Below are 72,089 nucleotides of genomic sequence, written 5' to 3' on the forward strand. Positions count from 1 at the left end.
CTTGTTCGAGACTCTGCGGACCATTCGGCCCACCTGATCTCCCACCTTCTTTAGTTTGTCGAGCGTGGTCATCGCCAGCCTACGCTGGTGAATGAAAAGACCTAAGAATCTAATTTCTTTTCTTTCGGGTTCCGGTTCCGATCCAAGTCTCAATTCTATCTTGTTTGTGCATTTTTTGTTGGGGCGAATGTGCACGAATTCGGATTTTTGAGGGGAGCAATGAAGGCCACATCTTTTCGCGTACTCGTTCACCGCGGTGGCCGCCTCCTGCAGGCTGGCCTCCATTTCTCCGAGAGAGCCCTGCGTGGCCCAAATGGAGATGTCGTCCGCGTACAGCGCGTGCTGCACACCCGGGACTTTCTCCAGGTGGACCGGCAGGTTCTTCATTGCCAAGTTGAAAAGCAGGGGGGATAGCACCGCTCCCTGTGGCGTCCCTCTCGTGCCTAATAGAAAGGGGCCGTGTTCCGCGTTCTGGATCCTCACGTAGGCCTGTCTGTCCGTGAGGAAGCGTTTTATGTACTCGAAAGCGTTCTTGCCGCATCCCGCCTCTGATAGGTGCGTGAGGATCGCCTCGTGTGTCACATTATCGAAGGCCCCCTTCAGATCTAGGGCCAGCACTATCTTATCCCCGTTCGGATGTTCGATCGGGTTTAGTACCTCCCTGCTGAGCTGCAGCAGGATGTCCTGAGCCGATTTATTTGGTCTGAAGCCGTAAATCGAGTTGGCGAAGACTCGCTTGTTTTCTAGGTACTCAGATAGTCTATCTCTGACCATAGCTTCCATCAGTTTGCCCACGCACGAGGTGAGAGAAATAGGTCTGAGGTTATCCGTATCTATGGCCTTGCCCGCCTTGGGGATGAAAGTTATCAGCGCCGTCTTCCACTCCGTGGGTAGTGGCGCTGCGCCCATCCAAACCGAATTAAAGTGTTCTCGGAGGGATTCGTATGCTCGGTCCGGCAGATTGGCTAGGAGTTTTACCGAGATCCCGTCCCTTCCTGGCGCGGTCCCGTGTTTCATCCTCGCTAGAGCGGCCTTGAGTTCGTATATTTTGAAAGGTTCGTCCAGCTCAGCATTTTGGGCTCCACTGTATCTGTAAGCTTCTCCCCTTAGATCTTGGGTCGTGCTCAGGTACTGGTCCCGAAGCTTCAGTGCGAGCTGTACCGTATTTCCTTGAAATGCATGTACCGCTCTCTGCAGGTGCTTCTGCGTCTCGGTGCGCGTCTGGTTTGGATTTATGAGCGCCCGGAAGAGGCGCCACGTGTTTTTGCTAGACATCTGCCTAGCGGCCGCGTTGCACCTATCTACCCAGTTCGCGTCCGCGAGTTGCGCCGCGTACTCCGCCGCTTCTTTAGTGATTGCAGCGATCCGAGCTCTTAGCTTTCGGTTATGCTTCTGTCTACGCCATCTTTTGACCATGCTGCGTCTGGCTGCCCAGAGGTGGAGGAGGTGGGTGTCCACGTCCGTCACCGCCTCTGAGAGCTTTACCTGTGTCTCCGTCGAACGCAGGTTGATCAGCAGCTGTTTTGTCCAGGCTTGATATACCTGCTCCTGGATGGAGCTTACCTCGTATTCCTTTCTAAATTTCGTCCAGTCCAGCAGCATAGTGTGCCCCGTAGGCGTGGTAAGGGGTTTCGTACGGATCGTTATGGTGATCAGGCAGTGGTCACTACCGAGAGTTTCCTCCGTATTCGTCCACTCCACTCGCCTCGCGTTTTTCGTGAAGGTTAAGTCGGGACACCTGTCCCTTTGCACCGAGTTCCCTATCCGCGTGGGGCACGCCTGGTCAGTGTGTAGGGTTAGACCTAACGCGGACGCCGCCTCCGCTAGCGTCCGTCCTCGTATGTCTTCTCGATGATAGCCCCATGAGGGACTCTGCGCGTTGAAATCTCCCATTACTAGTAGCGGGTCTCGTCCCGCTTCCCTGATAGCTCTGCTCAGGAGTGTGGAGAAGGTTACGTTTTTTGCTTTAGGTGGGCAGTACACGTTCAGGATGTGTAGCGGTGAATCCTCCTTCTTCAGTGGCAGAAGACTCACCATCACGTGCGAAAAGCTGGTTTGTAATTCCAGATCTACCAAATTTGCAGTGAAATTTTTGTGCACAAAGATGCAAGTTAGGGGGTCGAGTTGGAACGTTTTGTAGTTTGTGAGGCTCACGTTCCCGCCAGGTTCCTGTACGGCCACTACTGCTGGAGTATGCTCGTACGTAGACAGGTGCACCCTAAGATCCGCTCTCTCAGTCCTCGATTTCAAGCCTCGACTATTCCACTATTCCACTATGTTATGGAACTCTCTTCAGTTTGTCTCGCCATGTTGTATCTGGAGATTGTTGTTATTCTGGAGGGGAAATTGCTCCTGGTGGTCTTCCTCCTCGTCCTCGCTCAGCACCCTGCGCATCCTGTAGGCTCGGGGATTCTGGAGTCTCCTCGTGTTAGCGTATTTGCGAACCGTCATCGCTTTCGCTATCTGTTGTGAGACTATGGTGGGAATGGATTCCTGGACCCTTCTCATAATAGCTTCTAGTTTATTTTCAAGACTAGGTTCCGCGTCGCTTTCCATCGCCTCCTCTTGCTGAGGTGGCTGGGTTTTAACTAGCGCACTTTCTAGTTTGCTCGTTAACACCTCGATCTGCGCTTTTAGGGCTGCTATCTGGTTTCGTGACTCGGTTTCTACTGGGTTGGGTGTGGGTGGAGAGGAAGGTTTGGGAGGAGGAGGAGGAGAGGCGGTCCCACTCACCTGCTGCTTCCCGTTCTGGACTATGCTGGCCCAGGTCCTCTTTTGCCTGGGTTGATCAGAAGTCGACTCCCTGTTAGGTGGAGGGGGCGGGAGATTTCCGCTTCCTCCCTTTTTCTTCTTGTTTTTTTCCTCTTTTTCTCCTGATTGCTGGGTTGTTGCTGCGCGTTCGTGCGGAACTTCGCCGTGCAGTCTCTTGAGTTCGTGGCGTGTTCGCCGCCACACACCGCACATTTTAGTTTGCACACGTGAGGGGACCGCACCCCCTCCACAAACGGAGCTTGTGTACCGCAGAGTCCGCAGTTTTCTTGTCTCGGTGTCGGGCAGGTATCTGGCCTATGTCCCACTGTGCCGCACAGGTTACACGCTGGTATGGTGCGGCGGTACGTTGCTACCGGTATCACTTGCGCGTTGTACAGTACAGCTCTGGGCTTGTACTTGCCTTCGAAGGTTATTCTGGCTTTGTTCGAAGTTCCGAACTTTCGGATCTCCAGGATGGTGCTCTCTCCGTGAAAGCTTTCACCTTCCCTCGCAGGGACTCGGTAGTTTCCAGATTAGCCACTGTGATGACTCCGTGAGCCACGTTGTCTTCGCTCTGTTTTACGTGCCCGTGCAAACGGAGGTCTGCTCCTTCTTGGAGTTGTATCGCAAAGTCCCCGACCAGTTTGTCTGCCGCGTGGATGCTCGACGTGCCCACGATGATCAGGTTTTGATCGGGGATATTGTGAAGTAAAAGTTGTGCGCTTCGGCCTCCCCGACTCGCTGTCGTAGGGCTAGGCCTAGCTCACCGTGTTGTAAGTTCTTCAAGCTTGTCGCCGTTAATGGCTTGATGATTAGCACCACATCGTCTGGTTTAAATCTGGAGGGAAACTTGGGTTTCCATGCAGCTTTGACTTGCCTTGGGCCTCCGGCTGCGCGCTCATCGGATGCCTTGTCGGTTTGCGCATGGTGGCCACCGTGGGCTGACGTGGCCTTCCCTTGCGCGCAGGCTTGGAGTTTCTGGGCTCTTTTTTCAAAAGCCCGGATCACATTAGCGTTGCCGGCTTGGTCCCGACTGGTCTGCGACACAGTTGACCATGCCATGCCTTCCGGGTCGTAGCCGCGTTGCTGGTTTGCGCTTGCCATGTTGGCTTGGAGCGGCCTCCCCGCCGCCGAACGCCGGCGTTCAGCCGTGAAGCTGCGTCGCGGCGCTATGGTGGATGGGAGGAAAAACGCTAAAACAAAAGTCAACAAATCGGCCAACCGGGTTGGGAGTGGTCTCCCTGCGTGCCGTCTGACTTGCTGGTCCTGTCAAGTCCAATATTGTCGGCATCGAACGCGTTGGTTCGCCGCCAAGGTCGAAAATCGCCGGAGCCGATGTCCCATGCGTCCGCTCGCTACGCGCGCTGGTAGCGCCCCCTCACGCCCTTGGAGCCTCAGTGCTTAAGGCATTCGTGTACTGAGCCGCAAACCTGTTCGAAGCCGATCGCGTCGGCCGCATTTCGATAGAGGCAAAACGCAGAAGGCGCCCGTGTGCTGTGCGAATGTCAGTGCATGTTAATGTTGCCCAGGCGGTCTAAATTATTCCTGGAGAGCTCCATTACGGCACCTCTTTCATCTGTTCTATCACTCCCTTCTTCATCCCTTCCCTAACGGCGTGGTCGGGTGTCTACCGAGATGCCACTGAGTTTCAGTGTCAATTCCTTTCCTCTAAAAGTAATTTCCAAAAATGCAGCCGCAGAAGTCCTGTGCTATTCTGCGGACGTAATTATCCGCGGCGCCCTTTACAAAGACCCTGCTGTGCCCGGCGGTTCTCAAGCACTTTAATCCTTCTTTTGACGGCCGCTGCTCATTCTGTAGGGAGGTGGCCGACACCTTCCACATGGTTTGGGCATGCAGAAAAAATCCTTCTCTCCCCCCAATCACCCCTTCCCCTACCCGAGAGGACTGGGAGGCGGCCCTGCTCAGCTGCCAGGAACTATCGGCCCAGCAGGCCCTGGTTCGGCGGACGTGTGTAGCGGTCTCGACCAACGGGATCCCGGAATGAGGGACTCCGCCTAGTATTGTAAAGGGTGAGACCAACTAGGGGCCTCTCCCCGAGCACCTCTCTGTACATTACTAAATAACTGCTTTTCTCCTCCTCCTCCTGCTCCAGTATTGCTGCTCTTTTGCTCTTTTTTGTAGCCATAGCTACACTGCCCTAACAACGCTAGCCGCTTCGCCTCTTCACCATGGTCGCACTTCCACCGTGGTGTCACCTCGGCCGTGGTCGTACCGACCTTGAGCCGTTGCATAGCAACAGCCGCTGTGGACACCCGAACCGCATCGTACAGGAAGAGAAGTGGGAGTGAAAGAAGAGAGAGAACGAGGCCGTAATGAAGAAAAATTGAAAATTGCATTTGGGAAATGAAATTCGCATATCTCGGTGGCCACACGTCCGCCTTTTTAATGACGTCAGAGATACCCAAGTAAATCATCAGTAGCATTACATCGCTTAACCACAGCAAAGCCTAAGCTTAATCATGGACTACTCGCTAATTAATGACGCAGGAATCCTCTGTCCTCTCGGGGGACACCCGAACATCACCGCACCGGAAGGAAGGAAGCGGGAGCGAAAGAGGGCCCTTAATGAGGAAAAGGAAAATTGCATTTCAGTAAAAGGAATTAGTAACTGTCGCACATATCTCGGTGGACAGCCGTCCGCCGTTTGCAGAGAGAGGTAGGAAGAGGGAGGGAAAGAAGGAACAGAAAGAGGGGCTGTAATGTACTATCAATAACCATCAATGATGTTTAGACGTTTCTAGAAGTTTCATAAAAATACACAGACGTTTCATAGACATCACTTGACAGGTCAGTCAGAAGACATGATGTATGGCAGTACAACAATGGTAAAGACCAATTAAGCCCAGTTCACCTTTCTAGTCAGACCAGATGATTAAATAAAACCTAGTACGAAAGTGTTCGAATTGGGGATTCGAACCAGGGTCTCAGGTGTGCGAGACGACCACGCTAACCACTCCGCCATGCCAGCTTGATGGTTTGAAATGAATAAAGGAACGTCTAGCTAATACGGCGTCTTTGTTCACTCCAATCTTCCTCTTTTACTTACGGCGAGGTTCAGCTGTCCACCCTGATATGTGAGACAGATACATTTCCTTTCCTCAAAAACCAATTTACTGTTGAGAAAGGCATAGAGTGAAAGGGGCGACGGCGTTCTGTGGACACCCTGGCAGCGTTCCATGACGCTGTCGCGTTCCGCTCTTAGAGGTGAAGCTTAACGTCTTAACATCACATCAGTGACAGAAGCAGCACCACTGCGCTTGAGGCTTTCGCCTCACTGTACTTTATGTCAACAAAGTTCCCCTATGAATTTTTTATTGCGAAAGCAATACTAATTGCACTTTCAGCCCGTGGCGTAGCGAGGCCGGTAGCTACCAAGCGCGGCCTAACTCCCGCTCCTGCCACGCGCGGCGCGCTCAGCGGTGTGACGTCACAGCTGCAAGAGCGGGATTCCAACTCACGCCGTCGCGTTGCGAGGCCGCAGCTAACAAGCGCGGCCTAACTCCTGCTCCTGCCACGCGCGGCGCGCTTAGCGGTCTGACGTCATAGCTGTAAGAGCGGAGCTCCAACTTGCGCCGTCGCGTAGCGAGGCCGCAGCTACCAAGCGCGGCATAACTTCCGCTCCTGCCGCGCGCGGCGCGCTTAGCGGTCTGACGTCATGCCATCTGCCGCAAAACCGGGCGCGCAGCGCGCCGGCGACCAGACGTTGCAATACCGCCTACCGCGAAAGCCGCTCGGCAGAATGCAAAGACGAAGCAACAGCGAGCTACGGAGACTGAAGAAGAGCGTGAACAAAGACTTTCTAAGCGGCGTGCCCAGTATAGAGCTCGGCGACAACGTAGAGACTCTGTGGAAGAAGCTATGGAAGAACATCCTACTCTTATGAGTATGCTCAACGCCATGGATGACGATACAGAAGTGAGCAGTGTATCTCTAGCTCCGCGGCAACGTGCAGCCCCAACGGCAGAATCTACTGAAGAAGCTATGGAAGAGCGCACTGACTTTGAGTATGCTAAACGCCATGGATAGCGATACCGCAATGAGTAGCGTATTTCTCTCCAGTGCAGAACGCCGGAACGCGACTAAACGGCAGAGACGTGCCCTAGAAACTCGAGAACAGCACCGCCACCAGCTACACTACCAGCTGAACCATGGCGTAGCTACGAATATTGCTTTCGCAATTACCGGGCTTAACCAAGCTAAGCCAAAGCCATTTTTTGGGTTGTGCAAGGAGGCTAGGGGGTGCCGGGCGAAGACCAGAATGCAGCGGCAAGGCAGCGATCAAGGCAGTGTCAGTGCGACGTCGAATCAGTTGAGAACGGCGGTTCAGGCAACTGGTCTCATGCATTGGTCACAACCGTCTTTTACCTCTTCGGCAGTTGCCTGCACTACGCCCGCGATGACCTGCTGTATTACAATAGACACAATCGTGCGAACATGTTTTGAAGGCACATAGCCATCTAATTCTTTCCTATTACTAAACAGGGGGAGAGGTTGCTTTGGGGGGCAAGACAGTTGAACCCGTCGCGGTGGCTCAGTGGTTAGAGCGGTGGTCTACCCAACCAGAGTACCCGGGTTCCAACGCAGCCGCCGCGGTCGCGTTTCAGTGGAGGCGATACGGAAAAGTACACCGCCAATTTTTTCGTTTCCCCTCCACCGAAACGCGGTTGCTGTGGGAGGTAGGGTTCGACCCCTGGTACTCCGGCTCAGCATACGAGCGTCCTAATCACTGAGCCAGCGTGGCGGCTAGACATGAAGGATCATGGCGCAATTTGTATAGATAACTTACTAAGTTGTACCTGTCGAAGGATGTGAGCCTCCCGCACAGAAACACTAGGATTAGGGTGACGGTAGAGTTTACATAAAAGCGGAGAGCGTTGTAACTCTCATTAATGGTAGCGTAAAGGGACAGCCTCGACCCGCCCTCCAATGGCCGTGGCCAACGGATCTGCGCTGCCCGGATAGCAGTGTTGCGTGCGAGCTGGTTAGCCAGCTAATTGCTGTCAATCTCTTAGTTTACAAGAGATTCATCGCAGGAAGACAGGGCAAGGCAGAAGCGACGCAAGTGTGGACTCGTGTTCCGCGCAGATTTGAAGGCAGCGTTTTCACACCCTTAAACCTTTCCCTCATGGTGTGGTCCTTCACCTAGCAGCGAGTTACTGTGCCTTACATTTCGCGCTAGCCACCCAGCGCAGAGGTGGCAGAAAAATTTGGTGACGCTTAATCTTCGCCCTTAAAAGATGAGCACCGCAGCGCGTTGCAACGCTGTCAAGAAGTCCACGGAACACCATCGCCCGTTCGGCGCGACGCCTTGCCTGTTGGGCAAGTCGTCCGGAATTCAGGAGGCCTCTTTTCAGCACAGAGGCTCCTCTACACTAGCCCTTATAGGTGACGAGAAATAGACGAGAACGCGCAAATGGTACCGGACGCGCTTTTCCTCTTAGTTTTCCTTTCTGTCGCGCGGAGCTTGTCGATGAGTAATGCCCTGCTGAGAGGCTTTTCGTAAAAATTTTGCACAATTTGTCCCTGCACATTTTGTTTCAATTGGTGGGTTGGGCACAAATATTGGAATCGCATCTTCGGTGCTTGAAATGGCTCAAAAAAATTCCGCCCGGCGCGTGGAAGATGAATGCTCAGGAGAGAGATGTGATGTTCGGTCTGATGCCCCTTGAATGAGATCATTTATCCTGTAGCGTCGAGGTAGTGTCCAGACGTCGCGTTTAAATACATTGTACCGAGAGTCGCTGCTTGGAACCGAAGGCTCGCATGAAATGCGACTTCATCACTATTGCTCGACAGCAGTGGTTGGAAAGCCTCCTTTAACAGCACACTTGTTTCGAAATAGTGTCTCCACTTTCTAGGTTTGTTAACGAACGCAGCACGTACAGATACGAGCAAGGAAGGCAAAGACGCACTTAAGCCTAGCATGTCTGACCGCTCAACCGACATCTTACAAAGATGGGCGAGTGTCTGCAGTATCCTGTAATGCGAATAAGGAAAATTCACAGAACCAAAAGCGAAAGAAGGTGCGCAACTGCACATCGAAACAGGAATGGCCGACTGCCCTAAGTCTAGCTACGCCTAACAGGGAACCGATACGAAGACTAGGAGGTATATGGGTGAGCGGTTGAATTAACTACGCACATGACAATTTTTTTAAGTACGCAACTCAACATTAGCGAAAAAAATTGAGCATCGAAGGCATACGCGGAAGCAAACAAATCTGGCTGGGACCACCACGTTTTTTATGATTCTCTTAAACCACTTACAAAAACACGAAGCTCAAAGGGTGATTATCACCATCTTGCCTTAAAAAGCTCCAAGTGGCACGAGATTTATAAAAAACGAAGGGCAACGAAAGCACATGCACGGCTACGTAGAGAACAAAAGTGCTTGCTGGCAGGGTAAAGGGCCGCTTTTAGCCTAACAAGGTCAATTCGTCAACCGATGCGGCCCGAAGATGCACGGTTAAGTGCGCTAGCATGTCGTCCGAAAACGACACCTTGTGAAACAATTTACCGCAACACATACTACGCAAGAAAATAGGAGCTACGCAGATAAATGCAGGGATAGCCAAGATACATGGAGCTGACCGGAAGGGCAAGGACCCGTTAAGCCATAGCTCGGAGCAGCACCACTCAACCATTATGTTACGTATTTAAAGGTAGGCGACGAATACAAATTGTACCAAAACCCACGTAGCGAAATAACAACGGAAGCAGGAACGCTGCTAATGAAAACGTATTGAAGGTGGTAGGGTTAGGAACCCCTTCAGCCTTGCTAGGCTGAAGGGGATTTCTTAACGAGGCTTAGCTAACAAAAGCCTCGGTTAGTTCAAGGTTCCTTAATTTTTGTCATCTGCCCAAGCTTGCGCCGCTACGAACGCAATCAAGAGCTACATGAACGCAGAAAGGCTTCGGGCGGAGGCAAGACTAGAAAAATTGCAGACTTCCTACAGTCATCAGTTAGTCCTCGCAACGCCTCTGCCTAGCTGTCGCTGGCGAAAAGGGCAGAAATGGCTCTCCGGTGCCGCGTCGCCATCTGCGCTAGCCAGACCAAAGCACCCAGGACAGGCGCAGGCCACAAGAAGGAGGGCCGCCACGGAGGCCAGCAACCGGGTCAGGGTAGGAGCTCAGGAGCGCAGTAGTCTTTTACAGCCGTGGACCAGTTTCGTCGGTCTTCAGCGTGCTGCTGGCGCGGCACAAACCAGCTCGACTCTGGTACATCGGGAAAGCGAGTTCGAGAGGAGGCGCGCGCTATGCTGTGGTTGTTGTTGTTGTTGCCTTGGTGGCATGGCACATACCCACGACGGGGGATTGGCCAGGGTTTAGTGAGGAGCCCAAAGAAGGTAAATTGGTACCAAGCTAATGGATTACCTTTTGTTGCCAAGCTAATGATTTAACTTTGGGTACGTATTCCGAGAAATTAAAATGAAATTATAGATAAGGAGAAATTATGGGAAGAAATGAATGAAAAAAACAACGGGCATAAAGATTAGAGAATTGAACGTAAGAAAAATGCTGAATGATTTTGCAATGCGGACATTTTGGGTACCATTAGCAAGAGAACCAGCCGGTAGCAATTATATGATTTTTGAGGAAATTGCAAAGTGGATGCAATGCGAAACCTTTGGCGCTAGCACCGAAGGAGAGAAGAAGCGGAACCGACAAAGTGAGTTCCATTCGAGAAATTGGAATTTCGAGATACGTCCTTCTCTGAAGTGCAAACCTCCGGCAATAGAGTAGGAAATACTCCAGTGTTTCCACCTCTCCACAAGTCGCACAAAGGTTTGAGGGACTGAACCCGCATCTGCGTAAATAAAGATTTAAGCGGGGAATTCTACACCGCCGGAGTGTCATTGCAACCCCACACTGCCGGGATTTACATGCACGAACCTTCCATGCGTACGTGAGATGGCGGTAATCAACAGTAGAGAGCAAGGGATCGTTGCACAGAGTGCTAATATACTGAAAGCGCTGAAAGCGAGACATTCCGAAAAGGACCACATTAGGGACGCTACAGGCGACCGGTGCATTGAGAGCAGATTTTGCTAAAAAGTCTGCTGCATCGTTTTTAAAAATACCGCAGTGACCTGGGATCCGAACGAAGCGCACCTCTTTCACCCATCCAGGAATGAAATACTTTAATGAGCGGCTCAATAGATCGTTCCATTTAGAATCCAGCGCCAACAACACACAGAGGCAATCTGACAAGAATATCACCTAGGAGAAACTGGGGGAATCTTTAAAGCAGTAGTGTCCTGGACGGGAGATGCTTTGCATTAGGTGAGAAAATATAATCAAAGCCATATCCACAGGGGACGTTGCAGAACCTACTCTAAACACAAAACTGATATCTATACCAATGATCGATAAAAGGTTTTGCGTAAAAATGACCTGAGGAAGGCGGAACCTTGGCCAATGATGACTAAAAAAGAGAGCCGGGTGGGAAACAAAAAAGGTGTAGCCACACCAGAAACAGACTCAAATGCCCGTAAGAAAGTGCTGACAGTTAATAGCTGAAAAAGAGAGTTAAGGTCGGGAATACGAGCCTCCAGGTACAGAACTGCTCTGGAAACTGACTGAGGGAGACCAAGGCAGAGGCGCAGTGCACGCCTTTCTAACGCGCAGCAACGGACGGAGCTTGTATTTGGCCGACCCAGAAAAGAGTATGCAGCCAAATTCCAAAATGGGTCCGACATGGACTTTGTAAAGGAGTAGGAGCGTGTCCCGACGCATGCCAAATTTCCTATTGCTTATTCGAAGTAGCCGACCGAGCGCACGCTCTCCTTCCTCAACGTTACTCTTGATGTGGGGCCGCCAGTCCACACTAGCATCATAAATTACGCCTAGATACCGCAAGGATTCCACCTGCGGTATATTGTCCGTGCGATAGTGTAACGATATATATAAAGGCATGTTGGATTGAAAAACTAACATACTGCTTTTATGCACATTTAACACCAGATTAATGTTATTAAGCCAAACCTCGAGAGCATTAAGGTAAGCCTGAAGACAACAATACAGGGCATGAATGTCGGTTGCCGAGGTAAATAAGACATGTCATCTGCCTAAACATAAACTGTAACATCAGGGTGGATGGGAATGTCACACATCAGAATATTGAAAAGAAGTGGCAAAAGCACAGAACCTTGTGGTACACCTCTGGTCTGGGCGTAGGTGTCTGAAGTGAAGGAGCCGTCAGTGCAAAAAAAAAAATAACTGCCGTCCGCTAAAAATTCACGGATCCACGCATAAACGTAGTACGGCGGGTGTAGTGTTGACAATTTCGTAAGAAGGATAGAATCTTCAACACTGTCATATGCTTTAGCGATGTCAAGCGTCACTAACGCTGATACTTCGTTGTTTCGCATAGCAAGGCGGATTCTGCTCTGTAAATCTACATGGGCAGCCCAGATTGGCTTTCGCCGCGGATGCTCAACATGGTTGATCATCCGCGGCGAAAGCCAATCTGGGCTGGACACAGTGCGTTGATTTCTGAAACATGCCTTGACAGGCGGCTGTGCACAATTCTTTCCACAAGCTTTACCAAATTAGATGTTAGAGCTATCGGCCGAATGTTATCAAGATGGAATCCTTTCTTTGAATCTTTTAAGAGTGATACCATTTTCGCCACCTTCTAGGGGTGCGGCAGCCATGAAGCTTCCAATGAAGAGTTGACCAGACCGACGAAGTCCTTATTGAATTCTTGAGCTAAGATTTTCAACATACCGACCATAACACCGTCCGCACCCGGAGCCGAAGATTGCATCGAAGAAACTACAGTTAGTAGCTGTGATTTATCAACCGCTACATAGTCTGAGCAGGGGAAGGGGTCGAACAGGGGCACTCTGCACTGCTCCTGAAAGTGTAACGCGAGCCCTTGAGCGATTCGCTCTAACTCATCTTTCGCCTCATGTGGAGACAGTACAGCCGAGCTTGTTAACTGCATGGCTGAAGAGTGGATATTCCATTCCATAAAACGGTACAAAGCCTTCCTATTGTTTGGGGCTGACAAAAGGTATTCAAATTTTGATTGTAGTCATCCTTCACCTTTGCTATTGTTCTTTTGAACGAGGCTGCGAAAAATTTATGGTTGATACAATTAGAAGGGCTCTGGTTATGCGAAAGGCTCTTCCATGCTGCTTTTCTACGGCGGAAGGCTCTTTCACACGCAGCGTTCCACCATGGTCATGGTGATTTATTGCTAACAGCAGACCGCACAATGAACTGTGAACTCTCTGTAGCCTTCAAAACAGAACGAAAAACTCGCTGAGCCCTGTCGTTTCCGCTGGAACAAACATCAGATGAAAGGGAAGCGCGTAAAGATGATTTGCAGGCTGCAAGATTAACTAACTTTCGGGCAGAACCCTGATCACGGAGTGAGCGCACCAAGATGGTGAAAATAATTCGCAAGTGGTCACTAGACGTACCACTGTCAACTGTGGACCATGACCCTATACCTACCCCACCTGCTGCCGAGGACAAATCGAGAACTGAACTCGAATTTCTACGGATGAAGGTTATGGCCCGAGAATTGCAGCAGCGCACATTATTTGCCGACATCCATGTCCATAACATCTGACCATGAGAGTCAGTGTAGGTATCCCAGACAACGTGATGTGAATGAAAGTCTCAAAGCAATAGTGACCCTATTAGAGTTGCCAAGCAAGCTGTCTGGGTGGTCTGTTCTGTTTACTCCTGCTGGATAATATACGTTAGCAACTGTGACAGGAGCACAGTGCGTCAAAGTAAGATCAACAGCTAAGAGCTCGCAGTTGGGAAGGATAACCTTTTTATTAATTGATGCGCGGTGACACAGTTTTGAAGAAAGCAGCGTCACTAACCCACCGCCCCTACCATGTATGCGGTCGGCTCGAAAAACACGAAACCTATTTAATGAAAACGATTTTACAGAGGAGAGCCAAGTTTCTTGTTAGAGCACTATATCTGGATTATGGGAAGATAAAAGAAGTTTTATTATGTAAGAGAAGAAGGAAGAGATCGGCAATTCCATTGTAGAACCTTTACACCAGCCATGATAAGTAGTCGAGAATCGAGGCTGAAACAGCCTCCTTTAGCATATCAGACTTTGAGGAGACTTTATGAGGCCCTTTTCTAGTCTTGAACTGGTGGACGGAGGACTTAGAGGGAGAGGTGGAAGCACGACGCTTCTGTGTAGGGCAGGTCATTTCCACATTAGTAGTACAGACACTGCTGCGAGGAAGACTAACTGGGACGCTATCGAGACGTGGCACGGGAGCCGGTATATTGGAAGATGATGGTCCAATCGAACTTTCACCACAGCGTTGAAGTGAAGTTGCCACTGGCGGCACTGCAGGTGGGGGATGACAAACTGCCTGACTCGCAGCAATCTCAGGCAAAGCCTGAGTAAAGCTGCTGAGCATACGCTCTACCACAACTGACAGTGCTTTTTCGACGCTTGACCCAATCTTGGGAGACAGCGTTGCTTCAAGGTCGGGAGCAGAGCAACGCACAAGGCTGGCGTAAGAGTAATTTCTGCGGTTAAGGAGCGCATGAGCGTCTGCTCGGGAACATCTATTTTGCTCAATTATTTCCAATAAACTCTGCTCCTGTGACCGTTTTTCGCAAGTGGCATCATCAGCACTGTGGGCGTTACTGCAAAAGCAACAGATGGGTTCACCAGCAGTGCAGCTGTCGGAAGAGTGTCCTTCACCACACACCCAGCATCTAGTCGCCGAATTACAGGCTTTACCACTATGTCCAAATCACCAACAGTTTGTGCATTGCAGAGGACGAGGATGCAACGGGTCCACGCGATATACAATACGCCATATTTTCAGCTCAGAGGGGCAGGTGCGACCAGCAAAAGTTGTAATTACTAACTTTGTAGCAACACGCACTCCTGCGAACTCGCGCGTCCCTTACAAAAATTTTTAGTAACATTCATTACAAATTCTTTAGACGAATGTTAATAGAACCTATCAACTTTGAACAGAATGTCTTTTGAATGTCTTTATAATCTGTAGTAACAACCTATCAACCGTCTTCCGACAATTGGTCACCGATATCCAAAAGACTGAAAGCACATAGAAAGTCTTCAGACTTCCTATGATCCCCTTATCGACTGTTTCTATGCACTTCCTATTAACCCCTTACCGACAATCTCTACCAACACCCTATCGACGGTCTTCCGACAATTGGCCACCGTTATGCAAAATACTCAAGTACATAGAAAGTCTTTACACTTCCTATCAACCACATACCAACAATGTCTACAGCACCCTACGAACAGCCTTCCGACAATTGGCCACCGTTATTCAAAAGACAAAAGTACGAAGAAAGTATAATTGCTACATCAACTTATCAAAATTGGGAAAACTGTGCGTTAACTACACTGTACGACTTTTATCAACATTGTTTCAACCCTTCAAAATCATTTTGTGAACACTGTATCCTAGACTGCTTAAAAAATAATAGAAGCAAAATACAAATCATTACATCCGTTTATTGCGCACAAGGATACTTGCGCACAAGCATACTTAAGCGCTACAAGACGGGCGTGACACATAAAATTTTTACAGAAAACAATAGATCTCGAGGAATAGAAGATTGCCTTCTGCACAGTTCGTTTCAGTTCCCTCTTAGTAACAATGACTGACACATAGAAACTGATAAACATAAAAGGTTTTAATTCACGACATTTCGGCTGGAGCACCACCCTTTTTCGAGTATACTACAGCATTCGAAACAAAAGCTGGGTGCTTCAGATGTAGTACACTTGAAAACGGCTGGTTCTCGAATGAAAGCATCATGAATTAAATCCTGCTAAATTTTTTATACATATATAGGTATATACCAGGTGTTTCAGGGAAGACTAAGCAATTTTCAAAATATAGGTTTTTTAGATAAATATATTGCTTTTTCAGCATAGAATCACCAGTGGCGGCGGGCACCAGAAAACTGGTGAATTGTCTTACGTAGTAAGCTCGTTAACTAATTTTTTTAATGAACCTTTTAAATATCAGAGTTAGGTGTCTAGTTCCAATTAGAGAAATTTGCAGCAGTTACGTGCATTTAAAGCGCTGCTTTGCCTGTATGCTTTCAAAAGCGTATGTATTTTCGCACGATGCAGCCAAATTTTGTCAACTACTAATGACCAGCTATAAATCTCTAATTTCAACCAGTTGCAAACCTGTGTTAGTTAAAAAGTTAACTAGATGAAATTATTTAACCAGCTTACTAAATACAACTCGCCAGCTTTCTGGTGTCTGCTACCACTAGTAATGCTATGCAGCAAAAGCCATATTTCTGAAAGCTACGTAGTCTTCCCTGAAACACCTGGTGTATATAAATATTGCTCACTTTCCTGTACAACCCAGAAATGAAATAACTTCTTCTGTAACATGAAAGTTCCATGAGCCACATAACAAATCTGTGGAAAAAAACAGTGCATGCTTGCAAACACACCTCTCTAAAATTGCTAAAAATCTCACAGTAAAACAATGCTTACAAGGTCTTAAGACCAACATTAGACGCTGCAAACACTAGTGAATTAAAACTCAAACAGGATGCCAAACATATGCTAAATGTCTACATCGATGTAGATATCAAGCTTTGAGCTGATTTTAATAAACATGCATCAGCACAGGAATGCATAAGTGACTTTGTTGGTGCGCTATCCTGACACTTGTCCTCAATATCAGGCAGCGTGCTTTTCGTTACTTCTCTGCATCCCCAGCAGGAAGCGGTAGCGTCCTAGTGATGCAACGTGTGCATCAACAGCCCCAACAGGTAGCCTCCTCCACGGTGGAATGCAGCAGCAAGAGAACTGAATAAGAAAACGATACAAGATATAGAGTTGGTTGGTTGGTTTATGGGGTTTAACGTCCCAAAGCGACTAAGGCTATGAGAGACGCCGTAGTGGAGGGCCAGGAGAGTTAACAATCAGTTAAATATGCACAAAAACGTAGCACTCCGAGTGAGTCTGATAAGGTTACTTAGTACCAGCATAAGCAACAGTCACAAGACGAACTAAATGCAATGCTTCCTTGAACAAGAAAACGCTACAACATGCTGTTGTGTTCAATTCTAGACTAACATTCGAAGACTGAATGATATTCACAGGAACTGACATTACCATGTTATGCCTAATTAGCCAACCACAAAGAGATATTTAGCCATTCCAGGCATGTGACGATAACATGCAGGCCATCAAATATGAAAATTATTTCGTGTTTCTTGCCTTCTCTGTACAAACATTAAGCCAGCTTTTGTTTTCAAAAGCAGTGGCACAAACACATTGCAATATAACGTGCACATTTCTTTCTCTTAGAGCAGCTAGGAAAGAGGAACTTAACGTTACTAGATAATGTAGCATCACTTGAAGCTATACCAGGTTTTGGAGGAAAATGTAAGAACAAAGCGTACAGAGGTGAGCAAGTTGGTTAGGGCACCAGAGTGGCACACTATAAAGCAAATGAATCAAAATATTAAGGCACTCACTGCCTCAGATGCAGCAGTTGCAAGTAAAGATGCATAGAACTACAAGCGATAAAAGCCTCAGCAACGTGCCCCTAAGGGAACAGCTGGACAGGTAGTTTTTTTTATTTGTACCGCAGCACATCTCTCCAGTGCTGAGGCCTGCTCATATCTTCTTGTGTTCTTTATAGGCAATTACCTGTCACTAATTGCACCAATAAATGTATCGAGAAACTAAATGAAGTGATTTACACAGCTTATTACAAACCTTGATGGCACAGGAGACAGGCAACATCAAACGCATCGGTTCAAGTAAAGCAAGGGGTCTTGTTAAGATCACAGCAATATTTGTTGACGTAGGCTGAGCTAGTGTTATGCAACCAGTAACTGAACGTCGGTATGAATAAAAAACAATGTATAAATATTCAAAATATTCCAAATGCATTTAAACTGTACAGTGCAGTGAGTTGTGACAAGTGTCAAAGAAAACCTCAGCAATGCTCATGACAGCTTCAATATAAGTTTTACACGGTTTCAGGTAATGCAAGGATAATCTGGTATGGTACCAATTATTAATGCTAGCCACATCTATGCTTCTAAAGCAGAGTGCTAAACTTGAACATTAACATTCAATTATGTATTGCCCATTCGGCTATGTCTGCCATAGAGTTATCATACCACTGGTTCGCTTCAAACATGCCATACCTTGTATGAGGTAGTTACGGTTGATGTAAACCTATAAAAATTAAATTGCTGCTCTTAGACCGCTGGTTAAACGTCGCGAAGCACATAATATTTTTAATTTGGTCTACACTGAGGTCAAGATTTCCAAGCATGAGAGACATGAGGGAAAAAACTATAAAAAAGCATAACACACTATAACACAATGAGCTTGACTAGAGGAGTGCTTTCAAAATGCCCGCAATATCTTTTCCCTTTCTCGTGGTCCTTTTTCAAAACATGAAAATGAAAGAGAGATTGAGCCTGTACCAGAAGATTCAGGCTAAAAGCAAAGACAAGGAAAAGAAACAAAAGCCTGGGATACTCACCCGTGTGCCCATCCTTTTACAAGTTGCACATGCTTGATATCCAGTGTTCATGGCTAATAGGCTGCACCAGCAGGTCTTGATGCCATTTGCCTCAGGTTGAGGTGGCATTGGCTCGATGACTGATGAAACCTGGTGCAAAAGTAGCGTGCTGATACAGGTGGAGCAGCTGTACAAGGCTTCACTGCGGGCGCATTTGAAGAAAGGCTGCATTAGAGCCATGCTTTTATAAACATCATCACAGAAGTCACATCCCATTACAACATATAGCTGTTCAGTCCAATGTGTTCATGAGTGAAGGCTAATGATTAATTACCTATGCCTCCAATAGTTAACATAAAATCGGTTTACAAAGCTAGTCATACTTTTCTTAAAGCTATTATTCGCAAATCACGTTATACTTTTAACGCTTGAGACTGAAACTGGGGCAATGACATATATGTAGTGAACGTAATTCAAATAAAATGACAAAAACCTTCCATTGTGCGATTACCTCAGCTGCACTGCAATGGAATGGTTCTGCTATCTTTAATCGTCGTTTCGTTGACCAGAGGTATTAAGAAACACAGCACTTGATGTGACTGCGACGTAGAACGTGCAATGCTCCTTATCCAGTAAACACACTCCGGCAGCAGAATCAAAAGACGCACGCCGCTACAAGCACTTTTCGTTCTTATGGTCTCCTTTTCACGCGCTGCTCCTGTTCAGTCAGAATAACGAATCAAGCAGCACCCCATAGTTCTCAGCGCGCAACCAAATTCTATTGCACAACTTCCCCGCCGAGGAGATGACGCAATGAGCGCAAGGCGGAGGGTTAAAGGTTCCATAGCTCGCAAGCGAGCGTGTCGGAACGCCTTATCCCTTTTATTGTAAACTCTCAAGAAATGAAATAAAATAAACAAAAAAATTGGGGAGGAAGCCCGCACACAACCAGAGGTTATCGCAGGCGATCCAATTAAACATAAAAGAAAAGGGGCCAACGCCCAAAGGAAAATTTAAGAAGAACCAATTACAAGAGAGGAAAAAAAAAATAAGGCACAAATTATGGTCCCTGCAAACGATCGCGTGGTGCTCGCATTTCGCACCTCACTGAAAACAAGATGTGAAGACGAATCCTAAATGCATTCGCAGCCTTCGCGCATCCTCCCGACACATCGCATGCTCCAGCTCTGTACTTACATTCGTCAGCAATCAAGGCAAGCCTTTCTTCTATGAGGCCCCGGGCGATGGCCGCTCCAGCGTGGTCTCGTGTGCAGCATGTCAGCAGTTTTTGAGAACTCCATGCGCGTAAGAACGTCTTTTGCAGCGCAGGAGCCGTCTGTCCCCTTCGGAGTTCAGTCACACTACCACAGCACTAACGAGGACGCACTTCACTTCACTTCACTTCACTTTATTACCTTAAAGGCCCCCAGGATTGGGGGTATTACATAAGGGGTGGGTTACATTGAAAAATCAGATTGAATAAACAAAGAAAAAACGTAAGATACAAATATTATTCGCTGATAAAGGTAGAAGCTAAACAGTTCGCAAATGTTGATGGGCAGGTGATTGCGGCGATGTCGTGTGGAAGGCTGTTCCAGTCCTTGGCTGAGCGTGGAAAGAATGACGATGCAAATGTAGTTGTACGCGTACGTGGCCGGGCTACTTGAAGGGGTGACCAATGCGAAGGGAAATGTGTGCCGGCGGATTGATGAAGGGAGGAGGATGAAGTGAGCTGAAATAAAATTTGTGAAACAAGCACATACTAGTAATACGACGCCTACAAGCCAGGGATGTTAAGCCTGCCTCTGCTTTTAGTGCTGATATACTGACATTATATGAATAGCACGAATGTATGAATCTTGTGGCTCGATTTTCTACTGATTCTAGGGAATTTATTAGATAATTTTGGTTAGGGCTCCAAATAGCAGAGGCCTATTCTAATTTAGAACGGACAAGTGATTTGTAGGCAATTAATTTTAGGTTTTTTGGCGCATGACGTAGATGTCGTTTTAAGAATCCAAGGCTTCTGCTAGCGGATGATATGATTTTAGTGACATGCGCGTTCCAGGTTAGATCATTAGACAATGTTACTCCGAGGTATTTGTAAGTCTGAGCTAATTCTACCGTGACGTGCGAGATTTTATAGGAGAAGAGGACAGGATTACGTTTTCGATGAAATGACACGAGTTTGCATTTATTGGGGTTTAGTTCCATGAGCCAGTTGTTACACCCGTCCTGTACGCTGATTTAGTCATTCTGGAGGGCGAACTGATCAGAGGCGTTGTTGAGAGTGTGATAGATGACACAGTCATCGGCAAAAATACGTACGTTACAAGATACATGCGTTGGAAGTTCATTAATGTGTATTAAAAATAATAGCGGACCAAGGACTGATCCTTGCGGGACACCTGATGTTACCAGAACAGAGCTAGAGGCTTGATTATTAACGTTAACAAACAGGGTGCGGTTAGCGAGGAATTCGCTTATCCACTGTACTATGTTAGGATTAAGGTTCAACCAGGACAGTTTTAGTAGTAAGCGTTTGTGTGGTACTTTGTCAAATGCTTTCGCGAAGTCCAGGAATATTGCGTCAGTTTGTAGGTTAGAGTCAAGGTTCACATGCAGGTCATAGATGAAAATAGACAACTGTGTATCGCACGATAGGTTCTTACGGAAGCCGTGTTGACCAGGATGAAAAAAATTTATAGAGTCAAGAAAGTTCATTATATGAGAATAAATGACATGTTCCATGATTTTGCATTGCACACTTGTTAGAGATGGGACGGTAGTTAAGGGGTGATTCTTTGTTCAACACAATAACACATTCAACACAATAAGCTGAAGAAAGGCACCCACAACTATAACCGTCGAACCTCGTCAACAAAGAGCAGTTTCAGCGTTCTGAACAATGTATTGTAACGCGCGTCCAACAGTATTGCTGAGGCGCATCAATCCGCCACCAGCGAACGGAAAGGGGCCGCTCAATTCGCCTAACGTTCCACGCTTTAAAAAAAACATTGGTAGAGCTTATTTTGTCACATACTTGTGTATTAAATGAAAAAATATTTTGTTTCAATTACAAAGTCAGCAAATTGATAATGATTTAGGTGAAAAAATGCAACTACTCACAATCATCGGCGTCTGGCGGCGCTGCGAACGAAAGCTCGCAGAGGCGGGCAGCTACAGGCGACACAGCTGAGCTCATGCGGGAAGCCGCAGCCGTTGCATGGCTGCACTGTCTACCTAGTTCTAAGGCTATAAACGAGCTCCCCGTAACTGCGTCACAAGGCGTCGCAGAATCAGGAATGATGATGATGTTGGCGAACGCTAATGGTTTCGGTTTTCATTTTCTCATATTGTATCGCTTAGTGCACAGAGCTTGGCTCATGCTATCTAGTATAAGTACGTCTGTGTGCCTTCGGAACGCGAGCGTTCGCACGCCGCTCTAGCGTTACATGCGAAACTTTCAAGGCCGCGCTGCAGCATCGCCTCTGTTTTGTGTTTGTTTGTATCAGGCCATTGGACACTTTGCACGCGCTTTCCTCGAGCGAGCCCCGCCGACATTCGCGCTACCGTAGTCTTTTTGCGTGCTACCTTGATTGATTTTTGCCTCTGACTTTCGCGGTCCTCGGCTCGGCCTCACGTCCGTTGATGCCGGTAAGAAAAGGTGAAGAATGAACACATGCTTTCGCGCGTCTGCTCAGTATGAATACGTTCAAACCGGACATTTTATTCCAGGGTTCCTTACTCATTAGATTACGGGAAGATAGAAAATACAGCTTTCACCACGTCTTCCCTCGCCACAGCTTCGTATCGTGTTTGCGTTGAAGGAGATGCAAGTGAAGATACAGAAGAGGCACTGCGCCGATTTTTTAGCGGTGCTCAAAGCGGGGGATGCTCTCAGCCTAGCTTTTTCCATACTGGAAGCTCCTCTGTGGCTCAGTACTAGTGAAAAATGTAACAAGTCAGGAATGAGGGCTTATAGTGCTCCAATTGCCGTGCACCTTTCTCTAGCAAAGCTCTTGTTACCGGAGTTGAGTACAGGGGGCCGCTGTTACCTGTTTTGTTTCTCTATACTTATCTTTATAGTATCGACCGCCGAACATGAATCAAAACTAATACTGCCTTGCCCGAAATTTCGCATGTACAGTCGCTGAGGAACGAAGCAACTTGAGTTCTCGAAGCTGTAAGCCTGCACACGTTACACAGAATTTACTCTGAGCGCGAAGCGGGGCGGCCCTTTTCGCGCGGGGTTAATCAGTCCCGTGCGATCAGCCATTGCTGGTCGCTCGAGGAGGAGAGCAGTCGAGGGCTTAAATTGGGCGCTCCCACGTGGAGTGGCATAGTGTACCGGGCACTTTTGCATGGCGGGCAGTGTGCTGGGAAAGTGTGCTTGCGGTGCAGGTTCAGGAAGCTGGTGATATAATTTGGGCGCCATTTGGGCTAGCGAGGATGTGTCATTCAATGCGTGTGGAAACACGTCGGTGCAAGGCTAGACTTGAATTTTTTTCTAGCTCGCAACAATAATCCCTCTGAAACCTGAGAGCGAAACGCTCTTAACACAACTGTGTTTTAGAACCGTCGTACGGTACATTACTGTTCGACTGCACGTTAAAATATGACCTATCAAGAATTGCAACAATAGCAACACCAACGTGTTATCGAATTGGCAGAGTGCGGGTACAGCTCTGCTGAAACTCTTGGTTAGTTCTGAAATGTTAAATCTGTTTAATGACTGCCTGAGTACAGAATTTAAGGCCGAATACGCAGCAGAAAGCATTATTTTCGTGTAGAATTAGCCTTCACTGAAACTAATTCGCTGTAAGGAAGTCATCATTGCGCTTATGTAACACAATATGTCACTAACTCCAATTTTTGCTCAGAAATTTCTTTTAATTTCCTTGAAGTGCTAGGCAATAATAGTTGAATATTCTATGAATTCATTCACTTTGTAACAAAATTATTTCGTTTGCGGGTAACTTTTTTCGTACAATACTTCATACAATCAAAAAGTGTCACTAAATGTCTTCGATTCAGGGCGCATTTCTGAATTTCGGGATGAATGTTCAGCTATGAACTTTGCCCTCTTTCCCGCACTCGGAAATGCGAAAGCAGTAAGGCTAGTATTGAAAAAATTGAACTGAAGTTTCTAAAAAAACACAGTGTGCTCGGCTATGAGAATGTGATTGCAAATTTTTGTTTCGTCTTCAAGGTTAGTTAAATTGCCGCTTTGAAGTTGTCGGCTACAGTACTTGATTATTTTAGGCTTTTACTCGCATCACCAAAATGCTTTCTCGGTTCGTAGTATATTTATATTGACAGCAGTATATAAGCAGTAAAAAAATTGTATGAATTTTCTATCAAGAAATGTTGATAAAATATGCTCGGCTAAGAAAACGTGACTGCAAATGTTTGTTTAGTGTTCAAGGTTACTTTAGTTGCTTTGACATGTTAGGCTAGAGTACTTAATTAATTTAGGCATTTATTCCCATGATAAAACGTTCTGTCGGTGCCTAGTATGTTTCTACTGACAGCAGTACTTAGAAAGCAGTAAGGAAATTGTATGAAGTTCCTATCAACGAATATTAATAAAATATGCTCGGATAAGAGATTGTGACTGTAATGTTTGTTTCGTGTTCAATGTTGTTTTAATAGCCTTGAATTGTTCACCTACAGTACATGATTTGAGGCAACTATTCGCATGACCAAAAATGTTTTGAATGTTTGTAGAGTATTTCGTCTTACAACAGTACGTAAAGTACATAAAGTATTAAAATGGAATATATCTTCTGTTTTAAAACGTTTTCCCATATCCTGATTTGATTCCGAACGTATTTTCTGCGAATAATGTTGGTCGCTTTTCGATATAGTGAAATTGTTGCCTAGCTGCAACAGTTTCCACCATGCAATCAGGCAAGATGTCGCGATTATGTGAACAAGATAGTGTTAATCACCTCGAACACTATGCAGTTTGTTCATTTACTTCTCTCGATGTGTCAAACTGCACCCGGATTTTCTATTAACTTTCTATTCACAGGAGTAAATACAAAGAAGTAACAGTCTAACAACTTTGTATTAACAAAGGTGCATAGAATGTAAAAATTATTTGTAATAACTTTCTATTGACAGGAGTCCCTACAAAGAAGTAACTTCTACCAACGTTGTATGAACAATTGTTGATAGAATTTAAAAGTTAATACAAGGTTACTAGGGTCAATAGAATGTTAATACAAATTCTAAAGAAAGTTGATATCCATTTCTGTAAGCGGGGCAGCGGCGGTATACAGAAATAACCCTGGTTCCTGCGTCCTGGAATTCCTCCACAATTTCTCGGGCGGAAGATGAGTCCACTCCACAGACAATACCCTTACTACACGCATGCTGTTCCAAAATGAAGGCCTTAACCGGAACTGCAGTAAAAGTACGACACCGGAGCAGATCCGATACACACTCAATGTTTCCCGACTTGCAATGAATACCACGCCTTCCGAAAGGTCGCACTTCAGAGCTGTCGAGATAGTGATTCGACAGACTCTTCAGTTTGTGCTGGATCGCTTTGGAATTCATTTTTAGTACTCCGTCACCTAACGGACAAGCGCCACCGGAATTGCATCTGCACCATTCCTCCCAAACGAAGTCAGAGGCAAGCTTTAGACCGGCAGGCTGGCGAACCAGGCTGCCGAGCCCCCACCCGGGGAGGTGAAAGCCATGCCTACAGCCAGCGCAAAGGCAACCTCACATTACTCACATCTACAGTGCTACCCTAAATCCTGATCAAAAAACCCCCCAACGTGGAACGGCCTCACCAAACAGAAACGCCCGGCACCACCAGGAACCAAAGCAGACAGGCAGGCAGTCCGAGAAGATGCAGTCCGGCTAAGCAGTAGCAGCAGGCACGTTCCCAAGGTGGCGGAGATGCCTGAAACCTTTTCTTTTCACGCATTCTTTTTGTCGTCAGTTTTGGTTTGGTTGGTTGGTTTATTGGGTTTAACGTCTCAAAGTGACTCAGGCTACGAGGGACGCCGCAGTGAATTGGTCCGGAAATTCTACCGCCGGAGCCCTTCACTACACCAATTTTAGAGCGGAGCTATTTGGCTTCCGATTCTGAGTTTCGCAGCGCCGCCGCCGTCGCCGTTGTAACCAGCAGTGTACACCTTAGTCGCGCTTTTGTGATGCCAAACCAATGAAGCGGGAGCTTGGCAAGCACAGGAAAGGCGTATAACTGCCCTCTTGGAACAGTGGGCACCTCAATCATGATTTAACCTACGTGGCGATAATGACAGATGTGCGCTGCGTGCGTTGGCATTGGCAAAGTTGTGTTATTTTAAGGAAAGGCAGTACAACTGGCTCCTTGGGTTAGTGGACGCCTGAATCGCACTTATTGGTACGTGGGGTGTTGAGAAAAATTTGGGGAGCAGGCACTGACAAGGTTCTGCCAGCCGCGCTGAAGCCATAGCCTTTTGGCTAAGATCAAAGTGTAGTCGCACTTTGAAGCTGGTGACTACACTGTGGGCCGGACTGGTTTTCAGAAGCACGGGTCGAGTTAGGTTTAATAACTGTCTAACAGGAGGCGGATCCTTCGGATCCACCTCCTGAACGGGATGATCGCTATGCGATCCTCCCGTTGGGCATAGGGACTGGGGAAGGCTGTTGTGCGCTTGGCCTGGATGGCTGGCTTGGGGACGCCCTTGCCGGGCGCTACGCCTGAACCGCCAGCCTGCTCTGCCGGCGTGTCCCGGACCGTAGGCGCTGTGCGGCGCCGAGACCCTTGGTTTGACCGTGTCCCCCGCATGGCGATCCGTCTGATCTTCGCCAGCTTTCCTAGCTGGGGTAAACCTCCGAGCGGCTGACGATGACGCTTCGGACCATAGGCGCTGTGCGGGGGTGCGGCCCTGCGCTGGGTCGTGTTGCTGCGTAGCGATCCGTCCACGCCACGACAGTATTATGTTGTCCTTCCGACTATAGGAAGGTCACTCTTCTGTTTTTCAGCTGCTCATTTCCCTGTTAAATGTCCCGGAACATTTGTAAACACTCTGTACTTATCAGCTTAATATATGTCGACTCTCATGTCCCCCAGCAGTCGGAAAAGTGGCCGTTTATTTCTGCATACTAACACCACGGGCCGCTGCACCCTGAACTCCCCCTCTATTTCTTTTCCCCTTTCCTGCCTCGCTTAGCCGCACGCGTCCAAACGGGAAGGAACACCGCAGCGGTGTTGGGCGGTCGGCTTAACCTTTGTTCGGACACGGCCGGCCTCGACGTACGCGAGCGAGAGAGCGCGCGCGTCGATACCGGCCGTGGTTCGGATTACCTTCAACACTGTGGGAGGAGGGGAGAGCGGGCAAAAATCTGCGGGTGAAAGAAAAGTATCAATGCAGCGTGAAGGCTTCTCTGCGCCTGACGACGCATGCTAAGCATTCGGATATTGAGAAAGGCGCTTATAATCCGCCTCACAAGATGTTTGCAGCACTACGAAAGGTAGAGCTCTCTCGTCCAGTCAAGATGGCACGCACTACACTAGTGTGTTCCTACGCGCCCTTCGCCCTGCCAATTACTGACAAGTGGCTCCATCCATGTGAGATCAGGTATACTAGCCGTTAGCTTCTTTCTACCTCTAGCACGTGGCGCTTGATGTCTTTTTATCATTTCACCTGTTTGTTTCTGGAAAGCCGGACGCCCGTTCCAAAAAGACTGGCCCATTTATTTATTTTTTGTCGCCACCTGTTCGTATTCCTGAATTGAATGGAAGGAACGCCGACCAAAAGTTATTAATATGAAGACGAAGACGTTTCGGCTTCCATACGGAAGCCTTCATCACTGGGCGGAAAGACCATCGCTTAAGTACGTTGCAGTAATCGCCCAAGTATCTTGCGTACGTAGGCGGGAGATTGCCTGCGTTGTGGTTAAGAGTTTTTCCTGTTTGGATTTTTAGGGATTCTAGATATCGAAGTGACAGCCAATTCTTTTCACTTGCGATGACTGATGCTTCATGCCAGGCCATTCTGTGCGTCGCGGCTTCCACGTGTTCCGCAAGTGGATTAGATGCAATCCTCTTGCTCCTGACGTCGTTCTTGTGGTCCCTAATCGTCTTTCGAAACTCCTGCTCTCGGCGATATAGCAGTAGTCGCAATCTGCGCAGGGAATCTTGTAGATGACGCCAGGAAACTTATCTTTCTTTATCTTGTCTTTGATGTCAACCAGCGCGTGTTTGAGCTTGCACGCAGGAATGTGAGCGACGTGCACACCGTAAGTGCGTAGAACGCGAGCCAAAGACTCGCTCACGCCCGTTACATATGGGATAACTGCTCGGGCTCGGCACGGGGGACCAACTGGTTCTCACGGCCGTGATGACCGTTGAAGGACGGAATGTACGAAGTTCTTGGGGTAGCCGCATTCACTCAGTTCTCGGCGCACTTGGCGTAGGTCAGCAGCCCGATCTTTTGGCTTTGGGCAGGTGTTCTTGGCACGTCGGGCGAGGGAAGCCACGACGGAGCGTTTGTGGCAAACCGTGTGAACAGAAATAAAATGAAAGTACCGGCCTTGTGGGTTTCCTTTCTATAAACTTTGAAATATAGGCGGTGGTTACGGCGTTAAACCAAAACGTCCAGGAAAGGGAGAGCGTCTCACGGCGTTTACTTTTCTTGTTTGACTTCTTAGTCATGTTTAGAGCCATTTGCATTATTAAGTGGACTTTTCTGCAAGACATTCGTTCGCCGAGTTAATGGGCTGTACCATAATGGCACAATTTTATCCGGCGCTAACCAACCTTCCACAGCGGTTATTCAGCGTATGTGTTGCCGCTGTAATGTTCAACACTGGAGCGGCTACGCCCAAAGTCAGAGGTGAGGAGTCACCAGGACACTAAATCGCCCTGAAAAGACAATTGGTCCCTTCCAGTCGCGAAGCTCTGCAGAACGCCAAGTCTTTCCCACACATGTAAAACTCGGGCAGTCGGATTTAGCTTCCGTTACAGCTTGCGGCATCGTGTGTCAGCTCCCTTAAACTGTGGATGCGTGTTTCAGACAACTTTTTTTCGCGATGGTTGCTGCTTCGTAGTTTAGCGACCCGTGTCCGTAACATTGCTCTCTGACCCACACGCTGCAAACACGACTCTTCAAACTTACTTTTTTTCCCCACACCAGCGCAAATAACCGCTAGTAACGACGCTACCAATCTTTCGGGTCAATATAATAGTTTGCATTTATCTCGGTCGCGTACGTCTGAAAATGAGGTCCTAATTGACTACCGCTTCAAAAGTATAAATAACGATGCGCTGACGAGACATAATCACAGTGTACAAAGCAGCAACAGGGTAGAAGGAAAAAATAAAGAAAATAATATACCTGCCTTTTTAAAGCACAGAACGCATTTCCAGCAAGCTTCGCTCCCGTGGCAACAAGAGGCCTGTGGCGCAAGGACGACACTAGGGCCGGCAAGTGGGGGAGCTCCCGACCAACAGCTGTCTGTTGCCCTGATCGGTTGAAAATAAAGCACGAAAGTCCACTCTCAGCCTGACGAGTCGTTTTTATCGTCAGTGACTCTACTATACTTATTTACTTCTTACGCTTGGCTTTGTGTAGGACATATTTTCCCCAAACTAACTCAACTTTCCTCGTGTGCTTTGGAGACAGTTTTTGCGGCTCTTCCTGACAGCTTTTTGGAAACTGCTGTCACGAGGGCGTTAAAAGATAGAGACAAGGACGATCACTCGTCCTTGTTTGTCTCTCTCTGTGTCGGTGTTGACTGCAGTGCTTCGAAAAATGGCGTTCAAGCACAACTCAGCCCGATCCGTCACCCTCCTTGATGTCTCCTAGCTTTGTTTTAGTGATTAACTCTGTAAATCCCATCGTACCAACTGTAGTAGAGGTGTGAAATGTTTTGTTATTTGCTACCCCAGATGCACAAGGTGGCGGGCCCATGCGGGTCCGACATGGGCAATGGGGCTGGTGGCCGCCCGCAGTAAACCCACATGGGTCCCCCGTGGGTGCGGTGCTGGCAGAAAACGCTTGGGCTGCCCTATTCGTGCCTGAATGGGACCCTCGTCGGCTAAGCATAGGCTTAAGCAGACTGAGCAGCCCACCTACGCGTAGGTCCAACCGCGGATACATGCGGGCAAAACTCCGGGCTCTATCATGGGGAAGTGCGGGCAGCCCCTTTTAGGGCTGCCCACGCAGCACCCTGACGGATCCAAGGTGGCTGGGTGTGGGCAAACATCCAGCATTTCCGCCTGCAGCCTACAAGGGTCCTGCGTAGGAAATACATGGGCTGAACATGGGCACATCTGCCGTTCCCACATGTTCTCCACCTGTATCCTACATATCGGAAATAGAAATGCTAAGTGTGGGCTATGCAGTGGCAAAACATGCAGTGTGTGCATGAATGGCCCGGGCTACATGACGGTGAAGTGTGGGCAACCCCAATAGGGGCTGCCCACGCAGCACCCTGATGGATGCAAGGAGGCTGGATGCGGGCAAACATCCAGTATTCCCGCCTGCAGCCTGCAAGGGTCCTGCGTAGGAAATACACGGGCTGCGCATGGGCACATCTGTCGTTTTCACATCTTTCCCACCTGTATCCTACATATCGGATACAAAAGGGCTAAGCGTGGGATAGGCAGTGATGAAACATGCAGTGTGTGCATGAATGACCCGGGCTAGACGACGGTGAAGTGCGGGCAGCCCAAATAGGGGCTGCCCGTGCATCACCATTACGATGCTGTGAAAACAGCTAGTGTATTTCTGCCTGCAGCCTTCATAAGTCCTGTGTAGATTACTCTAGACTTCGCAGTGCAGGAACATCACATGCAATTTTAGCGATCATTGCTCGGCCGACACCTATTGAAATATATAGTCCCATGTACATTAATTACCTGTATAGGGGAAGCGTTGACATTATATCACTTTTAGGCTGGCTGCGTATTCTGCATCACATGTAAAAGCTGCGTGGGTGCTAGTGGAGCACGGACGCATGAAAGATATAGCAAGTCATGCAGTGGAGAAGTGCAGGCTCAGTATACGGGCTTGAATAAATAAATAGCAGCGCAAGGAGACAAGGACAAGAAGAGACAACAAGGACGGCCCATGTTCCGCGTTAATCAAATTTCCGCGTTATACGGGCTGCCCACTTGATCAGCATGTTAATAAACCAAGACAGATGTGGGCAAATAGCTAGCATTCCCATGTTCAATCTAAATAGATCCTTCATAGGATATAGAATGAAACTTGTAATTTAAGTTATATGCACTCCAGAATGAAAAGGAAAGGTAGACGAATTCCGGCTGCCAGCAACAACTTCGCCGGTCCAATAGACCTCTTCCGGCCTGTCATCTGCGCATTATGTGTCTAGCCCGATGCACCAAAGATGCCGCGCACCGAGGGGGCTATATAAGGCTATAAACACAAGAAGAATGGTTCCGACACATAGCGATTGGAATTTCTAATTGGGAAAAACAAGTGGTCAGGGGAGCAATCGTCCGAAGCAAAAAATGTTCAGAATTAAGCGAAAGTGGATGGTTTTACCCAGTGGGACGCCCCTTTGATGTCAGGATATTTACACGTACCAGGCAGAGGTCTATTGAATTAGCTTTACGCAGGGAGTGCGGAGTTTACATTCCATCAAGCCTGCCTTTTTCACAATGACTGCACGTCAAATGAGCAAATAACAGATGAATAGATGAAGATAACGTGCTACCTGTGGTGGCACAGAAATTCCCTATCGTATAGGTGACCCTTCAAGCCGCTTACAAATGCCTCATGGTAGGTGGCAGTTACTCTTAGCAGCTAAAACTTTGAAGGTATAGGCCATAAGTGCATTAGGTAGGGCAAGGACATAATTAGTTGCATGGGTTGCAGCACTGTATTATGATACTTGTACATGCCACATTCGCAAGCTGCAATCAATGGTTTTGAGAGCTAGCATAGATAGCTAGTATCTAAGGGTCTATCAAAAAACACACTACCACACTGCATTTCATTTCATTACCCTACCTAACCCTGCCTAAAACAACTTAGTCATGCAAACTTCACTGTAATGGAGTGTTCTTGAATCCTTCAAAATTTTGTCGTAAGTTTTGAAATGGGGTTAAAGCCACAAGGCAACCAAACAAGTTCTTCCTATTAAGAGCCCACACCTCCGAACTGAAAACTGATATGTAACTAACTGCTTGAGGTGCTTAAAAAATGATGTTGGATGCAAGAACAATGACTACAAATGCACGCATATTGCAACCTCCCAATGGTGAAAGTTCGAGTAGTGATGAAGAGAACTGGAGGTGTTGAAACGGCTCATTCCTGCTTGTCTGCTCTTTCACTTCAAGGCCTGCTTGTCATAAGTTGAGTCAAGCCAAGGAATTCATTAAATCTTTGGGAATAATGCTGCAGTTAAATACACTGTAAGCACTGGCTCCAAAAATTCAGACTGGGAGATCTACCTTTGTTATGCACACCACAGTCATCGGGCATTTATGTGTTGGATAATAAGGCATTAATGGCAGCCATAGACAAGGACAGCAGGCAATTATATGGTGAGCTGGCAATACACTTTCAGGCTTCCAGTGAAACCATCACAAGCATTCTAGCTAAGCAAGAGGGTACCCCGCCCACAGTAGGATGCCAACAGGCAACAACGAGTGACACCTGTTAGCTGTAATTGATACCTGTAAATGATACCTGTTAGCTGTTAGCTGTACCTGTTAACTATACCTTAACAATACTGCAGATTGGGCGAGTTGGTTAACATACATCTTGCAAAATTTTTACGCGAAAAACACGGACAGAAAGAGTAGACGACACGAGCGCTTACTCGTGTCGTCTACTCTTTCTGTCCGTGTCTTTCGCGCAAAAATTTTGCAAGATGTAACTATAACTGTTGGCTGTAATTTTTCTTGCACTGCAGTTCATTGATTGTGGGCTCAATAGTGATGAAAAGTGCTTCCTGTATGAAAGTCCAAAGCATGCCTGATAATGACTGTCACCATGAGATCTCCTTGCTGTGAACCTAGAGAATTCTACACTGTCTCAAGAGCTCCGTTTCTCTTTGTCATTGCTTTATCTATGACTGCTGTTAAGGTGCAACATATATTAGTCATGCCCAACGTTCCTGCACACACTAAAAATGCTTATTCAGCTCAGGAGGCAGTTATTTTCATATCATTGTTAATTTTTCTAATGTGACAAAAAAAACAACATTTCTGTTTGCTTACCCTCTATATTTCGTGACATTTACTGGAGCACCATGACTGCATAGAAGCGCAGTAAGAAGTGCACAAAGCACCAAATTACAAAGGTGCCTTCAGACCTTCCCAAATACGCATTAGTCTTCGAGGCTCACCTTCCAGCGTTAGCCATACTTTACGGCACTGGATAAGGCATCTAAGACTCAAAGTGTATAGTAAGAAAACCATTACATGTTCATATCAGCAAACCTTATTAATAAAGCCGGCCGAAGACACAATACGGCCACTATTATTGCTGTGAAGCATACAAGAGACCATAACAAGTAACATAAAATATGTATACCCATAACTCACAGCACTTCACCATACATTATAGCAGTTCGAGGTAGCAGATGCTAGCAGTTACTTGCATGCCTTGCACATTGCGCTTGAGAACATGTAACATATTACTTAGTTTATTGCAACACATTACATGTACTGTCAACGTACATCCATAACATTAAAAGTTTGAGTTGAAAGATAATGCAGTGCTGGCAAAAGCAAGTAACCAAGACCCCACCAGTCTTTCTGCCTTCAATACCTTCTTTGTAGCCTCATCTTTTTTTCCTTGGAACATGTGCTCATGAAGCAGCACATGTAGCAAGGAATAGCACAATCCCAAATCTCAACATTAATTAGCAGATAAGCCTATTTGCACATTACTCATCATTATGACGCTTCCATTCTGCACAGTGATTTTTTAACTCCATCTGCTCATTCGTAAATTACTCATCAAGAGGGTTCCATTTTGCAGTCATTTTTTTTCACTACATTGGTTCATTTGTACTTCATTTTTTTTTACCAGAATACCAAAGTACCCAATAAGCACTGTGGGCGTGTGCGACTGGAGGACTTCAGATTTTGTTGCAGTCACTTGGTTGTATGTATGTTTCTACAATGCTCGATGTCTACTTTGGGAGCCTGAAGAAAGCGGCGGCTGAGGAAGAGCTGAAAAAGGAGCTTTTAGCATTGGTCTTTCAAAAATCCTTGTTGACAAAACACAAAATGATACAGCTGTTTCCCCCTTTCTTAACGGCTGCTGTAAGTAGACAACATATAGATTATACCTTGTTGCATACTTTCCTGACCATGATTTCAAAGAGAAATGTCTGTCTCTGGTATGGGCAGCCTGGTTCATACCATCGAGATTACGAGAAGAGGGATGCCAAACTGTATAACTCAGATTATGTTGCGACATGTAGGTCCTGAGAAGAAAGGAAAGTAAAGAAAGAAAATAGTAATTTCTGGGGTTAATGACCCAAAGCAACACAAGGGCTGTGAGGGACGCGGCAGTGGAAGGCTCCAGATCAATTTAGGCCATTTCAGGTTTCTTTAACGTGTCACACTGGGACTTAAACCCCATAATTTACAATTTATTTCCTTTTTTTGCCTTCCTTGTTGTCATGGTCTCCATACCATAGCATACATTAAAAGAAAAGGCCACGTAAAGGATGAAAAAAAAGACTTTGTTATAATGGTTGAGACAAGACGTTGAACTGCTGGATGCAATAGAAGTAATGCATAATTCCACTCATTGAGCTAGACAGCACTGAAAAATGAGATTTTGCATTAAAAATCAAATCATGGGGGCGAGCACAACAAATGATGGCTGGCGACTGCTCGCAAACCATTGCTTACAACCATCTTTTTTACTGAATGTGTACATCTAAGCAAATACCCATGAAGCAAACAAATGTAGCAAGTTTGTGGGCTAGGTTATATGATCACTTTTCATGTTGTGCATACTTTTCTTTATTTCATTCATTCTTAACCCTTTGTCGGCCATAGACACATATATGTCCCGCCCGCAACCCCAACCAAAAACTGCCTCCACTGCTCAGTGGGAAATATGAAGAGTTTTTTTTCGAAATGAGCCAGATCCACCAGAACAGAAACTTAGAACAAGGCCATAATTTCTTGTCTGAAAGGATTCCGCTGCTATTCAACCTAGTACCTCACAAGTTTTATGGGGCAGATAGAGCAGTCGAACAGCATTAATCGCCAAAAATTTACGTGCATAGTTTGGCCCATACAACAATGGAAACATTGGATTTGGCTCATATCGAAGCGAAGCATTAGATTTGACCCAGCTTTCTTCTCGAAACTTTATTATTACTGCAGTATGTTTCAGGTTACATTCAAAACAATATGGAAAAATGCTCGTGCTGTGACTTCAGCAGAAAAAAAAAAATTACAAGTATGCGTCACCCGCTTTACACTCATACATGGATAGCTGGCCTGTCTTCCTGGCAGCATAAGCAGCCTTCTTCGCAATCTGCCATGGGCTCCTTTTCTTGACAGCGACGAAAGGCTTCGTTTTCTTTCCATGACACACCAAAGTGAGTCACCAGAAGGTTGGTCACGTCTCTCACCTTCAGTTCGTTGAGGTGGTGTGCATACAGCTCGCACTGTTTCGGTGTTTGTACAAGGGTCTTTCCCCTCTTTAGGACCGATACAAAATTAGACACCGAAACGCTGTAGTGGGGTTCGGCTCTAATTTGAGGGCTTCGGCCTGTCACATTTCTCTAAATGTAAAAAACCTTCGTTTCAGTAATCTTGAAAGGCAGGTTGGACATTGATCTCATTACTTCCGTACAGTACGCCTTCAAGGGAACGTTCACCCACCTCTTCATACCCGTCGCAATCCATGCGGAACTAATTCCGTCAAAGCAAAAGTCTTGAAAAAACAAAGGAGCTCGCGAAACAGACCACGCAGTCCGCGCTATCCACGCAGTCCGCGCAGCACCGCCGGAACGAGCCTACAAGGAGGCTGCCATGTTGGCTGAATCACGTGGTCTCCGGGTCAGTCTCCTAATGGTTGAACGGATTTGGCTCATTTCGATCCACGCAGTGGAAGGATTTGGCTCGTTTTCGATTTGAAACGTGATCTGCGGGCTAGCTCAGTTGGTGTGATATGACCCATTTTGTTCTGATGTGTTTTTTAAAGGAAAGTTGACTGGCTTAGCTTGCCACTACAGTTGGGGTTGTGTTACTTTCGGTTTGTGGATTTGGCTCATTTCGAAAAAAAATTCCTCATATGTAGACCCACAGACACGGGTAGCGCCATCACGTAGAAGATAGAGCAACTATTATTTAAGTTTTTGCTTCATTTGGTAGGTGGCGCTAGCAGCTCGTGTTGTTTTTCTGTTGCCTTGTTTTTTTCGGTGCCGTCGCTCCTGAAGTTCGTGAATTTGCTTGCTCCATCACCACAAAAAAGATGTCCGGTAAGTGCAAAAACTGCATCTTGCACTCCTGTAATGTGCTTAGATCAACTGTAGGCAGGTTTGACATGAGACTAAGGAATTTGTTCGAGCTGCATGCAAATATTCCGAACGTAGTGGTGGGAGGTTAGGCCTAACAACCCCCTGAGAGAGAATTTTCATGCCCAGACATTTTCAAAGTCGGTTTTGCTATTCTCGTTCATATTTTGTGCTGCTATGTTTCACCAAAACACAAATAATTCGACAGAGCGTGCTGCACGGTTATTAATAATGTGTAACCATGGGGCCTATGTAAATTGTTGCCGGTTGTTTCTGCAGGAAAGAAGAGGAATCTGACTGCAGAGGAGGCCCTTGATCTATACTTCAGCCTTCCGGATCTTGAAAGTGCAAGCAACGATGATAGTGAAGAATCTTGTGAAGAGCTGCCTTGTGATCTTCAAAGCGAAAATGACAGTGAAAGTGATGATGTTCAGCCTCCAGTTCCTACTGTAAAACGTAAGAAAAAAACGCGGAGAGTGTATACTGGCAAGCAGAAGAAAAGGCGTTGCGGCTCAACTATAGGCTCGTCAGCTGCTGCAGATGATTCTGTATTAGAAGGCGAGTGGGAGACGACACCAGCAGATGTTGTGATGCCGACGGACACTGAGCCGACTTTTTCTGCGAAGCTATCGTCGGAGAGCACGGCGTTGAATGCCTTCGAGCTCTTCTTCACCGACGAAGTGGTGAATCACATAGTTCATCCTACCAATCTTCATGCCACTCAGGAAAGAACACGGAGCTGGATACCACTCACTCCCGAGGAACTAAAGTCCTATTTTGGCATGCTGGTACTTATGAGTGCCAATCCTATGCACCAGGTACATCTCTATTGGAGTTCTGACAGCCTATTCTGCGTGAAAGAAATCGCTGCGGTCATGCTGCACAAGAGATTTCAACAAATCACAAACCATTTGCACTTGAATGACAACACGCAGACGCCAAAGAAAGGTTCAAAAGAGTATGACCGCTGCTTCAAGGTTCGGCCGCTCATCGAGAAGATGAATGAAAATTTTCGTAATGAGTACACGCCTTCATCTCATCTCGCAGTCGACGAAAGTATGATTTTCAAGGGAAGATCCTCTATGAAGCAGTATACGCCTATGAAACCCAAAATAAAACGCGGGTACAAGGCGTGGTGCATTGCGGGCTCGTCCAGAGGATACCTATGCTAGTTTGAAATTTACCAAGGTAAGCACCAGGAGCGACCAAGCAACAGAACACTTAGAGAACATGTTGTCTTGTCATTGTCAGAAGGGATCTCAACACCAGGAAGTCAACTATTTTTTGACAATTTCTTCAGTTCAACCTCTTTGCTACAGCAGCTCCGTGACAAAGATGTTTTAGCTTGCGGTACATGTCGCACACATCAAAAGGACCTACCAGCAGAAGTAAAGGTGAACAACAAGTTTGACCTTGGTGAATACATCTGGAGGAGAAAAAAAAAATGCTACCGCCCACCAGTGGCGGGACACGAAGCACGTTCACATAATGTCGAACTATCACGACCCCTGTCAAGACGTTCAAGTCGAGAGAACTACACCACAGGGACATAAAAACGCCGTGAAGTACCCCGCAGCAGTGCGCGACTACAACATCTAGATGGGAGGGGTGGATCGCTTCGACCAAAAAAGAAATGCGTATCCACTAGACAGGCGCTGCAAGAGGTCGTGGAGTCGCATTTTTTATTTCATTCTTGACGCAGCGATTGTCAACGCTTACATCCAGCATTGCTACAAGAACACCATCGCATACCCGTTCTTTCGGGTCATGCTGGGAAGACAGCTCATCAGTGGAAGGAGCTTTCGGAAAGGTCGGCGCAGCCTAGTGCTTCACAATCGAGGAAGCAAGAACTGCTCAGTTATGAGCGTGGTGCCGAAAGATGTTCGCTTCAATGGCCAAGGGCACTTCCCATGCACCACCACTACGCGCAAAAGGTGCCGATGGTGCTCGACGGTGTCACAGGAAAAGCGCACAAAGCTTCTATGCATAGCCTGCCAAGTGCCTCTTTGCATTACTTGCTTTGAGCCTTTCCATCGGCAGGGATAAAGCTGACAGACAGAAAAGATCGACGCCAATGTCTGCAGAGGGACAGCGCATGTCCCACCTTTGCTAATGTCGCCAAGTTGCCAGTGGGACAAGTGTGGTCCCGCCCATTTTTCTGAAAATATTGTTTTGGTTTGGTTTGGTTTATGGGGTTTAACGTCCCAAAGCGACTAAGGCTATGAGAGATGCCGTAGTGAAGGGCTCCGGAAATTTCGACCACCTGGGGTTCTTTAGCGTGCACTGACATCGCACAGTACACGGGCCTCTAGAATTTCTCCTCCAAAGAAATTCTAGCCGCCGCGGCCGGGATCGAACCCGCGTCTTTTGGGTCAGCAGCCGAGCACCATAGCCACTGAGCCACCGCGGCGGCGAAAATATTGTTTTACTAGCAATAATAAATTTTTTGGTGGCTCATACATGTTGTACAATTTATTTAGGAAGATCTTGTGCACAAACCACCAGTAGATTTTTCACGCCTCATAAAGGGTTTTAAACGCATATTACACAACAGGCGACTACAACTGGTACAAATCCGTATTTAATATAAGCAGGAACAGTGAGCACAGACACTACAGATAGAGATCTATAAAAAAAATGAACACACAAAAAGACGTCAAGGAACAAAGCAAAAACACAGGAAAAAGTATATTGTCACGGAACCAAGGCAGGAGACACCGTTCGCCAGCAGCGCTAACAGAATCAGCCCTCAGGGCGCGTGAGCCAACTCTCACCTCTTTTTCTTCTGATGCCACCAGGGGCCACCTGGTGGCATTACTCTCCCTCCCGTAAAAAAAAAAAGAAAGGGGATACGGAAAACCACTACGACGCCACGAGCTAACTGAGGGAAGTAGGGGAACAGCAATCGAAGGGGCAAAATGACAGGGGGAAAACGGGCCTGTGCGAAAAAAACAAAAACCGAAACAACTGTGCAAGCGCTGTCTGTGCGTGAAAAAGGGCTTCATACGCAGAACGTGCACTACTTCTGACTGGGGTCGACGGCGCGCACTGTGCACAGAACCGTCGGACAGAACTTCATAAGTCACATCTGTTATGCGACGCAGCACTCTGTATGGGCCGAAGTAGCGGCATAGGAGTTTTTCCGACATGCCTGGGCGACGGACAGGGGTCCACACCCACACTTGGTCGTCCGGTTGGTACTCGACGTGGCGGTGTCGCTGGTTGTAGCGGCGTGCATCTGAGCCCTGTTGCCTCCTGATGTGCATGCGGGCGAGTTGGCGGGCTTCCTCCGCGTTTTGGAGAAATTCTTCGGCGTGTGGCGTGAGCGCCCGGTCGTCAGTAGTGCATGGAAACATGGCATCCAACATGGTGTGCACATCGCGCCCATAAACAAGGCGAAATGGCGTAAAGTGAGTGGTTTCTTGTACTGCCGTATTGTACGCGAAAGTCACGTATGGAAGGATCTCGTCCCAAGTCTTATGCTGGACGTCTACGTACATAGCGAGCATGTCTGCTATAGTTTTATTGAGTCTCTCGGTGAGCCCATTGGACTGCGGGTGGTAGGCAGTAGTTTTGCGATGGCTGGTATGGCTCAACTTGAATACCTCGTGCATGAGCTGCGCTGTGAAAGCCGTTCCCCGATCGGTGATTACGCTGGACGGGGCGCCGTGTCGCAGAACAATGCGATGCATAAAGAACTGCGCAATTTCAGACGATGTGTCACGGGGCACCGCTTTGGTTTCGGCATAGCGTGTCAGGTAGTCTGTGGCGACAATTATCCACTTATTGCCGGCCAACGATAGGGGGAATGGGCCGAGAAGATCCATGCCGACTTGGTCAAAGGGCGTACGAGGAGGTGCAACTGGTTGGAGTAAACCCGCAGGCTTGAGGGGAGGCGACTTGCGGCGCTGGCACTGACGGCAACCTCGGAAGTAGCGGCGGATGGCGGCAGCAAGTTTAGGCCAATAATAGGCCTTGCGTACTCGAGCGAGAGTGCGTGTAAACCCCAAGTGACCAGAGGTGGGCTCGTCGTGAGAGGCAAAAAGGATGTCGGCACGGAGGTCTGCCGGCACGACGAGGAGATAGGCACGGTCGCCGTGGCTCGAGTTTTTCTTGAACAGTATGCCATTGCGCATGCAAAATGAGGAGAGGTTCCGGGAAAATTCCCGGGGTATGGTAGCAGTGCGGCCCTTCAAATGGTCAATGACGGGTCGTAAGGTGATGTCATCTCGCTGCCTCGCCATTACGTCGGAATCGCTGACCACTCCAAGGCAACGACTGTCGTCCTCTATGCTGTCATCGGCTAGGTCGATTGGTGCGCGGGAGAGCGTGTCGGCATCTTCGTGCCTGCGTCCAGATTTACAGGCTATGGTGTAGTCAAATTCCTGGAGGCGAAGGCTCCACCTTGCTAAGCGGCCCGATGGGTCCCGTAGATTGGATAGCCAGCACAAGGAATGGTGGTCTGTGACGACTTTGAAATGGCGGCCGTAGAGGTAGGGTCGAAACTTCATCGTGGCCCACACAACCGTGAGGCGCTCCTTCTCCGAGGTAGAGTAGTTAATTTCAGCGCGAGACAAAACACGACTCGCATATGCAATCACGCGTTCCACGCCATCTTGGTGTTGGACTAAGACAGCCCCCAGGCCGATGCTGCTGGCGTCTGTGTGGATTTCGGTGGCAGCCTCCTCATCAAAGTGAGCTAGAACAGGGCTGCTGTGCAGGCGTCGGCGTAGCTCTATGAAAGCCTCCTGTTGTTCGGTAGTCCACACGAACGGGGTATCGTCCCGCGTCAAACGGGTCAGGGGTTCGGCAAGCTGGGAGAAGGCGGCGATAAAGCGACGGTAGTAGGCGCACAGACCAAGGAAGCGTTTCAGCGCTTTCTTCGTGGTAGGAACCGGAAATTCGGCCACGGCGGCAGTTTTGTCGGGATCGGGTTGGACACCGGCGGCGCTCACAACGTGGCCTAGAAACTTCAGTTGTTCGTAGCCGAAGTGGCATTTTTCTGGCTTGAGAGTTAAATTGGCCGACTGAAGGGCATCTAATACAGTCCTCAAGCGTTTAAGATGTTCGTCAAAGGTTTCGGAGAACACGACCACGTCATCCAGGTAAACTAAACAAGTTTGCCATTTGAGACCAGCGAGAACTGTGTCCATCATTCTCTGAAACGTTGCCGGCGCTGAACAGAGGCCGAAGGGCAACACCTTGAATTCGTATAGACCGTCGGGAGTAATGAAAGCTGTTTTTTCCCGGTCCCGTTCTTCAACTTCAATCTGCCAGTACCCGCTCTTTAAATCAATCGAGAAAAATATTTGGCGCGGCGAAGGCGGTCGAGCGAGTCGTCTATGCGGGGCAGTGGGTATACGTCCTTTTTAGTTATGGTGTTAAATTTTCTGTAATCGACGCAAAAGCGCAGCGTTCCATCCTTCTTCTTAACTAAAACAACAGGCGATGACCACGGACTCTGAGATGGTTGAATAATACCGTCAGTGAGCATCTCCTTCACTTGTGTTTGGATGGCCTCGCGTTCTTTAGGTGAAATACGGTACGGCTGTTGGCGTATGGGACGGGCGTCTTCACTCGTGATGATACGGTGTTTCGTAATGGCTGTCTGTTGAACTTTCGAAGTAGACGCAAAGCAGGCTGTGTATTGGTGTAGTAAGGTACGGAGAGCGCGGCGTTGAACCTGTGACAACCCTGAGTTGATGTCAATGTGATCGAGAGACATGTTCGGAGATTCCACGGCTGTGCACGCAAAACATTCCGAAACATCAGCTAATTGGTCGGCGAACGCAATCGCTGTGGCGCGGAAGAGGTGCCGAAGTTCGTGGCTGAAATTAGTAACCAGTAATTGGGTCCTACCATTGCGTATGTGGACGAGGCTTCAGGCCGTACAAATGCCGTGTGTCAGCAACATTGAAATATTGCCTTCGGCGACTGCTGTTCCGTCACGGAGCCCATCGCAGTCGACAGTAACAAAAACACTGGAGCGTGGCGGGATGAAAGCACTCTCGGAGGAAATGCGAAGGGCGGAGCTACATGGGCGAGTGTGGGAAGTGTCATCGGCGTTGTCTGTCGAAAAAGTAACTGTGCGCTGACGGAGATTGATTATGGCCCCATTTTCACGGAGAAAGTCAACGCCCAGGATCAGGTCACGAGAACAATCACGGAGAACCAGGCAGCTGACAACGAACGTGGAGTTGCGGATCTGGACGCGAGCTGTACACTGGCCAAGCGGAGTGACGATGTGGCCGCCAGCCGTGCGGATCTGCGTGCCAGGCCATGGTGTCGTGACTTTTTTGAGGAGAGCTGCCAATTTGCCGCTTAAAATGGAAAAATCAGCTCCGGTGTCCAGCAGAGAGCTAATCTTGTGACCGTCAATAAGTACAGTGCAATGAAGAAGGCAGAGCGCCAGCACCAACGACGACGAAGCGATTTGTGCGTCCTCCGATTCCGGCGGCCGCGCGCGTGGAGAGCTCGAGCTCGCTCTTGGTTCTGTTCTGGTGCCGCCGCTACTCGAACAGCCTGTGCCATCGTTTCGCTGCCAGTCCTTCGAACTTGCCAATAAACCCCTCTTCATTTGGTGGAGGTGCGGGTTCGCCTAGTACACTACCAACGTGGAGCTCCGCAGCCGCACAATTCCGATGGCGACGACCAACGAAAGCTAGCAGCCAGCAGTCCCATCGCAGCCCGTCATTTCCTCCGGTGCCGTCCGGCAGAGAGACCCCGTCGTTTTCAACGGACACTGCGACCAGGATGTCGAGGATTGGCTGGCTTCGTATGAGCGGGTGAGCCGTCACAACAACTGGGATGACCGAATGAAACTAAACAACGTAATATTTTACCTGAGCGACGTCGCGAATCTCTGGTTTCGCAATCACGAGGCTGATATTCCAACATGGGCTACTTTCAAGACAACGTTTGCCGAAGTTTTTGGCCGTCCCGCCGTGCGTAAACTTCGCGCTGAACAATGCTTGCGCGCTCGTGTTCAGTGTGCGGGTGAAAGTTTCACCGCCTACATCGAAGATGTGGTCGATCTATGCAAGCGTGTCGACCCGTCTATGCTTGAGGCCGACAAGATCAACCATATTATGAAGGGCATCGACGACGACGCTTTCCATATGCTGGTGGCCAAAAGTCCCACAACCGTCGCCTCCGTGTACAACCTGTGCCAGAGCTTCGATGAGTTGCGCAAGCAGCGACTTAACGCTCGTTGCCCGCCCGCACCTGCAGAGTCCATCTCCGGCTTGGCCGTCAATAGTGACCTTTTGGATCACATCAAAGACTTCGTGCGTCATGAGGTGGCCCGGCAGCTTTCGCTCATCTCTGGCGCGCACTCTACGCCCCACACCCTGACCCCTGAGATACGGCAGACCACAGCACAGGAGGTCGCCGATGCGCTTCCCGTTCGTCGGCAGCCGGCTCCGGCTCCACTGGCTCCTGAAGTCAACCTCCTCTCGATGCAGACCGCCCCCGTCGCTGCACCTTTGAGCTACGGCACTCCTATTGCTACGCCGCCTGCCCCTATGCGTGCGCCTCTCACGTATGCCGAAGCCGTCGCCCTACCACCGCAACCGCTGGCCTTTCCATACGTCCGGACAACGCCGCCTACACCTCGTGCTCCCCGGCTCCGACCGGCGCCTACTTCCTACAGTTCTTGGCGCACTGCTGACAACCGGCCGATTTGTTACACGTGCGGTCTCCCAGGCGACGTCGCCCGCCACTGTCGTCAGGTTCTGGCTGCGCCTGTGCCCGCTGTGCCGTACTACTACCCGTCTCGCGCCGCTCGCACACCTTCAGGGCTACCTGGGGAGGCTTTTGCTGACCACTTGCCACGCCGGCCCCACGTCTCTTCTGATCGGTCACCTTCCCCTCGTCGTCGGTCCTTGTCACCTATGCGGCGTCGTAACATGACCGACAACCCGGAAAACTAGGAGCCGCAGTTCTGGGGGCACGAACTGCGCACACTTCGACCTGCTCAAGACCTCGCCTTTCACCACCGAACTTTTTAGACGTGTTAGTTGACGGCATTCGAGCACTTGCGCTTGTGGACACTGGTGCTTCCGTTTCCGTGATAGCCGAAAACTTCTGCCGTTCACTTCGTAAAGTCACCACTTCTACTTCTGGACTCTCTCTTTGCACCGCTAGCGCCGAGCCCATTCATCCTTCTGCCGCTTGCACGGCACGTGTCGTCATCGCGGACGTTTTATATGTCGTCGAATTTTTAGTGCTCAGCTCTTGCTCCCATGACCTCATCCTTGGCTGGGATTTTCTATCCCGTCACCATGCCGTCATAGACTGTGCCCGTGCTCACGTCTCCTTTTCCATGCTCTGCGATGCGCCCGTCGACAAACAGCCGCCTTGCTCTGGTACCAAATGCGTTGTCGCCGCCGACACCGATGTTCCCCCCGGCAGTGCCGTGCTCGTTCCCCTTTCCTCAATTTCTGGTTCCTGCGAGCCTGTACTCTTCGCCCCTTCGCCTATCTTTGCTTCTCGCCGACACCTTCCTCTTCCGTTTGCCGCCGTCGACATGCGCCAAGGTGCCGCCGAGATCGTCGTCTCGAATCCCTCACCCTCTGGGTTCAGGTTGCTCCGTGGAGAGTGCCTTGGACATGTTGAACCCGTTGACCTGATCGCACCCTTCGACGATGATGCTCTTTCCGAAAGTACACCAATCGCCGCCCTCACGCTGCCTAACGCTACCTGCGACCCGCTGTCCTCGGCGATTTTTCACCGCTCAGTTGCCAGCGACCTCGACCCACCTCACCGCGAGCAGCTCCTCGCCCTGCTTAACAAGTTCCGCTCATCATTCGACCACCAGACAACTTCCCTGGGCCGCGCGACCACTATCGTCCACCACATCGATACCGGAACTCATGCCCCTCTACCCCTATCGTGTGTCGCCTCCGGAGCGCCGCGTCATCGCTGAGCAGGTTGACGACATGCTGCAGCGCGGCGTTATTCAGCCCTCTTCTAGTCCGTGGTCGTCTCCCGTCGTGCTGGTCAAAAAGAAGGATGGTTCGATTCGATTTTGCGTTGACTACCGCCGCCTGAACAAAATTACGCGCAAGGACGTCTACCCGCTACCACGTATTGACGACGCCCTCGACTGTTTGCAAGGCGCCGAGTTCTTCTCTTCCTTGGATCTCCGATCCGGCTATTGGCAAGTGCCCATGGCTGAGTCTGACCGCCCGAAAACCGGTTTCGTCACACCTGACGGCCTTTATGAGTTTACCGTCATGCCATTCGGACTCTGCAACGCTCCCACTACGTTTGAGAGAATGATGGACAATATCTTGCGTGGACTTAAGTGGAATATTTGCCTATGCTACCTAGACGATGTTGTCGTTTTTTCGCCCGATTTTCCGACTCATCTCACGCGGTTGCACAAGGTACTGACCTGTCTCACCGGCGCCGGTCTCCAACTGAACCTAAAGAAATGCCGATTTGGGGCCCGCCAGCTGACCATACTCGGCCACGTTGTCTCCAAGGATGGCGTCCTGCCCGATCCAGAGAAACTACGTGCTGTCATGCACTTTCCCAAGCCGACTTCTGTTAAAGAGCTGCGAAGCTTCGTGGGCCTGTGCTCGTATTTCCGCCGTTTTGTGCGCAACTTCGCCTCTATCATTGCGCCGCTTACAAAGCTTTTGAATGGTCCCACCAAGCTATCTGCTTGGAACTCAACCTGCGACGATGCTTTCAATACGCTCCGTCGTCTTCTGACTTCACCACCGATCCTTCGCCATTACGACCCCAGCGCGCCTACTGAGCTCCACACCGACGCCAGAGGCATCGGCCTCGGGGCAGTCCTTGCGCAGCGTAAACCGGGCTTTTCCGAATACGTTGTTGCTTACGCCAGCCGTGCACTCACCAAAGCGGAAGCCAATTACACTGTTACAGAAAAAGAGTGCCTCGCCATAGTGTGGGCGTTAACAAAATTTCGTCCCTACTTATACGGCCGCCCCCTGGACGTTGTTACTGATCACCATGCCCTCTGCTGGTTGGCTACACTGAAAGACCTTTCTGGACGCCTCGGCCGCTGGGCCCTTCGTCTGCAGGAATATGACATTAACGTTGTGTATCGGTCGGGCGGCAAACATTCCGACGCTGACGCCTTGTCGCGCTCACCTTTGCCATCTCCTGCGCCCGCTTCGTCCATATCCGACTCGACGCTGGCCGCTCTCACCGCCACGGACCTCACTTTCGAACAACGACGAGACCCATGGATTTCTTCACTCCTCGACCTCCTCAGCGCACCGTCTACGGCATCGTTCCCTCGGTCACTTCGTCGTCAAGCTTGCCATTTCACAATTCGAGACTCTCTACTGTATCGCCGCAACTATCGCCCGGATGGCCGCAAATGGCTCTTGGTCATCCCTCGCCACCTTCGCTCTGATGTTTGTATGCATCACCATGCCGACCCACAATGTCCACATGCTGGATTGCTGAAAACCTACGAGCGTCTGCGTCAGCGATACTACTGGCGCGGAATGTACACTTTTGTCCGCCGCTATATACGCTCGTGCACTGCCTGTCAGCAGCGGAAATCACCTCCTCGTCTTTCCGCCGGCCCGTTACAGCCATTGCCTTGCCCAGCTCGTCCCTTCGATCGCGTGGGCATCGACCTGTATGGTCCGCTCCCGTGCACGCCTGCCGGGAATCGCTGGATTATCGTAGCTGTGGACCACCTCACAAGATACGCGGAGACGGCCGCCCTGCCCTCGGCTACTGCTCGCGACGTCGCATCCTTTTTCCTTCATCACTTCGTCCTACGCCACGGGGCCCCTCGGGAGCTACTCAGCGATCGCGGCCGCGTTTTCTTATCCGAAGTCGTTCACGAGGTTCTGGATGCGTGCCACACCGTTCATCGCACGACCACCGCCTATCATCCCCAAACGAACGGCCTCACTGAAAGATTCAACCGGACTCTTGGTGACATGCTCGCCATGTATATTTCCTCTGACGCCACTAATTGGGATCAAGTCCTACCATTCGTAACTTATGCATACAATACTGCTTCCCAGGCCACCACCGGATTTTTCCCGTACTTTCTTTTATACGGCCGTGAACCTTCCTGTCTTCTGGATACTATCCTTCCTTACAACCCCGACAGTTCTGAATGCACCTTTTTCTCCGACGCTGCCCGTCATGCCGAGCAGTGCCGCCAGCTGGCTCGCTCGTTGACATCCGCCAATCAAAGCCTCCGCAAATATGAGACTGACCAAGGCAAGCCCACCCATGTCTTTTCAACTGACTCGCTCGTCTGGCTGTCTGTACCGGCTGCATCCAAGTTTGCGGCTAAGTACCTCGGTCCCTACCGTGTCGTGCAGCGCACTTCACCTGTGAACTACACAGTCGAACCGGTCACGCCTTCCTCGGACCACCGCCGTCGCGGCCGCGAAATTGTTCACGTGAGCCGGCTAAAACCCTACTACGACCCCATCGTCACCTGCTCGCTCTGAGTCGCCAGGATGGCTCCCTGTTTTCGCCGGGGCAGTTGCAATGAAGAAGGCAGAGCGCCAGCATCAACGACGACGAAGCGATTTGTGCGTCCTCCGATTCCGGCGGCCGCGCGCGTGGAGAGCTCGAGCTCGCTCTTGGTTCTGTTCTGGTGCCGCCGCTACTCGAACAGCCTGTGCCATCGTTTCGCTGCCAGTCCTTCGAACTTGCCAATAAACCCCTCTTCAACAGGTATATCGAGTGAGAACCGGTCCTCATGTTCTGAAGCTGTGGGCGTCGATGTCGTCACGTTCCTGCCAGCCGATGTTCGCGTTGTGGGGGGGACTGTAGAGCGTCGAGTTCCAGCGACCCCGCCCCCGGAGCTCGCTGCCGTCAGTTTTCCCGGCGAGGGCTCGGCGACCGGCCTTGCGCTGGTCGTGAGAATTGGTGGCTTGCCGATGATGGTGACGGTCGGCGAGGTGACGGCGATCTTGACTGCCGTCGCTCGGAGGGTGGCAAACGCTGCAGAGACAAGTATTCTTCAATATCGCGGGGTCGTTGACCAAATGGAGGTCTGGGCGCGTCGGCGAGGAAGCCCTGCAGGCCGAGCTCACGATATGGGCACTGGCGGAATAAATGACCGGGCTCTCCACAGTGGAAGCACAAACGCCTGCGGTCGGGGCCACGCCAGACGTCCGCCTTGCGCAGAGGTGGCCGATCATTCGGCAAGTACTGCGCTGGTTGCACGGAAGGTAGCGGGACGTGATGGTCAGGAACAAATGACGCAGATTCTGGGGCAGGGCGTCGCAGGGCCTCAGCGTATGTCGGGTGGTGGCCAGGAACACATGACTCAGATGCTGGGGCAGGACGTCGCAGGGCCTCAGCGTATGTCGGGTGGTGGAAGTCATTCCGTTAGGGCTGAGGTTTGTCACCCAGCAACGGAGGTCTGATCACTTGCTGCACCTCCTCGCGGATGACACTAGCAAGAGAGCCGACCGCTGGCTGCGACGCACCGCAAATTTTCTGGATCTCTTCACGTACAATAGAGCGGATCATGTCCCGTAGGAGATCAGGGTTTTGTCCGAATGCCGGGAAGGACTCTGTCACGGAAACAGCAAGTACTGGCCTCTCGTATACGGTGGACCGCCGCTGAAGGACCTGCTCCATTGTAACCGCCTCCTTCAAAAACTCAGCGACAGTACCGGGGGGGTTGCGTACGAGGCCAGCGAAGAGTTGCTCTTTGACTCCACGCATTAAGTGGCGGAGCTTTTTGTCTTCCGACATAGCAGGGACCAGCTCTCCGGAACAGCCGCGTCAAGTCTTCAACATACATGCTGAGTCTCATTGGGCATCTGTATACGGGACTGCAGAGCCCGCTGAGCTCGTTCCTGACGATCCATGCTGGTATATGTGTCGAGCAGACGACGGCGGAGCTCATGCCATGATGTTAGAACTTCTTCACGATTCTCGTACCACGTACGAGCGCCGTCTTCCAGACTGAAGAAGACATTCGAAGTGTTGCGGTGTCCTCCCACTGATTGAAAGTTGCGATGCGTTCAAACTGCATGAGCCAGCCCTTACAAAAATTTTTAGTAACTTTGTTTAGAAAGTCTTTCGACAATTGTTAATAGAACCTATCAACATTGAATAGAAAGTCTTTTAAACGCATTTGTACATTGTAGTAACCACCTATCAACCGTCTTCCGACAATTGGCCACCGATATCCAAAAGACTCAAGTACATAGAAAGTCTTTATACTTCCTATCATCCCCTTATCGAGTTTGTATACACTTCCTATTGACCCCTTACCGACAATGTCTACCAACACCCTATTAACGGTCTTCCGACAATTGGCCACCGTTATCCAAAAGACTCAAGTACATAGAAAGTCTTTATACTTCCAATCATCCCCTTATCGAGTTTGTATACACTTCCTACTGACCCCTTACCGACAATGTCTACCAACGCCCTATTAACGGTATTCCGACAATTGGCCACCGTTATCCAAAAGACTCAAGTACATAGAAAGTCTTTACACTTCTTATGAACCACATACCGACAATGTCTACCAACACCCTATTGACGGTCTTCCGACAATTGGCCACCGTTATCCAAAAGACTCAAGTACATAGAGAGTCTTCACACTTCTTATCAACCACATACCGACAATGTCTACCAACACCCTATCAACGGTCTTCCGACAATTGGCCACCGTTATTCTAAAGACTCAAGTACGAAGAAAGTATAATTCCTACATCAACTTTTGGAAAAGTGTATGTTAACTACACAGTACAACACTTTTACCAACATAGATTTATCACTTCAAAATCATTTTGTGAACACTATCCTGGAGTGCTTAAAGAATAATAGAAGCAAAATGCAAATTATTACATTTATTGTGCACAAGTGTACATACGCGCTACAACACATGCATGATGCATCAAAATATTTTATGGAGAACAATAGAGGAACAGAATATTGCCTTCGGCACGCTTCCCCTCAGTTCCCTCTGAGTAACAATGACTGACACACAGCAATTGAAAAACATAACAGGTTTTAATTCACGATGTTTCGGCTGGAGGACCAGCCTTTTTCGAGTATAGTATAGCATTCGAAACAAAAGCTGTGCGCTTCAAATGCTGCAGTACACTTGAAAACGACTTGCCCTCCAACCAAAACATCGTCAATTATATCCCGTTAGGTTTTTCTTACATATATACGAGGTGTTTCAGGGAAGACTAAGTAATTTTCAAAAAACAGGTATTTTGAGGTGAATGTATGGCTTTTTCAGCACAGTATTACCAGTGTTGGCAGGCACCAGAAAACTTGTGAAGAGTCTTACGTAATAAGCTGGTTAGCTAATTTTTATTAATGAACCTTTTCACTATCAGAAACTTTGTTAAAACATTAAGTTGGGCTAGTTGGTAACGGCTTGAAGGAATGCATACTCTTAGCGGTAAGAACACACACAACACCAAGACACACACACACAGGACACCCGCTAGACTTCAACTATCTTTACTGGACACTTGTACGACATAAATATGTATCACTGAGCACACGCAGGTGCCTCGTCATCGGCATCAGGTCTAACTACGACCTCCCCTCTCCTCCAAGGCATACGGTTGCGCCGATAAAATATCCCTTTTTCTGCCAATGCCAGGGAGGGAGTGCTTACACACGTCACCCGCCTCTTGAATACGAAAGGCCTGGGAGCCGAGAAAAAAGAAAGAAAAATTATCGAAGTCTTTCGTATTCAAGAGGCGAGTGACATGTGTAAGCACTCCCTCCCTGGTGTTGGCAGAAAAAGAGATTGTTTATCGGCGCAACCGTATGCCTTGCTGGAGAGGGCAGGGCGTAGTTAGACCTGTTGCGGATGACGAGGCACCTGCGTGTGCTCAGTGATACATATTTATGTTGTACATGTGTCCAGTAAAGATAGTTGAAGTCTAGCGGGTGTCCTGTGTGTGTGTGTGTCTTGGTGTTGTGTGTGTTTCTTACTGCTAAGAATATGATTCCTTCACTACCAGAGTTAGGCGTCTAGTTGCCATTAGAGATTTGTAGCAGTTACATGCACTGGAGGGGTTTCTTTCCCTGTGTGCTTTCAAAAGCGCATGTATTTTCGCACGATGCAGCCAAATTTTGTCGAGCCACAGCGGCGAAAGTAATCATGTTTTGTACATTCCAGAAACTGATATGGCTGCTACGAACATGTTAGTTAAAAAGTTAATTATCAGAAATTAGTTAACCAGCTTACCAAATACACCTCAACGGCTTTCTGGTGTCTGCTAACACTGGTAATATTATGCAGCAAAAGCCATATTTTTGAAAACTACTTATTCTTCCCTGAAACACCTGGTGCATATAAATACTGCTCACTTTCCTGTACAACACAGAAACAAAATAGTTTATTCTGTAACATGAAAGTTCCATGAGCCACATAACAAACCCGTGGAAAAAAACTGCATGCATACACACATATCTCTCCAAAACAGCTAAAAAATCCCACACAGTGAAACAATGCTTACACTGTCTTAAGACCAACATTAAAGGCTCCAAACACTAGTGAATTAAAAGTCAAACAAATGCCAAACATATGCTAAATGTCCCCATGGATGTAGATATTAAGCTATGAGCTGATTTTAATAAAAATGCATCAGCACAGAAATGCTTAAGCGACTTTGTTGGTGCACTATCCTGACACTTGTCCTCAATATCAGGCAGCCTGCTTGTTGTTCATCATCATCATCAGCCTGACTATGCCCACTGCAGGGCAAAGGCCTCTCCCATGCCTCTCCAATTAACCCTGTCGTTACTTGTCTGCATCACCAGTGGAAGAGATAGCGTCCTAGTGATGAGACGTGTGCACGAACAGGTAGCCTTCTCCATGGCAGAATGCAGCAGCATGAGAACTGCACAAGAAAACATTCAAAGTATACAGTTATAGTAACTTCTAATAGAATCAAACACGGAGCAGCAACAATCAGTTAAATGTGCACTAAAATGCAGCACTCCGAGTGAGTTTGATAAGGCTGCTGAGTAATAGCATAAGCAGCAGTCACAAGACTAGAACTAAATGTAATGCGCCCTGAACAAGAAAAAGCTATAACATGCTGTTGTGTTCAATTCTGCCCCCACATTCGAAGACTGAATGATATTCACAGGAACTGACATTAACGTGTTACACCTAATTAGGCAGGCTCGAGACAAGGCGGTAGGTGACTATGGCATAGGTTCTAGGAACAGTAGGGGAGAGTTATTAGTAGAGTTCGCAGATAGAAATAGTTTACGGATTATGAATACCCTCTTCCGCAAACGAGCAAACAGGAAGTGGACGTGGAAGAGCCCCAATGGTGAGACTAAACATGAAATAGACTTCATACTGTGTGCACACCCTGGCATCGTAGAGGATGTGGAGGTCCTCGCTAAGGTCCATTGTAGCGACCACAGAATGGTAAGGTCTCGTGTTAGCTTAGATTTGAAGAGGGAACGGAGGAAACTGGTGAAGCGAAAGGCTATTAACGAGTTAGCATTAAGAGGGAAGGTAGAGGAATTCAGACTGTCGCTGCAAAACAGATTTTCCGCTTTAACTGAAGAAGACAACCGCAGTGTTGAAACAATGAATGATAATCTTACAGCTATCGTTACAGAGTGCGCCGCAGAAGTAGGTGGTAGGATGGTTCGACAGGATACCAGCAAGCTATCTCAGGAGACTAAAGATCTGATTAATAAACGCCAAAGCATGAGGACTTCTAACTCCACAGACAGGATAGAACTAGCAGATCTATCGAAGTTAATAAATAAGCGCAAGGTAGCCGACATAAGAAAGTTTAACGTGGAGAAAATCGAGCATGCTCTAAGGAACGGAGGTAGCCTAAAATCAGTGAGGAGAAAACTGGGCATAGGTAAAAACCAGATGTATGCGCTAAAAGACAAACAGGGCAATGTCATCAGCAATATGGATAAGATAGTTGAATTAGCCAAAGAATTCTACACAAATCTATACAGTAGCGAATGTATCATCAAGTTACTGAGGGAGGCAGTCGAGCACAGCAATGGGACATCCTGCCAGTAACGAAGGAGGAAGTAAAGAAAGCCTTAGGATCAATCCAAAGAGGGAAAGCAGCTGGTTAGGATCAGGTAACAGCAGATTTGTTGAAGTACGGAGAGATTGTGCTACAAAAACTAGCCACCCTGTATACGCAGTGCCTTGTGACCTCGAGAGTATCAGAAGCTTGGAAGAACGCTAACATTATCTTAATTCATAAGAAAGAAGACGTCAAGGACTTGAAGAATTACAGACCAATCAGCTTATTGTCCGTTGCCTACAAGGTATTTACTAAGGTAATCGCTAATATAGTCAGGACAACCTTGGACTTTAGTCAACCAAATGATCAGGCAGGCTTTCGTAAAGGATACTCGACAATAGACCACATTCACACTATCAATAAGGTGATAGAGAAATGCGCAGAATATAACCAACCCCTATATATAGCCTTCATTGATTACGAGAAAGCATTTGACTCAGTGGAAACCTCAGCTGTCATGCAGGCATTGCGGAATCAGGGTGTGGAAGAGTGTTATGTGAAAATATTGGAAGATATTTATAACGATTGCACAGCTACTATAGTTCTCCATAAAGTCAGCAATAAAATTCCAATACGGAAAGGTGTCAGGCAGGGAGCCATGATCTCGCCAATGCTCTTCAATGCCTGCTTACAGGAGGTATTCCGGGGACTGGAATGGGAACAGTTAGGGATAAAAGTTAATGGAGAATACCTGAGTAATTTGCGATTCGCTGATGACATTGCCTTGCTAAGCCACTCAGGACAAGAACTGCAAATCATGATCAACCAGTTAGGCAGGCAGAGCAGAACGGTGGGGCTAAGAATTAACATGCAGAAAACCAAAGTAATGTTCAACAGCCTAGCAAGGGAACAGCAGTTCGCAATTGGTAGCGAGGTGCTGGAAGTAGTAAGAGAATATGTCTACTTAGGGCAGGTAGTGACCGCAGATCCGGATCATGAGAGGGAAATAACTAGAAGAATAAGAATGGGGTGGAGCGCATATAGCAGATTCTCTCAGATCATGATTGGTAGCTTACCAATATCCCTGAAGAGAAAAGTATACAACAGCTGTATCCTACCGGTACTCACCTATGGGGCAGAGACGTGGAGGCTAACAAAGAGGGTTCAGCTTAAGTTAAGAACAACGCAGCGAGCTATGGAAAGGAAAATGATAGGTGTAACGTTAAGAGACCGGAAGAGGGCGGAGTGGGTGAGGGAACAAACGCGGGTTAATGACATCTTAGTTGAAATCAAGAAGAAGAAATGGGCTTGGGCAGGGCATGTAATGCGAATGCAAGATAACCGCTTGTCCTTGGGGGTAACGGAGTGGATTCCAAGAGAAAGCAAACGCAGCAGGGGACGGCAGAAAGTTAGGTGGTCGGATGAGATTAAGAAGTTTGCGGGGATACAGTGGCGGCAAGTGACAAAGGACAGGGTTAATTGGAGAGACATGGGAGAGGTCTTTGCCCTGCAGTGGGTGTAGTCAGGCTGATGATGATGATGACCAAATTAGGCTACCACGAAGAGATATTTAGCCATTCCAGTCATATGAAGATAACATGCAGGCCATAAAATATAAAAATTATGTTGTGTTTCTGATTTGTCTGCACAAAAATTCAGGCAGCTTTTGCTTTCAAAAGTGATGGCACAAAGACATTGCAATATAATGCACATGTTGCTGTAGAGAATGTATCATTTGGAGCTACACCAGGTGTTAGGGGAAAATGTATGAACAAAGAGTACAAAGGTGAGCAAGTTCGTCAGGGCAAGAGAGGCACACTCTAAAGCAAATGAATCAAAATATTAAGGCACACACTGCGTCAGATACAATACTTGTAAGTAAAGCTGCATAGAACTACAAGCGATAAAAGCCTCAGAAACGTGCCCCTAAGGGAGCAGCTGGACTGGTAGTTTTTTATTTGTCCCGCAGCACATCCCTCTAGTGCTGAGGCCTGCTCATATCTGTTTAAGTTAAGAATACATGGGAAACAAGCAAACAAGTGTTGCAAAGAAGATAAAAATGTGCACTTAGGTTGTTCTTTAGGAAATTACCTGTCACTAATTGCAGCAATAAATAACTCGAGAAAGAAAATAAGTTATTTACACAGCTTATTACAAACCTTGATGGCACGGGAGAAAGGCAACATCAAATGCATCGGTTCAAGTAAAGCCAGGGGTCTTGTTAAGGTCACAGCAATATTTGTTGACTTAGGCTCAGCTAGTGTAATGCAATCAGTAACTGAACGTCGGCATGAATAAAGAAAACAATGCGCCAGTACTCAATTCCAAATGCATTTCAACTGTACAGTGCAGTCAGTTGTGACAAAGGGAGTGTGAAAGAAAACCTCAGCAATGCTCATGACATCGAATAAGCACCTTTCTTCTGTACAGCTAAAATATAAGCTTTGCAGGGTTTCATGTAATGCAAGGATAACCTGGTAAGGTATCAATTATTGATGCTAGCAACAAATATGCTCCTAAAGCAGAGTGCTCCACTTGAACGCCAATATTCAATTATGCCTTGCCCGTTAGGCCATGCCTATCACATCACTGGTTCACTTCAAACATGCCATACCTTGTAAGAGGTAGGTACTGCTGAAGTAAACCTATAAAATTTATTTGCTGCTTTTAGACTGCTGTATAAAGGTCATGAAGCAGATAATTGTTTTAATTTGGTCTATACAGTGGTCAAGATTTCCAAGCACGAGAGGCATGAGGGAAAAAACTATAGAAAGCATTTCACACTATAACACAATGCACTTGACTAGGGGAGTGCTCTTATGACGCCCGCAATATCTTTTCGCTTTCTCTTGGTCCTCTTTTAAAAGAAAAAAAAACGAAAGAGAGAGGGAGCCTGGACCAGAAAATTTTTGGCAGGCTAAAAAAGACAAGGAAAATATACCCACTTGTCTACCTATCCTTTTACAAGTGGCACATGCTTGATATTCAGTGTCAATGGCTAATAGGCTGAACCAGCAGGTCTTGATGTCATTTGCCTCTGGTTGAGGTAGCATTGGCTCGATGACAGATGAAAGCTGGTGCAAAAGTAGCGTGATGATACCGGTGGAGCAGCTGTACAGGGCTTGACTGCGGGTGCATTTGAAGAAAGGCTGCATTAGAGCCATGCTTTCATAAACATCACAGAAGCCACATCCCATTGAAACCTCTAGCTGTTCAGTCCAATGTGTTCATGAGTGGAGGCTAATTATTAATTACCTATGCCTCCAATAGTTAGCAAAAAAATGGTTTACAAAGCTTGTCATACTTTTCTTAAAGCTATTATTCGCGAATCACGTTATACTTTTATCGCTTCAGACTGAAAATGGGGGAATGACATAAATGTAGTGAACGTAAAAAAATAAAATGACAACAAACCTTCCATTGTGCGATTACCTCAGCTGCACTGCAATGGAATGGTTCTGCTATTTTTAATCGTCGTTTCGTTGACCAGAACTATCAAGAAACACAGCACTTGATGTGACTGCGACGTAGAACGGGCAATGCTCCTTATCCAGTAAACACTCAGGCAGCAGAATCAAAAGACGCACGCCGCTACAAGCACTTTTCGTTCTTATGGTCTCCTTTTCACGCGCTGCTCCTGTTAAGTCGGAATAACGAATCAAGCAGCACCCCATAGTTTCGGCGTGCAACCAAATTCTCTCACATAACTCCTGCGCCGAGGAGCTGACGCAAACAGCGTGAGGCGGCGGGTTAAAAGTTGCATAGTTTGCAAGCGAGCGTGTCAGAACACCTTCTCTCCGCAAACGATCGCGTGGTGCCCGCATTTTGCACCTCACTGCGAACAAGACGTGAAGACCAACGCAAATGCATTCGCAGCCCTCAATCATACCCCCGACACATCGCAGAAGTCATTTTCCAGTTCTGTACTTACATTTGTCAACGTTCACGGCAAGCCGTTTCGTCTATCGGGCATCGGGCGCCGGCCGCTCTCGGCGTGGTTGCGTGCAGTACGTCAGAGCAGTTTTTGAGCACTGCGTGCGCGTAAGAACGTCTTCCGCAGCACTGGAGCCATCTGTCACCTTCCGAGTTCAGTCACACTACCACAACACTAACGAGGCCGCACATTTAACACAAACAAACTGAAGAAACGCACCCACATCACAACCGTCGCACCCCGCCAACAAAGAGTCGTTTCAGCGTCCTAAAAAAGATAGTGTAGCGCGCGGCCAACATGAGACTCGCAATCCGCCGCCAGCGAACGGAAAGGTGGCGCTAATGTCGCCTAACTTTACACGCGTTAAAAAAAGAATTGATAAAGCCCTTTTTGCCACAAACTTGTTGCATTAAACGACTAAATATTTTGTTTCAATTACAAAGTCAGCAAATTGGAATGATTGCGGTGAAAAAATGCGACTACTCACAACCATCTGTTTCTGGCGGCGCTGCGAACGAAAGCTTGGAAAACCGGGCAGCATGCCGGGCAGCTACAGGCGACGCATCTGGGGCCAGGAAAGCCGCAGCCGCTGCACGGCTGCACTGTCTGCCTAGTTCTAAGGCTATAACTCAGCTCCCCGTAACTGCGTCGCAGAATAAGGAATGATGATGATGTTGCCAAACGCTACTGGTTTCGGTTTTTATTTTCGCATATTGTGTGGCTTAGCGTACTCTACACAGCTTGGCTCATGCGATTTAGTGTACGTGTGTACCTAGGGAACACCAGCGTTCGCACGCCGCTCTAGCGTGACGCGCGAAAGTTTCAATGCTGCGCTGCAGCATCGCCTCTGTTTTGTGTGCGTTTATATCACGTCATTGGACACCTTGCACGCTCTTTGCTCGAGCGAGCCCCGCCGACAGTCGCTCTACCGTAGTCTTTTTGTGTGCTTCCTTGATTGCTTTTTGCCTCTGCCTGATGCGGTCCTCGGCTCGGCCTCACGTCCGCTGATGGCAGTAAGAAAAGGCGAAGAATGAGCACATGCTTTCGCGCGTCTACTCCGTATGACTACGTTAAAACCGAACACTTTATTGCAGGATTCCTTAGTCATTGCATTACGGGAAGATAGAAAATACAGCTCTCACCACGTTTTCCCTCGCCACAGCTTCGTAACCGTGTTTGCGTTGAAGGAGATGCAAGTAAAGATGCGGAAGAGGCACTGCGCCTGTGCTTTAGCGGTGCTCAAAGTGGGGGCTGCTCTCACCCTAGCTTTTTCCATACTGGAAGCTCCTCTGTGGCTCAGTACTACCGAAAAATGTAACAAGTCAAGAATGAGGGCTTATAGTGCTCCAACTGCCGTGCACCTTCCTCATGCAAAGCCCTTGTTACCGCAGTTGAGTACAGCGGGCCGCTGTTACCTGTTTTGTTTCTCTATACTTCTCTTTATAGTATCGGCCGCCGAACATGAATAAAAATTAATATTGCCTTGCCTGAAATTTCGCATGTACAGTCGCTGAGGAACGAAGCAACTTGAGTTCTCGAAGCTGTAAGCCTGCATACGTTACACAGAATTTACTCAGAGCGCGAAGCGGTGCGGCCCTTTTCGCGCGGGGTTTTTCAGTCCCGTGCGATCAGCCATTGCTGGTCGCTCGAGGAGGGTAGTGCGAAGGTTTAAATTGGGCGCTCCCACGTGGAGTGGCATAGTTAACCGGGCACTTTTGCATGGCGGGCAGTGTGCAGGGAAAGTGTGCTTGCGGTGCAGGTTCAGGAAGCTGGTGATATAATTTGGGCGCCATTTGGGCTAGCGAGAACGTGTCATTCAACGAGTGTGGAAACACATCGGTGCAATGCTAAACTTTAATTTTTTTTGTAGCTCGCAACAATAATCCCTCTGAAACCTCAGAGCGAAACGCTCTTAATGCTAGTGTGTTTTAGCACCGTCGTACGGTACATCACTGTTCAACTGCACGTTAAAATATGACCTATCAAGAATTACAACAATAGCAACACCAACGTGTTTCGAATTGGCAGAGTTGTTGTACAGCTCTGCTGAAATTCTTTGTTAGTTCTGAAATGTTAAATCTGTTTAATGACTGCCTGAGTACAGAATTTAAGGACGAATACGCAGCAGAAAGCATTGTTTTCGTGTAGAATGAGCCATCAGCGAAACTGATTCGCTGTAACGAAGTCATCATTGCGCTTATGTAACACAATATGTCACTAGCTCCTATTTTTTCTTAAAGTTCTTTCAATTTCCTTGCAGTGCGAGGCAATAATACTTGAGTATTCTATGAATTCATTCACTTTGTACCAAAATTATTTCGTTTGCTGGTAACTTTTTTCGTAGACTTTATACAATCAAAAATTGTCACTAAATGTCTTCAGTTCAAGGCACGTTTCTGAATTTCGGGATAAATGTTCTGTTATGAACTTTGCCCTTTTCCCCGCACTCGAAAATGCGAAAGCCGTAAATCTAGTATTGAGAAAATTGAACTGAAATTTCTAAAAATCCACAGCGTGCTCGGCTATGGGAATGTGACTGCAAATTTTTGTTTCGTCTTCAAGGTTAGTTAAATTGCCGGTTTGAAGTTGTCGGCTACAGTACTTGATTATTTTAGGCCTTTATTTGTTTATTCGCATCACCAAAATGCTTTCTCGGTTCGTAGTATATTTCTATTGACAGCAGTATATAAGCAGTAAGAAAATTGTATGAACTTTCTATCAACAAGTGTTGATAAAATATGCCCTAAGAAAATGTGACTGCAAATGTTTGTTTCGTGTTCAAGGTTGCTTTAGTTGCATTGACATGTTAGGCTAGAGTACTTAATTAATTTAGGCATTTATTCTCATTATAAAACGTTCTGTCGGTGTCTATAGTATGTTTCTACTGACAGCAGTACATAGAAAGCAGTAAGGAAATTGTATGAACTTCCTATCAACGAATGTTAATAGAATATGCTCGGCTAAGGGAATGTGAGTGTAATGTTTGTTTCTTGTTCAAGGTTGTTTTCATATCTTTGAAGTGTTCGCCTACAGTACATGATTTGAGGCATCTATTCGCATGACCAAAAATGTTTTGTCACTTTCTAGAGTATTTCTGCTCACAGCAGTCCGTAAAGAACATAAAGTATAAAAATGGAATATATCTTCTGTTTTAAAACGTTTTCCCATATTCTGATTACATTCCAAACGCATTTGCTGCGAATAATGTTGGTCGCTTTTCGATATAGTGAAATTGTTGACTAGCTGCAAGAGATTCCACCATGCAATCAGGTAAGATGTCGTCACGATTATGCGAACACCATGCAGTTTGTTCATTTACTTCTCTCAACGTGTCAAACTGCACCCAGCTTTTCTAGTAACTTTCTATTGACAGGAGTAAATACAAAGAAGTAACAGTCTACCAACTTTGTATTGACAAAGGTACATAGAATGTAAAAATTATTTTCTAGTAACTTTCTATTGGCAGGAGTACATACAAAGAAGTAACTTCTATCAACGTTGTATGAACAATTGTTGATAGAATGTAAAAGTTACTACAAGGTTACTAGAGTCAATAGAATGTTAATACAAATTCTAAAGAAAGTTGATATCCATTTTTGTAAGGGAGTCTTCCACGTCCTCAAGCTGACGTCCTCAAGCTGCAACAGTATACGCAGTTAAAAATCAATGAATGATTCATGGTAAGGCCATTGAAAAATCCATGTCTCACATGAAATGACTTGCGATTGCTTCAAAAAACTATGTCATCTTGTAGAGTTTTTCAGAGGGTTATCACGTCTGGGAAAAATTACCGACGATTACGTTACTTCCTAATGCGAAATTTGAGCGCAGCAAATAAGCTGTTTCACCTTTTCGATAGATTGAGGCAAAGAAATCGAGCAACACATGTATGCGCTATCACAGAGTTTTTTTTTATTTTTCACACGTATTCCTTTAACAATGATTCCACTAACAGTTCTTGACAGTCATGAAGGAAGCTTTGTGGTCGGAGAAATAGACTGATATATGTTCGACTTGGTACACCAATGCTTGATTCTCAAAGACGAGATCTATACAAGTGCCTCGCGAGGTTGTCACAGCCGTGGGACGCGTTACGAGCGAGAGGAACGGGATGTTCTCCCGCATAAGTGTTAGGAAATTGCTGTTTGTCTTTATGTCAACATTAAAGTCCCCCACTACTAACATCGGTGTGGATCGATGGACGGTTAATGCGAGTTGCAGGAAGTGCACGACGTCTTTCGTGAGTGCGGTAGGGGCGAAGTAGGCAGCTACTACCAGCAAGCCGTTGGGCAATTTTGCGGCGCACAGTTCGCCAACTTCATGTGACGTGCCAAACATTTCGACTGGTATTGCAGAGAGACCTGTGCGCAAGTAGATAGCGACTCCCGCCGCTCTGTTGTGGTCTCTGCGAGCACCACAGCAGTATAGGAAATCTATGATTTCGAGAGGCTCTTCGGGATCCATCCAGGTTTCAGCAAAGCAAAGTACAGAGGAATGGCGCAGAATGTGATCGTGGTGTACGTCCTTGACATGTGCGGCAAGGGAGCGTACGTTAAGAATGTGGTTGTGAATGATGAATCAAGTGCTGCCAGCGAATGACGCGTCCATTGGCTGTCTGCGTGTGTTACTGATGTGTGGTTAACATGTTAAGCTTCGCCTGTAAGAGTGGAACGCGACAGCGTCTTGCAACGCTGCCAGGGAGTCCACAGAACGCCATCGCCAATTCGGCTGTACGCCTTGCTGGACGGTAAATTTATTTTTTGAGGAAAGGAAATGTATCTCTTTCGCATATCTGGGTGGACACCTGCACCTCGCCGTAAGGGAAAGGGGGAAGATGGGAGTGAACGAAGACGCCGTATTAGCTAGACGCGCCTTTGTTCATTCCAAACCATTCAGCTGGCATTACGGAGTGGCTAGCGTGCTCGTATCGCACTCCGGAGACCCTGGTTCGATTCCCCAACTCGACCAATTTCGTTCTCGGTTTTATTGATTTATGCGGTCTAACTAGAAAGGTTAATTAGGCTATTTCATATTTATATTATTGTATTTCTATCCATCGTGTTCTGTCATTAACCTGTCAATTGTTGGAACTGTCTAGGATGTTCGACACAACGTATATGAAACGAGCAACGTCTTACTGAGTGGGGAAGTGCGTGGTGGTTGAGGGAACGCGGCTTCGTACTTATGTTTTTTTCCAGCAGCGTCTCCTTCCGCGGACGCTGTTGTCGCTGCGGCGCGCGTCTTTCTTTTCTTTTCTTCTGACATCTTCATTCTCCTCTATATTAATTTGGCTAATTGATTAATTAAGCAATTAACTAAACTCAGTCCAACTTAGTTGCAGCATCACTATACGATCCCTTTGATTGGTTGCATGGTTACTAGCCAAAGTACAATTGGCCCCATTTGAAATTCGCGCACTGTGACGTCACGAGCATTTCGACCAATTGAAAAGCGTGACATTGGGGGCGGAGCTGGTTACGAGGCCGACGCCGACGCCGACGCGAAACCCAGGAACGGACGCCAAAGAGCTGCGCTCTAAAAAGAAAAGGGTGGCACTTGATGCCGGCTATGGGGTGGCTGCGGCTAAGGTAACCGGATATTTTTATCAGTGTTTCTAGCAGTGGATCTCTCGTAGCTGGCAGTAGAGGAGGTTGTGCAGCAGGCAGAGCCAAGAGATGATCTGACACAACTCTAGTGTGGGGATATTGATGAAGCGCTCAAGTGCAGAGACGCTGATTTCTCTCTAGTGTTCTGAAGAGATAAAACAAGCTGCGTGATGTTGGATGGCCTCAAGTTCCGAAATGCAGAATTTACTTGAAACGAAGACTACATAGAAGATGCGAAATCAAGTATGGTAAATATGAACATTTGATAAGCCAGTTTTGTACTTTGGGAGTCACCGATTTGAGGCTTTACTGGAGATAGCCTAAGACTTTAGAGGCATTTGAACATATTGCTCGTTATGTGAATTATCAAAGACAGAGATGTCTGACGTAATCCAATGTACTGGTACAATGATGTGGGAGCAACCGGGCCCGAATTAATGTTGTATAAATGCTGAATTACAGTGCGCTTGCGGGGGAACACCAACATTGTGACCAGTTCCTCGGTGAATCTGTGAGTGAATGCGAAACTGCACTATGCAGGCTGGCTTTGAGTTGTACACTTGGGACATTGCAAGCAGCAGATGCAAAAATAAAGGATGGGCTGCGTCAACAACTATGGCTGCTACAACCATGATGTGGAACCATATGCTCCAACTACATGTGATGCTGCACGACAGGTTCATGTCTGGCCTACGCAGAGAGAACTACCCGCAGTGCCTCTTCATTGAGTGTAAGCTGATGCTCTCGAAGGCTTAGGGTGTCATTGCTCATGCAGAAAAGGCTGCATAGCAGCAGCAAGTGTTGAGTACTGAGCAGGTAGACAGTAAAAAAGCAATCATTGACCAACACAGGCATTGGACATGACTGCAACGCTCAGACAAAGCTAAGACAACACTGTTGGTTGGAACTGTGGCGATGCCCATAGCCTTAACACGGAACATACCATGCCTGCAAGAAGGTCACATTGAGAGTGCCTGTATTTGAGAAAATTGGTAGGGTTTCAACATAGTTAAACAGAATAGACTTGCGAAAACATATGTTTAGCCGGTTGGCTGATAGTTTTGCTTAGCTGGATTGCTGGCAGATCTGGCGACAACATTAGACTCAAGTTAACCTCTGATTGAGGTCAAGCTTATCTGATCAGTTGCCGCCGCGAATGGAAGTTGGTGAAGAGAATGTTTTGCAATGCACAGCACAAGAGTACACTGCAGTTTAACACGAGGTGTACTCGGTTGCAGTTGGTGAAGACAATGTTTTGCAATGCACAGCACAAGATGCACTGCACTTTAATACGAGGCGTGCTCGGCTGCAGTGATAGCCTAGATGATCTGTTCACACCGCCACGTGTTCGGCTCTCAGTCGTGGATACAGATCCAATTTTTTTAAAACCTAACATGGCATCGCTGTAACTAGGCAGCGGCACAAGATCCAAAGATGACAAGATCCTCCATCAGTGTTGGTGAACATACAAGTGCTTTCGCACTAATAAGAAAGTGGTCAAAAACAGCTACCTGTGCAACACGAACTTGGATGCCTCCCGGTCAGTGACTACACTTAGTCCCTGCACCAACGAACATGCCTTACAGCCGCTTCTTGGCATGTTCGCCTTTTATAATAACAAGGTGGAGAGAATGTACACAAAAGCAGCTGTGCTGCCCGAAACTGCGGCAAATTGACACGAAGTAGAGGTGGTAGGTGAACAGGCAAAAAGTTTTTCATGGGTTAAAACAGTTACTTTTGAAGCGTAGTGCTCGCAACACTACAACCAGACCAAATGACTCCTGACTGCACCTAACACATCATTTTACAGTGTGAGTGCAGTGCTCCTGCGAGAGGACAACTCTGGGCAATAAACATCTGTTGCTTATGCAATATACCTTACGCACAGCAGAGTGCAATTAAGCTCAACTTGACCATTAAGGCGTGGCTATCATATTTGCAGCAGAGTACTTCAGAATTACATTGAAAGATGCATACTTGGACACAAAAATCAGTGCCAATGATGTTCTCCCCAATTCTAGCCTAATTGTGCTCCAGTCTTTCAGCATATGATGATGATCTGATGCACCGAGTTGGAAAGAACCACCAGAAAACAGATGCGTGCAATTGGTTGCTCCTGCCAGATAGCAACGAGGAACCTCACATTCACAGAGAGATACTAATGTTCGAATTACTTCCACAACCACTTGAGACCCCAGAGATTTTGGCTAGGCTTGTGCAAGAAAATGCAGCACTTTCAAGGCCATATCTGACAGCATAAGAAGGCACAGCAGAGCAACTAAACGCAACAGCTTCAGTTCCTGCTACTGGAGAGTGACAGAACTTGCTATTTATTGAGGACACATCGCTTGGAACTCTGGAGTAGAAATACTGAAAGCTGCACGAGATCTGGCTCCTTCACTGGTTCATGCAAGCCACCGTTGATGCTCTGGCACTTAACACCTGTGCGCGAAGCTATTTGGGGTAGCCAGGTTCACTTAGGTGCCAAAACGTTTTGCAAATTATGCCAGAGCAAACAGAATAACGCGGAAAAGGTTCAAATTTCATTTTAGACTCAGCCATGAGTCCGTCATGGAGCCATGGTTTGCTAGGCCTGTGGAAAGGCATACAGTTGGTGCCAATGGATGCATTTACCAAGTGGCTGCTGGTTCAAAGAGTACTTCATCCAACGTGAGCAGCAGTCATTGATGTACTGCGCTAACTATTCACAACCATTTGGAAGTCTACACAAGGTGGCGTCGTACAAAAGGGTGGCATTTGTGTCAACTGAGGTAGAGACATCATTCCCATAGCTTTGCTCCCAAGCCGCGCTCCTGCCAACAGACGAGCTGAACAGAATATAGGCGAGTTGAAGAAAGTTCTAGCATGAAATTAACATGAACCAATGAGCACCACAGCGCATGATTCTTGTACTGGCAGCACAGAACAGTCTACCAAACAACAGGAACAGGTGTCAGCCTTGAAAAGGCTACTTTCTTCCATGAAATTCCTTAACACTGTGACCACACATTGCCTGCAATGGCATCACCTCTCACAGAAGAAAATCTATCAAAGAACCACCAGCTAGGTACAAGTGGGAAGGCCAAGGCCCAATAGTTTCTTCCAAGGGCAAAGCACACGTCAGCAACCGTTTGTAGCAAGGCCAGTGGGCCAACATTCAGGTTGGTTCAATGTGCTGGGAAGCTCATGCGGCATTACTTGCACCAGATAAGTGCCATCACAGCCAAGCAGCAAGACAAAGGGCATCGTCAACCCTTGCATGTGATACTGAGCAAGGAAAGCTAATTGATGTGCAAACATGTTGCTGGCACATCACAGGAGCAAGGGATACCAGGGCTGCATGTACTGAAACCAATGATATACCACGGCCCTGTTTAAGAGAGAAGGGGAATCATTTCCAAGATTTAGAGAACGTTTTGCAACATTTTGTCTCTACTATCATCAGAGTAGGTCGTCAGGAAGGTGCACGCAAGTAGCCATAGTCTTTGAAGAGAACCACAAACGTGGGGTTTGCTGCCTCTACCGTTTATGATGGAGAGTAAATACAACATCTAAAAATATACAACCATCATAGAGAGGAAATAAGATACTAAAAATTACACTTTTACTAATCACAATGAAGGAGGAAAATGCAACACTCGAAATACATTCCTACTAACTACATTTCTGCTCGCTATGAAGAAGAGGATATTCATGCACATTTACCATGATACGCTTGTAGTTATCACTGAAAGGGATGACAGTGCTCAAAAATAAGCTTTAACTAAGCATGGCAAGCTAACTGAAAATGACTACAGTGATCCACTTCTACTCATTGTGATGAAGGAGGGGCAATACAACGCAGCCAGACTTCCACAGAATCTTCACACATTTAAAACACTCCACAGGCCACATCCTCATAGCAGGTCAAGCATTGTCTGTGAGGAAAATTTGTAACTTTTCTGAAAAAAGTGGAAGAAAGAAGAAGCTCCTGAAATGAAGGTGCTCATGGCCAAAAATAAATTATGGAGTCAGCTGTCACACTGATAATGTGGCCACGGCTTAATAAACAGCATCAGTCTTTCTCCACATCAGCTTTCAAAGAAGATATATCTGTTGGCAGCACTCTCAATGGCGATTCTCTGGGTGAATTGCCCAACACTGCTAGCCTGTTCGGGAGGCTTGCTGTTGCTGCGCAGCAATCTCTTAATTTGCCCCAAGCAATTTTCAAATGGAAAGGCACTGACATTTTCCAGCGGTCCATAAATTAGACAATCATCAGCAATGTGGCACATGATGTGTATGTTGTATACCAGAAACTCTGGTTCATATAGCTTTCCAGATTGTTGTGCAAAATATTGCAGCAAGTCTGAAGCAAACCTGTTCATTTCTGTGCAAAGGTTGGCACTGAGGAGAATTCGAACACCCACATGCAGACATAGATAGTGCTTGTCGCGGTCATCTTTTACCACAGGACCTCAGGACCAGTTCAAAGGAGAAAGGACAGAAATTCTACTGCCTTCTATCGATCCAGTTCATCCAAGGTTCTAGGCTGGCGAGCAAATTCTGATGGCAGGCTAGTTTCCTCAAGTCTTGCACTGAGAACGCTACGCTGCTGTGCACTGATGCGATAAGGTAGCGGTCCGGTCACCCAAGTCTTCAGCAACTTTCGGACGACTCCCAAGCACACCGTGTGCATGTAGTCCAACGGAAAGTTTTTTATCGTGTTCACACGTAGCTCAAGCAGCGGACTTGTGGCGTGGTGATGGCCTGCTTCAGCCATTCTGCGGAAAGAGTCATCCGTGCGGCTTACAAAAGCAGCACACACATTGGAAATGTTTGTCTCCGCTCGATCCTTTCAGCTTTCTGAGTGCACCGATCACATCCATAAGAGCCAGTATGTCCCTTTACGCACTTGACATAAGAGCGTGCCGGGGCATCGCATATTACAGCAGCGAGAGAAACACTGTAACGCGCGCCTTTGATGACCATGCCAGAGGCCTCCAGGCTTTTCATTTCACCCAGAAATGGCCTAAAAAATTGTTCAAAATTTGATGGCTCCTTTTTCCCACAGTGAATGGAGACAACAAAGGGCCTACTGTCAACTGCATTAGCCACGGCACAGAGCAGGACCCAGAAGCTCACTGAAGAACTTTGGAATATGGGTAGTCCATCGATGTTGATGTGGAGGTCCACCTTGGTGCCCGCAGGATCAGGGAGACCTTTCCTAACTCTTTCTGCCACTTGATATCCAAGGCCAAAGTGCACACTGTTGTTCTGCACATTCACTTTCCGCTCGGTCTTCAGTAAAGTGCGAGCGTCACGAGGCACTGAATGACCTAATCGGCGGAAAAGCAAGCACAGGTCGTTAATGGCCACATGTGAAAGACAGTGCTTTCGTGCTATGTCCTCTAGCTCTCGAGCCGCATCTATCACCGAGGGGATTGCTTCTGTACTGGTGGTCATCGAATGCCCCTCAAATGCTTGGTGGTCGCGGTCATCTGACTGATCCTCGGATAACGACGAACCCTCAGCAGCGTCCAAGCATTCTTCAGAAGTAGTGGATTCTGAGTCCTCAGAAGTAGTGGATTCTGAGTCCTCATAAAGATTGGGTGGCATATGTGGAGAGCTGAGCCGTCCTGTCGATGCCTCCAAGCATTCCCGAGGCCTCTTGCCTCTCTCTGCGCTTTCAGCACTCATAACGCGGCCTTCGCGTGTCGTCGTTGGAGACCCATGACGTTCGTCCTCAACGGCGAAAGAAACTTCCCGGAAAAATTCGTCAACTTCACGGTTGAGCCGTCGATACTTTTGCCACTTACTGGTCATGGCGGGCAACTGAAGAGCGCATTAATTCACTTATGAAGGGCTATCGCTGACGGTTTTCAGGTTCCAAGCACCTTGAAGAATTCCAGCGCACGTATGATTGTTGCACTGAGCGGCATGAAGGAAGGAAAGACTTGGCGGCTAAGCTGGTGCGCAGTTGCGCGAGGGTCGGCGGAAGTAGTTGTTGACCTTACAAAAGGTGGCATTGCCTTTCACCTCGACGAAACGCGCGAGGGGGTCCAACAGTGTTACGTGAACTTTAGGAAAAGTGAAAAAAAAAACAAAAATTTGATTGGAAAAAAAATAAAACGTTAGCTGAAGAGGCGAGAGGCAGCTGAGGCGCCACGGGTCAGCAAGCTCGTGGGGCAAGCTTGAATCATGAACCACTTGAACTAGTTTTTAGCCCTGAAAAATGATTTTTAAAAGCGAAACCTTTTGATGGTTTTCATTCATCATCTGGAAATGCTGCTGTCAGTGCAACACAGAACAAGCACCGAGGCGCAAAAATGCTTCTTTGCGTCCGTCTGTTTTGTTGTGCGCATTTTTTCACCGAGTGGGGCGCAAATTTTAAGCCAGCTGTCGAATAAATACACAACACAATATATATATATATATATATATATATATATATATATATATATATATCTATATATATATATATATATATATATATATACACACACTTTGAAGAGTGGATTTGGGGTTATGAACACTAATACACATTTTTGGTCCCGGAAAAAAAAACAGGGAGAAATGAAACACGTGAAGACGCCATGAAGACGCACACAGTAACACCGCACCAATCTAGCTACCGCCGCCCATATATATAGTCAAGTTGTAGATGTGTTTTTGCTCTTATTGGCACAAAACTCGAGTTTGCTCCACTCTTGTGCAATGCGCTCGGGCATTTAAGGGAATAATAAATAAAATGAAAAGAAATTCGTTGTTTACTTCGGGGCAGGGTAGAACGACCGCTTGGCCGCGCCTTTCTTCTGTGTATGTGCACACCAAGCTATTCGTAGTCGCAAACTCCCTTTCCCGCGGCCAGGCGAGTCCCGATCGCATTCTCGAGTCATTTTATCAATAAACAGTTGTCACTAATTTTCGCATCTGCCTTTCTCGGTGCTCTGCCCTGCCCCACGCCCGCCTAACTACCTCGCGAGCAACATCACCTCGCAAGCGACACGGCAGACAATGCACTATGCACGGTGGATACTTAGGTATTATGTCAATGCGGTCTCAACATAGCAGAAATTAACAGCACAGTGGTGCCACTTTGGTTTTTCCTTGCTTGGCTTCTGCGCAAATTCCAGCCATTATTTCTCGCACGAGTGCATGCATGTAGGAGTTCGACATCATTTTTCAGTAACGCGAGTCGGTGTGTTTATTTTTTGTGTTCTTCCGAGCGCGGGACCATATATTTCGCTGTTCAGTTTAAAGTCAGTCCTATGAAACAGTTTTGCTCCAGCAGGCGAGCAAACAATAACGCCGCTGGCATAACTGAGATATCATGAATGAAAAGGATTAAGCGATGCTAGCAGCGAAGCAAACACTGTGGGAAACACTGTGACACTGCTTCAAGCAGCTGTGCTTTCTTCCGGCCTATCATTGCTTGTTCGGTTTAATAGCTAATAATAGCTAGCGGATGCCAGGAGAACTTGGGTAGACAAATTTTTCAGTGGTTGCGGCTATATCGAGTGTGAGGTGGCACAAATATTCTAAACATATATATCCCTCCCATGCGGAATCGCGCAGGGGCGCCCCGTCCTGCGACGGCAGAGTTCTTCGATCGCCTCAATCACATATGTTGGCGGCTGAATGGAAACTGCACCCTCTTGCGTGTAAATCATGTTTGAATGACGACAAAAAAAAACCTGAAAGGCAAGGACTATTAACATTTTATGGCTTAATGTTTGTATTGTCGTTAGCAGCCTCATCAACTTTTAACACTATAAACACTATATCGACCTACGAAGCAATATGACAAGCATAACGGAGCTCAAGTCAATTTACAGCAATACGGTGCTACGCGGGGGATCAATTAAACCTCAACAAAAATTTCAGGGAAAGCGTAAACATTGCATAGACACACGCTTGCTCACGAGCATGGTCACCATATGCCCCATTGCTTATAAGTTATAATTAGTTTCCCAATGTTCTGTTCTTGAGTATAGGGCACTGCAGACAAACATGTATTTATTTATATATATGTCCTTACTGAGACCAGTGTGCGAGTCTTCATGACTGCATCATTACGTCGGGGAGATAATTGTCTTAGTTACAATTTCCTAAGTTATCGTAATTACCCCAAAATTTATCCGATAGCCTAGCTTGTTTACGTACGTAATTGATTTCCCTGCTTGAGTCGCGGCAGTGACTGGCCAATCTTCCACATGCCTGTGCTCACGGATGCAAAAGAAATGATTATGAGACAAGGATAAGCTTGGGAGTAGACCGGACGCACGTCCATCATGATCAAACGATCTCCGACGCAATCCCTGATATGCAAAGAAAACCGAAGAAATCCGAAAACAGACATCTGAATTGGGATGAACGTTGAACTTACGAGGAATATATCAAGCTTCTTCAGATCAATTTTGAAATGCAGCCAGAGTATAGTAGCACAGTATGGTACTGCAGCGTTGCAATATTGCCAATGTTGTACTATGTTGCGCTAACATTCTTCAACATTAGATAATGTTGCTGCAATGTTACCAAGCAACATGCTGATAACGTTGCTCTAAAGTTGTCTTTTCGCATTGCAGTAATATTGTCAAATGATGAATAAATGTTGAACCACATACGATGGCATTGCTATAACATTCATGCTATAGGTTAATTGTCTGCCCTCTCGGGCTATTTCTGAAGCGCAGATAGCAAAGCCGGTACCAGATCACTTCTTCTCACCATGACAGTATTAATTAATTCATTTATTTATTCATTTATTTTTACTTCGACTTCAAGCTTGCATGTGGTGTGTATGCAAATGGTGAGCAGAGCAAGTGTACTTGCACTCTTTGCCACTGAGGTAGAAAGATATATTTCTATCTAAAATATTTTAAACTGCTGGAATTATTTTGTTTTTCAATTAAACACGCAGAAAAAACTAAAACTGCCAAAGAAGCGTGGTTCTGGTTTTACTGACGCCCAGCAGCCTAATGCCTATGGAGATCACTATCACAAATCCAAACCGCGGCCGCCGCGGCCCCGCGGCTATTCGCGGCCGCGCCGAGAGCCAATCCTGCGACGCGCGCTCATCCGAGAACCCGCGTGTCAGCGGCACTCGTGGCAAGATCGTCACGTTTTTTAAAGCGAAAGCTCTACTACTTCCACTTTCAGCCTTTGCCGTGGCGCGGCGGTGCCACCATTGACCTTTAGTTGACCTCTGTGTGACGTCATGTGTGACATCACGCCGAAGAGAAGGGCGACCGACTCGCGCCGTCGCAAGCCGCGGCAGTGCCACCACCGGCGTCTAAGAACTGCGATCTCCGCTAGGAGCGCGATTGTTGCGTTATGCTGAAGAGATTAGGCTCGACTAACGTCGTTAGAAAGCAGTAGTTGTGCCAACCACCAGCGGCTAACATTGCTTCGCGATCTCGCGCCGTCTGTGTGCGACGGCGGTGCGCATGAACGGTGGCCTCACTGGACTGGATTGTACTGGACTTGATTGGATTGGATTAGAATACATTAAATTAGATTAGATTACATTGGATTGGATTGTATAACAGATGCATCGCCACAAGCCTAACCACAAGCACCACCACCACCTACACTACCAGATGAACCATGGCGTAGGTACGAATATTGCTTTCGCAATTACCGGACTTAGCCAAGCTAAGCCACAGCGAATTTTTGTCCTTCTAATACTTTTTTTTTGCGGTCGCCGTGCCCGTCCTGCTGTGTTTCATTGTGGTTTCACTGGAATTCAGCTGAAACAACAAAGGCTTGCCCAGAGGATGACCTCAATGGTGAGTGACTTGTAGACTTCCATTGTTGTGCTGCGACCTGAATTGGTTGGCATGCCCTTCGTGATAGTATGATAAAGTGCTACA

The 72,089-nt window shown here is 47.5% G+C and overlaps 1 protein-coding gene, 1 long non-coding RNA gene and 1 pseudogene across 2 annotated transcripts; 1 reads left to right on the forward strand and 2 right to left on the reverse strand.

The window, feature by feature from the left end:
- The first annotated feature begins 9,784 nt into the window (after positions 1-9,784).
- Positions 9,785-38,563, forward strand: LOC149361374 (uncharacterized). Its single transcript, XM_089568054.1, has 4 exons — positions 9,785-9,893; positions 36,011-36,850; positions 37,845-37,911; positions 38,530-38,563. Exons 1-4 carry the CDS (start codon positions 9,785-9,787, stop codon positions 38,561-38,563), a joined length of 1,050 nt encoding a protein of 349 aa, XP_089424180.1.
- A 187-nt stretch (positions 38,564-38,750) lies between these two features.
- LOC149361375 (uncharacterized) lies at positions 38,751-48,075 on the reverse strand (annotated as a pseudogene).
- Positions 48,076-50,606: 2,531 nt separating this feature from the next.
- LOC149361376 (uncharacterized) lies at positions 50,607-57,022 on the reverse strand. The gene is made up of 3 exons (XR_016288394.1): positions 56,627-57,022; positions 55,641-55,821; positions 50,607-51,579 (listed from the first exon to the last, which is right to left on the reverse strand). It is a non-coding gene; the product is annotated as an uncharacterized LOC149361376 (long non-coding RNA).
- Positions 57,023-72,089: the final 15,067 nt, after the last annotated feature.

The sequence above is a fragment of the Amblyomma mixtum genome, chromosome 2 (assembly GCF_055824585.1).
Source record: "Amblyomma mixtum isolate Tamu chromosome 2, ASM5582458v1, whole genome shotgun sequence".
In the NCBI taxonomy this organism is placed as follows: domain Eukaryota; kingdom Metazoa; phylum Arthropoda; class Arachnida; order Ixodida; family Ixodidae; genus Amblyomma; species Amblyomma mixtum.

Excerpts from the sequence above, each read along its gene's own strand:
- LOC149361374 (XM_089568054.1), top strand. The coding sequence starts at position 9,785 with ATGGCTCTCCGGTGCCGCGTCGCCATCTGCGCTAGCCAGACCAAAGCA. Across the intron at positions 9,894-36,010 it reads AGGCCAGCAACCGGGTCAGG|GAAAGAAGAGGAATCTGACT; the intron begins GTAGGAGCTCAG and ends TTGTTTCTGCAG. Across the intron at positions 37,912-38,529 it reads GAAAATATTGTTTTGGTTTG|GGGCCACCTGGTGGCATTAC; the intron begins GTTTGGTTTATG and ends TGATGCCACCAG.